This window comes from Gopherus evgoodei, chromosome 5, assembly GCF_007399415.2.
Source record: "Gopherus evgoodei ecotype Sinaloan lineage chromosome 5, rGopEvg1_v1.p, whole genome shotgun sequence".
Taxonomy (NCBI): Eukaryota; Metazoa; Chordata; order Testudines; family Testudinidae; genus Gopherus; species Gopherus evgoodei.
Window position 1 is genome coordinate 52924285 of NC_044326.1, and position 72089 is coordinate 52996373.

Genomic DNA, 72089 nt, shown 5'->3' on the forward strand with positions numbered 1-72089 from the left:
AGCCCCAGCTCAGTCGGGCATCAAAGACACCACTAAACTACCAATTCATTTCCATCTCAGCTTCTTCATCCATGCCCTGACACGGGGAGAGGGACCCCAGCCTAAGCAGCCGCCCCTCCTGCACAGAGCGTGTGTGGAGGGAAGCTCATTCGTGCCATTGGGAACACGATGGGTTTTCAGGAAACTTTTTCCCCCTGCAGTGCAAAACTCTCAAATTCGCCCCCCATTCCCCGGCCATATGGCTCCACTTGCCGCCCCTCCTCTCCGCGGCTGGAGATTGACTGGCCCCCCTGCCTGCGTAAGAGCCGCTGGAGGCTGGGCTTCAGGCGCGGACCGGACCAGAGCGGCTCTTATTCTGAAGGGGCGGGGGAGGGGGGCTCATTTCCTGACAGCTATTTACTTAAAGCAAATGATTAGTTTTGGAAGGATGGACTCTAACATCGAATCAATTACAAGACGCGGTCTCTGAGAGCACTGCAGTCTGAACTGGAGGGAGCGAGGGAGGAGGAGGAGGAGGAGGAAAAGTCAGAGGACGTGGACATATTTTTGACTCTTTCTCTAGACTTTTCATTGCGGATTAACGTGTGAACTGGAAGGTAAGGCGTGGGGGAGTTCCACTTTTTATGCTCGTTCCAGGGGACGTTGCCGATCCGGATCCAAGGTATGGAAGGTTGCTGGGGATCAACCCCTGTGTGGACTGGAGAGCCAGGGCACGGGGGCGGCTCACCTCAGGGGATCCTCGCTGGAAACCCTAACTCTGGAAGTTTGCGCCTGAGACTCAAAGGGCGCTGGAGACTCGCTCCTCGGCGGGCAACTCCCTCCTTAGGGGGCTCGCACGGGGAGTTGCTAGGGCTGGGAAGGTGTTTGTCCCGGGAAGGTGACGCCTTCCCCCTCCAGTAAGAACGCTCTGAATGGAGGTAGCGCGCTTTGTTGGAGAGGGCTGGGGAGAGGGGCGATGGGGGTTGGGTGGAGACGGGGAGCGGGCAAGGTCGGGGCACTCGCTGGACCCCGAGAAGGGAAGCAAGGGCACTGGCCGAGGAGCCAAGGATGGACACATATCACCGATCCCCTTCGGCTCCGGAGATGGATGGAGCAGGAGCTCCAGTGGCCTGGGGGCAGAGGAGAGAGCAGCGATCGCCCGGCAGTGGCGGGGCCAGGGGCCCTCGACAGTCCGGACTGGGGGGCGGCAGCCGGGACCCACCCTTCGGGGAACGCGGGGGGCCCCTGTCTGGAGGGTGCTGCCCCGCTGGCGGAAAGGCTGCGCTAATGACAAACACATTTAGGCTGGGGCGGAGGGGCCACCGCGCCACATTCCTGCCGCCTGGCTGGGAGCGATTCTGGGGACGGAGCGGGTTCCGCGCCCCCCTATTCCCAATCTAGAGTGAAGCCCTTTGTGTGAAGACCGGGATCAGTGGAGGAATCTCGTAACGGGAAGGAAAGCGGAGAGTTTGGCGAGGAGCTCGGATCAGCTCTCGGGCCAGCATACGCGGGGAGCTGAGAGGGTTTGGCGAAGGTAAGAGGAGGTTTTTTCTCGGACCCCCCGTTGGCCGCTGTGGTCCCAATCCTCCCTTGGCTTTTATCTTGCCCTCCTTCCCTCCATCAGGTCCGACCTGCCGTCCCTCTCCTCCATTGTCCCTCCCTCATCTTTTCCTGGCGGGGGACTGTCTGGATGCAGGGGCAAATCATCCGCCACCTCGATCCCTGCGCCGGAGGTTCTTACACCTCGCTCTCCGTTCTCCCTGCAAGCGGGGAAGCTGAACTCTGCGCTCTGGGCTGTTACCTGGCGGTGTCCCAGTTCACACACACCCAGCTGCGCTCCTCGTGCGATGGACATGCCAGAGCCACAGAGCTGCCAGCGTCCCCTAGCTGTCTGCCCCCTCCCTGGCAGCCGCTGCAGCACGGGCGGACTAGCCCTCTGAGTTGTGCCCAGGGAGCGTAAGGGACCATCAACCCTTGGCGGCTTGTGAGGTGTTTGGTTGGATTTTGTCTGGCGCTGAGGTTGAAACTTGCTGACCCTGCTGGGCTGGAGTCCCCTGGAAAAATCCCGAGAGGACTAGGAAATGGCTTCTTGGCTCTTTTCTCCATTGCTCAACATTTTTGGACTGGGACCCAGCAGCGAGTAGACACTCCTAGGAACAGGGCTGGACCGTGTTTTGGAGCAAGATGGATGGATCTAGGGAGGCAGCACCAGCTTTCATGACTCAGCAACACATCTGGGAACAGAGACGGGTAAATTCCAGGGGAGAACCCGCTGCCTTTAGTTCCTGTGAGGTAACTACAGCGACAAACATCGCTTTAACTGCGCTCCTGCCTGGATTACAGGGTTATTTTCTGTCCTGAGTTTTCAAGCCTACCACATGCAAATTCTCCAATTGCTTTGGCGACGTCCCACCCAGATGTGTAATAATCCCTGCGAGAAGTGTCTTGCAAAGACAGGAATCTACTGCATCCCCAGGAGGAGATTTGGGAGTGACAAGCCTGGTGTGCACACATCTCTCTCCGTGCCCATTCATCAGACGGGTGGTCCCCAGAATGCGGGTTGCGCTCGCCCCCACCGAGCGCATCCAGCTGTGACTACGTCGTGTGTGAGCCGTGGAGCTTTCCCGGGCTGAGAAGGTTTGAGGTCAGGCAAAGAGAGAAACTCTTCCCCCGTATCCCTAGTGGACGCCTTGATCTGCGCAGGGGAGTCCTCAGCCTCGGATCCCCTAGAGACCAGGCATCCTGCATAGACAGGGTGAATCCCCAGGTCCCCAGGAAAAGCTTTCGGGGACCCTGCAGACTCCTCACAGCCGCTGTGGAGATCTGCTGGCACGTGGAATAGTGTGGCCTAGGATTCCTGTCTGAAGTGGCCCCTAAGGCTTGGAGAGGGGATTGAAATAGAAGTTCTGAACAAGCGCAACAGATCATGGAAATGTGGCGCTTGGAAAACATTGAATCACCCCAGTAAAGACCGAATTTGTGGGGCTCCTCCCCACCTCTTGTTTCGTTTCTGTCTGGCTCGCCTAAGGATTGTTGCTTCAGCTTGGCAAAGGTCTTGCTATTGTTTCCTATGAAAATAGCAAAGTGGTTGAAATTTGACGTCACTGCTGAGTTATCTCATTGTTCTTGGGCTCTTTAGGTTAATCCTTTCTTGCTAGTTCTCAGCTCCCTCGGCTTTTCCAATCTGGTAAACATTATAGATAAGTGTTCCCTAAAATGTGTTGACTTTCTTCGCTTCGGGGTACCCTAGGATCATTTGGCCTTCACTCTCTCGGAGTCAATGAGTGGCAAGCGTTGGCCAGACGTTTAAAAAACAGAACAGGGGATTTAAAAGTGTGAATGTAAACATTCCTCGCCCCCCAAACTAAACAAACTGATAATATCAAGGCAGTCTTTACAATGTCCAGTTGTTCTCTGGCAGTGGAGACTGAGTGAGCTTCCCGGTTGAGCCATGTGTGTGTATGTGTGTGCGCATGCAACCCGTAATACCAAAGTCCTGTAGACTTCAACAGAAAGGGGTCAGTCACACGGTTGGTTTTTTGAATGTAATCTAGAATTATATTCCCTGCCATGGGATTTTGGTTCAAATAAAGGACATCATTTTTTATTGAAATATAGAGGGGTTTTAGAGTAGTTTTCATAGCACCCTATAAAATTCCATGGACTTTACTGGTTTCATCTCTATTAAGTTCTCCAGGAATTTTCCATATGTGTGAGTGTGTGTACTTGGGTTTTTGAACCCAGGCTGAAATTTTAACCTGATCTAGTGAGAGTGGAGTTTGGGAGAAGAATGGTTTGGTGGATCTGACACAGTTTCCTCCAGGCTGAAATCTCAAACCTTGGTTTCTCGCAGAGGAGAATTGGTTGCGCTCCATAGGGAGAGAAGGAAATTAGTGGCCTCTTCATCTGAGTCAGGTCTGGGAGGGAGGGAGGAATTACAGAGCTCCCTCCTTCAGCTGCGTATATATATTTTGTAGGAACGTTGATTCTGCAGTTTTTCCCTGCCAGCAATTAGTGCCATACGTTTCCGTGTGTGCATAAGGGAAACATCTCAGCCTCCTCCCATAAAGTTGGGAGCGGGATGTAGGTGGCGAGAACATACCTAACTGTTCACCAGTTGTTAGCATCGACAGTTAAAAAAACGCAGCCAGAGAAACTTTCCCCTGCAAACAAAGCCTGTTTGGTTTTACAGAAGTGCTGAGGTTGCTTTCGCAGCCCCAAATCAGCGCTGTGGGGAGGGAGTGGGGGACGAGGCGTTAGCTAAACGGCTAGCGCCGGAGAGCAGGGCTGGTGCCTGTGTGGTGTGACGTGGTGGATAGGCTGGATGGTGCCAGAAAATGTTTTCCCATGGGAAGAGGCAGGAGTAGATTATTCAATCTGGGACAGGCTGAGCTCTGCAAAAGACATTTGCGGTATTGTACTGCCCCCTAGCAGTCATTCTTATGGTTACGCCTGAGCCTTACAATGTTTGCGGCATATTGGCCAGTTTCTAGACCAGTGGTAGACAACCTATGGCACACGTGCTGAAGGTGGCACGCGAGCTGATTTTCAGTGGCACTCACACTGCCTGGGTCCTGGCCACCAGTCCGAGGGGCGCTGCATTTTAATTTAGTTTTAAATGAAGCTTCTTAAACATTTAAAAAACCTTATTTACTTTACATACAACTATAGTTTAGTTATATATTATAGACTTACAGAAACAGACCTAAAAACATTAAAATGTATTACTGGCACACAAAACCTTAAATCAGAGTGAATAAATGAAGACTGGGCACACCACTTCTGAAAGGTTGCTGATCCTTGTTCTAGACTGTGTCTGAGTAATACCATCCCCTTAGGTTAGTCCCACTACTTGATTTCAGTAGGGTTACACTGCTGTAAAGCAGGAGCAATACATTGAGGAATCAGGCCTATGGTTCTTTACCCCAAGAATTTCCAATCTCGGGGGCCTATCCTGGCATAGGCTCTACTAGTGCAGTTCCCTGCACCAACACAGGGCGGCCCAGAGGATTCAGGAGGCCTGAGGTCTTCGGCGGGGGGGGGGGAGTCTCCACCCAGAGGATTCAGGGGGCCTGGCATCTTTGGCAGTAATTCGGTCATGGGGGGTCCTTTCTCTCCGGGAGCCGTCGCTTAAGTGCCCTGAAGACCTGTGGCAGGAGCCCCCCCCAGCTAGATTACCACTGAAGACCCGGCACTTCAGCGGCGGGTCCCGCTTTGGTGGTAATTCGGTGGGGGGACCCTGCCTGCTGCCAAAGACCTGGAGCAGAAGAAGCTCTGGGGGCCTGGGCCCTGCAAGAGTTTTCCAGGGCCCCTGGAGCGAGTGAAGAGTGATCCAGGGGCCCCGAAAAACTCTCATGGGGGGCCGGGGCCTGGGGCAAATTGCCCCACTTGCCCCCCCCCCCGGTGGCCCTGCACTAATGCAGAATCCTCTTGAAGTCAACGTCATTCCAGCCAGACTCAGGGGCTGTGTCAGTGGATTCAGAGACAGGATCAGACAAAAACAATAGGACAGAAATCGAAAATTTTGAGGTTCACCTTCCATTTGGCTCAAGCAAAATTTGAACTATGGAGATCTGGCATTTTAAAAAAATGCCCTAGAATCAGGGAAGCATGATCTTCAAACAAGCATCTTCATTCTTAGCTTCTATTGATTTTTTTTAAAGAAATGTCCCTGGCTAAACAATGATTTGAATGAAGGAAAATATGTCCAAAAACTTGATAAAGTGTCAAGAAGCATGAAAGTATATGTAAAAAGTTCAAGGGAATTTCAGAATCCACAAGCACCAGGTTCCCCTATCCCTAGTCAGAGATCATCTTAGTTTTAAATGATGGCTCTGTTTCTGCAAAATTACATCAGTGTTTGCAGGGAGGGAACGCACAAGAGTCTGCCAGAGTGGCTCTAACAGTAGGATTGGGGCCATATTTGCTATTATTTGTCACCAGATGTGTAGGCTACAAAGAGATCTTCATAGATCAGGGTGGTTTATACAGATTTTGGTACTAAGGAAAGCAGGATGTAGTAAGGTGCATTTTCAACCTCGTTTTCTTTGTATTGTACTCTGGGTCAAAACTAGGGTTTGGATGCATATTATACTCTGATGGCCTTGAGCCAAAGAGGTTTGTTTCAGCTATTACAAAGATCAGGGTTTTCTGAAGACTGCCTCACTGTGCCCCCCCAAAAGTGCTAATAGCTTAAAATGCAAACAGACAGAACCTCTTGCTCCCACCCCCAGGCTTTCAAGTTAAACTTTCCTTTGGGTTTCCCACTTTAGACAGTCTTCTCTTTTTTAAATGTTAGATCCTGATCCTGCAATTTGATCTGCAAGGGGAAAGCTTTATTCTTGTATTCTTTCTATGGAGTCAAAGGGGCTAAGCATGGGGTTTACCCTATTGATCAGACTGCAGGATTAAGGCCTTAGATTGTAATATCTTTGGGACAGATATTGCTGCCTGTGTGTCCTGTATAGTGCTGGACTAACTGTTAGAACTTAATACAGAATTAGAATTGATATTTAATAACTGTTACTTTGCTATGGTACAGGAGAGATATTCAGGCCACCCTGAATGTAAATATTTTGAAAGGGGCAGTTGAGCAACCCTCTCTTTATGAAAAAATATTTAATTTTAAACTGCACTTTGCTAGTGTATTTTAAGTGGACAGTCACAGAAGCATTTTTGGTTTTGGTTTGTGTGGTTCTTTCTTCTTAGCACGCACGGAAATCTTCAGAACCTGCTATTGTTCACTGTACAGAGGGTCTTGCTTTTGGGGAGTCTTATAAGGAAAGGAGCCAATGACCAAGAAAATTTACAGGGGGCAGTGTCCACATATTTACATCACCCTAGTAAAGCACACCATTTTCATCCAATGTTTTCCTTTTTCTTACCTTGATCCAACCTTTCCCGGAAAAGCTCAGAGCTTCCCCAGAGAAGCCAGTTTTAGGGAGAACCTGCACTAAAAGGATCAAACTCATTTCCAAATTAAGATAATCTCATCATTATGTTTCCAAAACCTGAAGAGACAATAGTATTTCCACCTGCTTCTGCAACAGTCTCCACTAGTACTGCAGGTGTGAGTAAATGTTGCAGGATCAAGTCTTTTTACCAAGACTCTTGCTCATATGAAGTTAATATAATTTCTGTATAAAATGACAGTTTTAAGTTGATCCATGGAGACTTGGAGTCGTCCAAATCCCATGTACCACCTTTGAGACTGACGCTGCTGTCTGCCAAAGAAATTCAGTTTGGCTGTATTAGTGTGGATCAACACTGCCATCATGTGGCCAATTGGATTAAATGCAGGTGACTGGTACCCACTGGGAATTGAGGCTATTTTCTGTAATTTAACAATGGATATACAATTCTACTTTCCCGGTGAAGGTCTTTGCCTAATTTATGACAATATGAAAGATTAATATCACTCTTTCCTTCCCATAGTGCTGGTGCTTTCCCTCTAGCATGTGCAGAATGACTGACTGGGTCTCTCATTATTTTCTATATGGATTTTTCCATCAAGGTTCACAACATTCTGGATTCAAATTTTTCCAAATTTTGTTTTTAATTACATGCTATAGTCAAAGGAACTACTCATGGTGGTAAGCAATGTACTCGATAGGAACCATTTGCCAGACTGGGTCCTTATAAACAAAGATTTTGATTATATTCCTTTCATGATTTAGTATCATCTAAATAAGTAACTGAAATATTAACATTTAATCTAGATCACTTAAAATATCTAAATAAACACAATTACTGCTTTACTCTATGCACTCTGCTTTATATATATTGGCAGACTAATTTGGAAATTTGAGCCCGATCTAACATTCTTTGCATGACTCCCTATTCCTATTATAATCAGTGGGTGTCCTAGGGTGTACAAGGAATGAAGAATCACAGCATAAGTATGCATACACTGCACATGTGCTTATGGCCTTGGCCCAGATCCTCAGCTAGTGTAGCTCTATTGACTCAATTTACATCAGATAAGGATTAGGTTCGTGGGGTGTTCTGAACTGAACCTAGGGTGTTTACTGAAGCTGACTAAACAAAAATCGTTAAAATAAAGAGCATGAAGGGCTGGGATGGACTAACTCTTTCTCTTGCCTGGGATGAGACACTTCTTTTTGCTCACTTAGCAGCTGGAGCTAAATATACTTACTCCCATCAGTAGTTTGCCTAAAGTATTGGCACTGAGTTAGGCAAACAGGCAAAAGAAGCATATACAAGAACCCATTGGTGTGGCATTGTTCTTTAGATGCATCACAATGTGCAATTCCACTCAAACTGGAGTCATGATGAAGAATTATATGTGTATCCCTATTCTCTCTTTCTCAGTTGCTGTAGGTTCCTCTGGACCTTGTCCCATAGGTTAATATGTCAGATCTCAAAGAGCAAGCAGTCTGACAACGACTACATTGGATTCAGGCCCCTTAGCTCCCATTGGCTTGCATGGTAGCTAAGCTGTTTGACTATGTCACAGCACAGTGTCATCACCCATAGTTACACTGGGTATTATAGGCCTGATTCTCCATGTATTTATACTGATTTTATATCAGCATCACTTCATTGACTTCAAGTGAAGTTACTCCAGATTTGCATCAAGGTAAGACGAGAATCAGATCCAGATTATTTCTGTATAGACTGCATTGTTTTCAATGAATAGTCCAGGAAAGCAATATATTGTGGTAAGAGATTCTTCTGTCTGTAAAGGCAATGGAAACCTGGCAGACAGTATGGTTAACACCGTCTTGGGGAACGTGAGCTGTTAGCACTCAAATCAATAAGGCAGAGTATGGGAATTCTTTAAAGATGTGCAGTGGGTTACTTATCTAAAGAAATACAGGATATAAATGTGATAAAAGTGAGAAAAGAGGCTGAAACTAGAGGACTTCTTTGATGTCCCAGAGTCTGTTATCAGTGGGAGGCAGATACATAAACACATGGCCATTATTGTTAATTGCAAAATCTGGCTGAATGGCTTGTCTTTGCTGGAATGCTGTCTGTTGAATTTCTGAAGCTGTTGCATATGTTCCTTTAGCTGGTAGTTTGTTGTCACCACACTGCTCAAGTCCTATTGTGTCCTTGTGGTGGGAGTAGAGGTTGTCCAGCACCTTGAAGAACTGGGGGCTAGCATGGCTTGCTGTTAACATTTAATTCATATCTAAGGGTATGTCTACATCTACAATTTTGCAGCGCTGGTTGTTACAGCTGTATTAGTACAGCTGTATAGGGCCAGCGCTGCAGAGTGGTCACACTTACAGCAACCAGCGCTGCAAGTGGTGTTAGATGTGGCCACACTGCAGCGCTGTTGGGCGGCTTCAAGGGGGGTTAGGGAAATGCGAGAGCAAACCGCGGGGAAGCAGGTCTCCTTCCTCGCGGTTTGCTCCAGTGTTCCCCGAACACCCCCCCACCCCCAAGCAGGTCTCCTTCCCCGCGGTGTGCTGTCACGTTCCCCGAACCCCCGTGCAAGCAGGTCTCCTTCCCAGCGGTTTGCTCCGATGTTCCCCAAACACCCCTGCAAGCAGGTCTCCTTCCCAGCGGTTTGCTCCAGTGTTCCCCGAACCCCCCTGCAAGCAGGTCTCCTTCCCAGTGGTTTGCTCCGGTGTTTCCCGACCCCCCCTGAAAGCAGGTCTCCTTCCCAGTGGTTTGCTCCTCCTTCCCAGTGGTTTGCTCCGGTGTTCCCCGAACCCCCCTGCAAGCAGATCTCCTTCCCCGCGGTTTGCTGTCGCATTCCCCGAACCCCCCTGCAAACCGCGGGGAAGGAGATCTGCTTGCACGGGGGTTAGGGGAACGCGAGAGCAAACCGCGGGGAAGGAGACCTGCTTCCCCACGGTTTGCTCTCGCGTTCCCCGAACCCTCCTGCAAACCGCGGGGACGGAGACCTGCTTGATTACCAGAGAGGCTTCCTCTGGTATGCTGGGATACCTGTTTATTCCACGGAGGTCAAGAAAAACGCTGGTGAGTGTTTACACCTGATGACCAGCGCTGGATCACCAGCGCTGGATCCTCTACACCCGAGTTTCAACGGGTGTACGGCCAGCGCTGCAAACAGGGAGTTGCAGCGCTGGTGATGCCCTGCAGATGTGTACACCTCCTAAGTTGCAGCGCTATAACTCCCTCACCAGCGCTGCAACTTTGTGGTGTAGACAAGGCCTGAGAGGCCTATGTTCCACTTCAGTAGCCCATTTGTATTATCCTTGTTCAGTATATACTGATGTTACTGTCCCTATTGAAATCAACAGCAAAACTGAGTAGGGACTGCAGCATTTGTCTTGGGAAATTTGGATAGTTTGATTACCATACATTCAAATTATATTACATGGCATATAGATATACAGTTATTTGTTGCAATTACCCCTTGGACACTGCCTGCTGTCTTATGGCAATTTGCTCTGTATGGCTTAGAAGACCAGAAAACTCCAAATAATCCATTATTCTTCATGCTGCTTGGGAAAAGAGGTACTGTAGAAACACAACTACAGTCTTGTGCTCCCTCTTGTGTTTTATTAGAGAACTTCAGCACCTGTTTTAAATAGAAAGTCTCTTGATCAAGGGAATTTGTATTAAATTAAACAAATGCATTTACTGAACAAACTAAAAGGTAGATACAGTGGTAAAATAGAACTTTAGCAGATGATGGTACTTTGTAGGATAGAAAGTGGTGTTAAATATACTTTCTCTCAGGTATCAGAGGGACAGCTGTGTTAGTCTGGATCTGTAAAAGCAGCAAAGAGTCCTGTGGCACCTTGTAGACTAACAGACATATTGGAGCATGAGCTTTCGTGGGTGAATACCCACTTCTCTCAGAATTGCTACCATGACATTTTGTAAGCAGTCCAAAAGCCAGATCTTGCCATCAGTTACACTGATGTAATTCCATTGCAACCTCACTCACTTCTGTGGAGTTACTCCATGCATAGAGCAATGCAATTATGGGCCCAGTTCTGCAAGCTGTTGTAGGGATTGTGGGCAGAAGGTGCAGAATTTGGCCCAAAGTGTCCTTAACCTTTCCCAGAGAGATCTCTGTATGTAGTATGCAGTATGTACTCCTAAGCTGGCGATGGAGCCCTGCAAATAGCTCATTGCCTTTATCACTCTGTTCACTAACTTTACTTTTTCCTGCTTTTCTATTTTTCTCTTTCAGTTGTCCGCAGTGATGGGTACTTCCCCAAGGACATTCCTGCTCCTGGGATGTCTCCTGACAGGTAACATTCCTAAATACCCCATGTCACTTCATTCATTCTCCTTTGTAAGTCTGGGCTTAAATCAATGCTCTACAGTCAATATAGATTTGTTTTCAGTGTGATCAGTGATCATGAATCACAGCACAGATGATCAGTCAAGTGGTTGTAAATTCTTTTTTTCTGACATTAATTATAATAAAAGTCACCAGGAAGACAGTCCCAAGCCTGTGATTAAATCAACTGAAAATATTCATATTTTTATGGACAGTCCGTCTTTTGTTACTGATTAAGGATCCCAGCTTGGTGCCCGTGAGCAGCCCAATGAAATGGATATGATACAAGGGAATTCCCTGGTGGAGAGGAATGGAATCCACTGTGCAGCTACTATTGCAGCCTCAGGGCTATAGTAACCTGTGCAGCTGCTTCTCCCTCTCCGGAGGGAAGAGGTTTGGCCAGTGGATCTGTGTCACTGCTGACGCACCAGCCATGTCTCATCTCTCCCGCCAGAGTTTCTTCAGCAGCACATGGGAGCAGAGCTCCATGATGTGCAGCAGAGTGCATCCTGCTTGGGTGGGATCCTGGCAACCTCCTACTCTGTGGCACATAACTGCATTGGCAAGCAGGTCTTCCATATCAGCAGAAGGAAATGGGGGGGGGGGGCAGGGCAGGCTTTGGCTCAAAGTGCCAAATATAGAAAAGGCCAGCATTACTAGCTATTACAGGTAAAATACTTGCAATGGCTTGAGAAGCAGAACAGAGACCATGATGGGCCCAATCCTTGGCTCCACTAAACCCGTGTGTGGCAAGCCACGGGGGGCGCTCTGCTGGTCGCCACGAGGGCGGCAGGCAGGCTGCCTTCGGTGGCTTGCCTGCGGAGGATCCTCCGAAGCCGCGGGACCAGCAGACCCTCTGCAGGCAAGCTGCTGAAGGCAGTCTGCCTGCCGTGCTTGGGGCAGCAAAATGCCTAGAGCCCTCCTGGGTCTACAGACTTCGGCTTGCAAGACTGACAGCATGGCACTAAATATAGCCACATAGACATTCTGGCTTGAGCTGGAGCTTGGGCTTCGAGGTGGGCTTAAAAACCCGAGCTGGAATGTCTGTCTGCATGGCTCTTTTTAGCACCATAGTGCAGTCCAAATTTGTAGAGGCAAGGTCTGAGACTTGCTGCTGCAGTTTTTTTTGCAGTGGAGACATAATCAAAGTTTGGATCCAGGCTACTTCTGTAGCCCTTTGCAGAAATAGAGGTCAGCTGTAATGTTCAGATACAGGTGTTGATCTAGCACGAAATGCTCCCAGAGTCTGGGGCTGTTTGGATCTGGGGTTTTGGTTGAGAGCCAACGCTAATTTCAACTCTTTGTCTTTCATTTCTTGATGCAAGTCAGGCTGAACTGAAATGAACAGCATTTCGTCTGAGAGGTTCAAAGAGGAATTATTTTGCTCTCCGTAGGGAAATGCAGTGGCTACTTTCAAAAGGGCACATTTAAAGGGAGATTAGTGTGTTTGGTTTGTCCATAAACATGGCTGTTTTATAGATAAATCACTCATCCTTTCTCACATCTATGTGGTGAGCATGCTCTGCTTAGTAACTGGTTACTTATTCATTTCCTTTGACAGGACCATGGCTAACTTTTTGCCTGCTTCCATTGCCGACTGTTCTTCCAAACAGAGATGAAATGGTCGTGCAACTGAATGCCTCGTTTACTCTGAAATGCTCTGGAGACAGCGAAGTGACCTGGCAATACCCAATGGCTGAAGGAAGCCACAGAGTTGACATTAGAAATGAAGAGAACAACAGTGGTCTCTTTGTGACTTTGCTGGAAGTGGGGAATGCCTCAGCGGCTCATACCGGATTATACACTTGTTACTACAATCATACTCAAGAGGAAGATGGAGAGGTGGAGGGGAAGGATATCTACATCTATGTGCCTGGTGAGTGGTTTATGCTGTGTTACAGAGGAAAGGTTTGCCTGGGTTGCTGTGTAGGAATATCAAGGACCCTATTAAGCATTTAAATGGAGAGCAACCTCTTGATCTGAGCGGGGCATGCTCCTTTTCACATTGATTTTGTTTGGTATGAATTAGTTCTCATGAAAGGTAGTGAACTGACAGCCTTGGAGGCTGAAGCTTTCTCTCCACAAAGCACAGGAAAAAGGCAGTGCTCTCCCAGTGGATACCTAGACTCAGACATGGAGACCAGCTCTGTGGATGCACACTGCACATAGTTGTCTCCATGCCCATTGGCTTCTTTGATAAGGCTTCCAACCAGGGGAACACTAATGCTAACTATTTGGTGGTGGCTTGTGTAATGTGTTCTTTGGGACCTGTACTGAGACCAACTAACTTCATGAATACCACTATATAGTCAATGGATGGTAATGGCTCTTGGTCTCTATTGACCAAAATTGGATTTGACTTAGCTCAGAGGCTATGTATTGCTACTTTCAAATATCCAAAGTGTGGAAATGTGTTAGTTGATGGAAAACTTGAACTGCAGTGCAGGAGGATGCTCACATATTTACAGGGTGTAGGAATCAAAGGTGATTAGTAAGATGTAGCTGTATTGGAACACCTGTCACAAGAAAGGTGGAAACAAGAAATGGCAGTGAGGGCCAGTGTGGCAAATAATGTGGTGTTTTCATGCATCATTTGCCACAATTTTCACAGCAAGACCTGCCTTTCCTGCCCCTAAACTTCCTCTCATGCACCGTGGAAAAATCTATTGGACCCAAAGAAATGACAAGGGCAAAACCAATGAGGCAGTGTAGTCTAGTGGACAGAGCACATCATTGTGACCCAGGAGATCTGGGTTTTGTTCCCAGCTCTCCTCTGGGTGACCCTGGGCAAGCCATGTCCCTCCAGTGTCTCAGTTTCCCCCATCTGTAAAATGGGATAATGATACTGACCTCCTTCATAAAGCATTTTGAATCTACCGAGTTAGGTATTATATTATTAATAAGAACACCACCCAACAGGGATCTCAGGGAACATCACCCCATCTGGTAATCTTCCCATTCCCTTTTAGAAGTGCCCACCTTGCTCCCTCCTCCCCTACACATTCTAGAGGTGGGAGTAGGGATGTCACAGAATGGCCTTCTGTCTGCCAATTCTCTGAGGTTGGAGTCAAAAGTCTATTAAACCCATTTGTCATGGCTTTAATAGGAGTTACTGACTGAGTCATGACTGACTGTCACATGAATCCATGAGCGCCAACATCTTTAAAAAGGAAGAGACTATAACATTTGACATCTGGGGATTTTGGTGTGGGTGGGGGAGGGTGAGTGGGTGGATGGGGGAACAAATGGGTGGATGTGAAGATAAATGGCTTTACAAACTTTATTGAGAGCCTTTGTAAAGCATTATACATGACTGCCTGGGGCTCTACTAGGAAACAGGGGATTAGAGACAGCACTGCAGGGACACAAAGTACCAGACTGGTAGACTGACAGTGAGCATTCTGAGGGTTAGCCTGCAATAGCAGTACAGGAAAACAAGGGAAAAGAAAAGAGGTTGCAAGTGACCCTGTAAAAGTTTAACATGTTTGTGAAGTTAAAAAAAAAGATGCCTGGACTACAGAAAGGTTATATAAGGGGGAAGACACACTATCAGAGATTTTGTGAAGTGCCCTAAAACTTTGAAGTCTGTTTTGCAATGGCTTTTGGGTTTTCTATAGACCATAACGTGCAAGGTTAGCATGACTCTTCCATGATTTCCCTTTACATTTACTATGCACCGACACTTGTCCTTCAGACAGTTATTGAAGCTTGGGCAGAGCCTGTAGGCTTTATACCTCAGTATCAAGTCAGCTCTAAGGCCTGGTCTACACTACGCGTTTAAACCTAATTTAGGAGCGTTAAACCGACTTAACCCTGCACCCGTCCACACAACGAGGCCCTTTATATTGATATAAAGGGCTCTTTAAACTGGTTTCTGTACTCCTCCCCGATGAGAGGAGTAGCGCTGAAATCGGTATTGTCATGTCGGATTAGGGTTAGTGTGGCCGCAAATCGACAGTATTAGCCTCTGGGCGGTATCCCACAGTGCACCACTGTGACCGCTCTGGAAAGCAATCTGAACTCAGATGCACTGGCCAGGTAGACAGGAAAAGTCCCGCGAACTTTTGAATTTCATTTCCTGTTTGGCCAGCATGGAGCTCTGATCAGCATGCGTGGCGATGCAGTCCCAAATCCAAAAAGAGCTCCAGCATGAACCTTACAGGAGATACTGGATCTGATTGTTGTATGGGGAGACAAATCTGTTCTATCAGAGCTCCGTTACAGAAGACGAAATGCCAAAGCATTTGAAAAAAATCTCCAGGCAATGATACAGAGTCCACAGCACAGTGCTGTGTGACAAGCATAACGGAAAGCCAAAGAATCAAATGGACGCTCATGGAGGGAGGGAGGGGGTACTGAGGACTCCAGCTATCCCACAGTCCCCGCAGTCTCTGAAAAGCATTTGCATTATTGGCTGAGCTCCCAATGCCTGTAGGGTCAAACACATTGTCAGGGGTGGTTCAGGGTATATCTCGTCAATTTACCCCCCTTCTCCCCCTGTGAAAGAAAAGGAAAAAAAATCATTTCTTGACTTTTTTCAATGTCACCATATGTCTACTACATGTTGCTAGTAGACGCGGTGCTGCGGCACTGAACAGCAGCATCCTCTCCCCTCCCTTTCCCAGTGGCAGACAATGCAGTGCAGAAGGACTGGTAGCCATCCTCGTCATCATCCCATGAGTGCTCCTGGCTGGCCTCAGGTGAGGTCAGCTGGGGGCGCCTGGGTAAAAATAGAAATGACTCCTGGTCATTCCCGGTAGATGGTAAAGAACGGCTGGTAATCGTCTTCATCATAGCAACTGGGGGCTGAGCTCCATCAGCCTCCCCCCCCTTTCATGTGTAAAGAAAAGATTCTGTACTGCCTGGACTATCATAGCAGTGGGATGCTGGGCTCGTCTCCCCCCTGCACCGTTTAATGTCCTGCCTGGACTATCATAGCAGCTGGAGGCTGCCTCCCCCTCATTTTATCTCACTAAAAAGTCAGTGTTTCTTATTCCTGCATTCTTTATTACTTCATCACACAAATGGGGGGACACTGCAACCGTAGCCCAGGAGGGTTGGGGGAGAAGGGAAGCAACGGGTGGGATTGTTGCAGGGGCACCCCCTAGAATGGCATGCAGCTTATAATTTCTGCGGAATCTGACACGGAGCGGCTGTGCTCTCTGGTACACTGGTTCTCTAGCACACTTGCCCCATATTCTAGGCAGGACTGACTCTATTTTTAGATACAACATAAAGGAGGGAATGACCCAGGGAGTCATTCCCATTTTTTTCTTTGCACCCCCGGCCGACCTCAGCGAAGGTCAGCCAGGAGCACACATGACAGCAGCAGACGGTACAGAACGACTGATAACCATCATCTCATCGCCAATTTACAATGGCATAGCAGACAGTACAGAATGACTGATAACCGTCTCTGCTATCTTGCAAAGGCAAATGAATGCTGCTGTGTAGCGCTGCAGTACCGCCTCTGTCAGTGGCATCCAGTACACATACGGTGACAGTGACAAAAGGCAAAATGGGCTCCATGGTTGCCATGCTATGGTGTCTGCCAGGGCAATCCAGGGAAAAAGGGCGCGAAATGATTGTCTGCCGTTGCTTTCACGGAGGAAGGAATGAGGGATGACATTTACCCAGAATCGCCTGCGACACTGTTTTTGCACCATCATGCATTGGGATCTCAACCCAGAATTCCAATGGGCGGAGGAGACTGCAGGAACTATGGGATAGCTACGGGATAGCTACCCACAGTACAACGCTCCAGAATCGACACTAGCCTCGGTACATGGATGCACACCACCGAATTAATGTGCTTAGTGTGGCGTGCACTCAACTTTATACAATCTGTTTTACAAAACCAGTTTATGTAAAATTGGAATAATCCCGTAGTGTAGACATACCCTAAGTGGCCCACTGCTGAACAGTATGATAGCTCACTAGCAGCTCGAGGACAAGGAAGATGAAGACAGATATCAGAAGACTCCTTCAAGAAGGATTTTTTTTAATGTTCCTGTCATGTACCAGGGTACAATCCAAACTGATGAGTAGCTGTGTCACTCCTGCCCTCTAACCTGTGGTGACCTTTATACTGCTTTGCTCAGTGATGAGCTGCCAAAATCTTAACAACCGGTTCCCTACCAGGACTTCGGTGGCACTTTGGCAGCGAGTCCTTCATTCGCTCTGGGTTTTCAGCAGCACTTCGGCAGCGGGTCCTTCAGTGAAGACCCGGAGCGAGTGAAGGACCCGCTGTCGAAGTGCTGCTGGAGACTTGGAGCACCAGTGAGTACAAGCCCCTGCCGAACCTCAGTGTTGAATAATAGCTGATTGCTTCTCCAAATATAATACATATGTAGGCAACAAGTCAGATTTAATAGTCTTTATTGGATTCTGATATTTATTGCAAAATTGAACTAAGTGCTTTGATGGAGCAGTTTTTACAAGCACTATTATGAATTGAAGCTAGCAGTTACATTAATTTATTCTCTGTTCTGTTTAGACTCATAGACTCTAGGACTGGAAGGGACCTCGAGAGGTCATCGAGTCCAGTCCCCTGCCCTCATGGCAGGGCCAAATACTGTCTAGACCATCCCTGATAGACATTTATCTAACCTACTCTTAAATATCTCCAGAGATGAAGATTCCACAACCTCCCTAAGCAATTTATTCCAGTGTTTAACTACCCTGACAGTTAAGAACTTTTTCCTAATGTCCAACCTAAATCTCCCTTGCTGCAGTTTAAGCCCATTGCTTCTTGTTCTATCATTAGAGGCTAAGGTGAACAAGTTTTCTCCCTCCTCCTGATGACACCCTTTTAGATACCTGAAAACTGCTGTCATGTCCCTTCTCAGTCTTCTCTTTTCCAAACTAAATAAACCCAGTTCTTTCAGCCCTCCTTCATAGGTCATGTTTTCAAGGCCTTTAATCATTCTTGTTGCTCTTCTCTGGACCCTCTCCAATTTCTCCACATCTTTCTTGAAATGCGATGCCCAGAACTGGACACAATACTCCAGTTGAGGCCTAACCAGCGCAGAGTAGAGCAGAAGAATGACTTCTCGTGTCTTGTTTACAACACACCTGTTAATGCATCCCAGAATCACGTTTGCTTTTTTTGCAACAGTATCACACTGTTGACTCATATTTAGCTTGTGGTCCACTATGACCCCTAGATCTCTTTCTGCCATACTCCTTCCTAGACAGTCTCTTCCCATTCTGTATGTGTGAAACTGATTGTTCCTTCCTAAGTGGAGCACTTTGCATTTGTCTTTATTGAACTTCATCCGGTTTACCTCAGACCATTTCTCCAATTTGTCCAGATCATTTTGAATTTTGACCCTGTCCTCCAAAACACTTGCAATCCTTCCCAGTTTGGTATCGTCTGCAAATTTAATAAGTGTACTTTCTATGCCAACATCTAAGTCGTTGATGAAGATATTGAACAGAGCCGGTCCCAAAACAGACCCCTGTTGATATGATGAAAAGCTTGGCAAGAATTTAGACAGTAGCCATGGCAAATGTTACAGAACACCATTGTGGGTAAGGGATTATATAGCTACTGCCAGTGGCTGTAAACAAAAGAAATGATGTTTTAACAGTTAGCCAGTGCGAAACCATAGTATTTCCATTATTATACAAACAGGTCTTAAAATCATTGCCTTTCTTCCTGATGTGTTAAAAGCACTTACATTGGTTAATACAATTCAAAGGCAAGTTTTGCTTTTCCTATTCACAAAGTGTAACGGACAGATCCTCTTTAGAATGCTGGGTGATATAGTCTTACCATTATCTCTCCAGTTATTTTTCTAAGTAAAATAAGTTACATATTTAATCCTGTCTGAAACAGAGAGACAGATTAACCTGAATAGATAATATAGGCTTTAAAAACAGAACTATAAAGTGGAGAAAATGAGCAAAAATAGAAAGGAAATGTAGAGGGGAGGCTTTTGCTAGGGAAAAACAGCTATTATTTAGAACATACAGACAGGCCACTCACTGCCCCCCGGGATCCCATGCCTCTTCCCCGCCAAACCTTGTCACCCCCTGATTCCTCCCCTCCTCAAGCTGCAGTCTGATTCCCCTCCAGCGGTGGTGACTGCTGCTGGGAGACACCTGGGCTCTGTGCAGCTGAAGAGCCAAGTATCCTTTGCCCGAGCGCTACTTTCCCTCAGTTTGCACCAGGGGCGGCTCTAGACATTTTGCTGCCCCAAGCATGGCGGCATCTCATGGGGGGCACTCTGCTGGTCACCGGTCCCGCGGCTCTGGTGGGCCTTCCGCAGGCGTGCCTGCGGGAGGTCCACCGGAACTGCGGGACCAGCGGACCCTCCGCAGGCAAGCCACTGAATGTTGTCTGCCTGCTGCCCTCCCGGCGACCGGCAGAGTACCCCCTTGGCATGCCACCCCAAGCATGCACTTGGTGTGCTGGGGTCTGAAGCTGCCCCTGTTTGCCGCCCAGCCCCCTGATTCTTCCCCGCAAGCCTTGTCACCCCCAATTCCTCCCCTCCCAAGCCTTGTCACCCCTGGATTCCTCCCCCCCAGCCTCATCACCCCCCTGATTCCTCCCCTCTGAGTCTCATCTTACCACGTGATCTCAAATGGAATTTCAGAGACACATCAATTTAAACACACTAGGTTAGATAAAACAAGTTTATTAACTACAAAGAGATAGATTTTAAGTGAATGCAAGTCAGAAATGGTTATAAGGAAAAGATAAGATGCAACTGATGCCTAACTTAAACTATGTTAAATTCAAAGCAAAGTTTTTCTCACCACATGCTCTCAGAAGTCTTACTGACCAAACTTCTTAGGCCAGGACCCCTTCACCAGTTCAATGGTTGCTTCCTGTGTCCCTTCTGGTGCAGTTAAGCAATGAACAGAAAGAAAGAGGAGGGATTCCTTTGGGGTTTTTGTCTCTTTTTATAGTGTTAGTCCCCGTCCTGGAAAACATTTCCAGCTGAGATTCTGGAGACGAAAAATTTATGGAGAAGGATGTTCCCCGCTGCTTTCTCTTACCTGTTTGAGGTTTCTTTGTCTACCCTTCCTGCTTGATGACTTTCTTTATTGCTTAAATGCAAAGTAAGCAGAGCGCACATTCCTTTGTTTGAGACAGACGAGTTTGCCAACCTCAGTTTGGAACATGTGTTAAGATCACCATACAGTGGAATCTTATAACTTCACCTACAGTGTTGTCACACATATTTTATCAGGAGAATATTGACTAGCAAATGAGTTTTCAGTTGATACCTTGCAAGGCATACTTTATACAAAGATTATTACAACAGTGGGTAGGGTGTGGACACAGGCGTACATTCTGTCACAGTCCCCTAGACCTGAGCCTACCAGATCTGCAAGGCATAGGCATCTTGTAACTTTTTCCCCTCGCTAAAGAGCCAGCAGACACTGTTGCAAAAGTTAATCTTTTTTTCACCTAATTTTAGAATTTTCAGGAAAATTTGTTTCCACCATGGACTTTTTTTGTTTTGTTCAAAGCAATTCCCTTCCCTACAATAAATTACGAGGGCTGTGGAGGAAAGCAAATTTCTTTCTTAAAACCAGTATGCTTTATGACCGTTCCATAAGGATGTAATAGCCATACAAGCAGGAAAAAAAAACCTAGGTGAAGCCTCTTTTTGTTTTTCATTACATTTGGAAAGCAAATGTACTGAGTTGGGTGGATATAAGTTCTATAGTGCTGTGTTTGGATTGTTGTTACAAGGAGCGTGCCAGTGTGTTATAAATCCCATCGTTGGAGGGGTTTATATTCCCATTATTAAAATTGATGATGAACCTTGGCTCACAAGCTCTTAGGTTTGCAGCAGTTATTTGTGTGTTTAGAAGGGGCAGATTATGATCACTTTCTGAGCTGCTGTTTTAAGGTTGGGTATGTTTTGCATTAGATTTTAAACTAAATTTGGATTGGATGGCTATTGGAACTGGGTACATTGGGTTGGTTTTAAAAAATATTGGGGATTTGTTTGCTTTTTTATAGTTGTGCCTCATAATTCGAGAAACCACATGGAACAACCATAGTTAATGACATCTAGGTACCATGGTGATGAGCACATAGAAATACATAGAATTAGATATGTAGCTAGAAATATTTTTAAATAACAATCTAACTAATTTAGCTGAAAACCAATCCAATTAATATCTTTGGTTTCTAATACTTTTTAGTAGAAGAGATGGAGGCAGAAGATCATTAAAAAGCGTACCGTTGATTACAGGGGCTCTAAGGCCATGGCTACACTGGCACTTTACAGTGCTGCAGCTTTCGCGCTCAGGGGTGTGAACCCCCCCCCCCCGAGCACTGCAATATACAGCGCTGTAAAACCTCAGTGTAATCTGTGCCACAGCGCTGGGAGCGCAGCTCCCAGCGCTGCAAGCTACACCCGTAAGGGATGTGGTTTACGTGCAGCGCTGGGAGAGCTCTCTCCCAGCCCTGGCGCTCCGACTATACTCACACTTCAGCAAATTAAGTTATACCAACAAAAGTGGTAGTGTAGATAGGTCCTTGGGCTATTCATGCTCTATCACAGTGGTTTACACCAGTGAAAGCCAGGACATTTATTCTAAGCAGCCTAATCTCCTTTTTGTGTCTGTCAGTTAATGTAGATCCAAAATACAAATCAAGGCCCCTGAGCTGGAAAATGGGACTTTTAGGTCCAAATTCTACCCTGAAGGTTTTGCTGGAAATTGTTTTCAGTGGGGTTGCATAACAAAAGGCAAAGTTCAGTCCTTCAATTTTATTTTATCCCGCAGCAATGGGCAACTATTTTCACACCTAAACATTAGTGGTTTTCTGGCTTTTTGCCTTTTGCCTGTGAATAACATTATAGGAAAACTCCACTAGATCCACATCAAGGAGCGACGCCAGGGTTTTTGGCACCCTAGGCGGGGGTCTTTCCACGTCCCTGGTCGTTGGTGGCAATTCTGCGGCAGGAGGGTCCTTCCGTGCTCCCAGTCTTTGGGGCACTTCAGCGGCGGGTCCCGGAGCGAGTAAAGGACCCGCTGCAGAATTGCTGCCGAAGACCCAGAGCGTAGAAGGACTCCCCGCCGCAGAATTGCCGCTGAGGATGGCAAAATGCTGCCCCCCCAAATACTGGTGCCCTAGGCGATCGCCTGGGTTGCCTAAATGGAAGTGCCGGCCCTGTTCACATCTAAAGGAAATAATAACATTTCTCTTTTTCCTGGAGGTCTTAAACTTCCCAGTTTGGTACATTTCTGTTACATAGGATCCTGGCTACTAGTTGGACTACTGGGATGTCTTCTTACATGTCTCATCAGATGGCAAATGTCATTATGGTGACAGTGTGTCGACTCTGTGTGTGACTTTAACATAGTTGTGGTTTTACATATGATAAAGGAAATTGCTGGAAAAGTAAAGAAACAAAATATATTCATTTCTATCAAGGTGCATAATTATCTGCTGATGTCTCCATTCTTGTACTAGGGACACCTTAAAATGATATAATATAAAAATACTTATCTTTTTTACAGATCCAGATATGCCCTTCGTTCCTCTACTACCAGAGGATCAATTCATCCTAGTAGAAGATGGTGATTCCACCATTATCCCTTGTCGTACAAGTGACCCTAATGCTCAAGTAGCTTTAGTTAACAGTGAAGCCAAGGTCGTATATGCCTATTATGACAGCAAACAAGGCTTTCTGGGAAATTTTCCTGCAGGCTCATACACGTGCCAAACAACTGTTAAAGAAGTGGAGTTCAAGTCAGATCAGTTTTTCATCTACATTTTGAAAGGTACTCTTTTTCAGTTTTTAAAGGAGAGTAAAAATATTGAGCCTTATTCTCTTCTTGCTTATGCCATAATTGCGTAAATGAAATTGGAATCTAGTCCTTGAAGTCCACTATTCATATACTACACATGGTTTTTAAACTTGATGCACTCTCTTTCTTTTTCCCTCAGCTACTTCAGAGCTGCCAGTTGAGATTGAGGCCCTTAAAACTGTATATAAAACAGGCGAAACAATTGTTGTAACTTGTGTGGTCTTTGACAACGAGGTGGTTAATTTACAGTGGAATTATCCAGGGAAAGTGGTAAATATCTCGTTTTGTTTCAGCATAATTGTAGTTATCAGTTGGTGAGGAATATGGGGGTGTGAAGCGGTCAGCTCTTCACTGTTAGAACGAGGACAGAGGAAGAGAGAAAACAGAACCATTTCTTTTATTTTCAGGTTATCACTATAGAAAATCAGTATCAAGTGTTAGAATTCATTATTAGTAAGTATACAAAGCATTCAAGGGACATGAGGGGTGACTGGGAGCATAAGAAGTTATCAGGGAGTGGGACTGTAATGTTGAAGGAATAAAATCTCTGTGAATTTGTGCCCTAGAAAGCCTGATGGAACAAAGACGGAATGTTCTGGAAATGTGTCCAGATGTCTGCATATAACACTGGTGGTGAAGTGAATCTGACTCTAAAAATGACTCTCTTCAAGTCACAGTCTCAGAAGGGCTGATTTTTCTCAGTTAAACTGGTGTAAATGAGGAGTAACTCAGTTAAAGTCAGTGGAGTTACACTAATGAAAACCTGTTGTGAGAGGAGAATCAGTCCCAAATTCTCATAACGTGTGTTCTGAAGTGAAGGTTTCGCTTCAGTTAAATCCCATTTATAGTCAGTGTTCCACATATAGTGCAATTGTGCTGCTGTGTAAAAGGTCTGATAATTGTGGGGTATTGTAAAGTTGCGAAATAATTGTTACCTAGAAATACAGCTTTAATTTAAAAAAATTTAAGAGCCTGAAAAAAAAGTTACTTCATATAGGAAGGTTTCATTTTATTTTCAGTTTTACAAATTCAAAACCTCACTCTCTTGCCAGTTATTCTAGTTTCACACAATCCCCAACATATTTTTGGTTCCCATCCCTCAATATGCAGGTGCTGTCTTTCCTTTGGAACATTTTTATTCTCAACTGAGCACCGCCATCACCCCTTGCCCTTGCCAATGAATTATTCTCAGAATTAGCACACACTGAATATAGGAACTGGGAAATGGCATGATCTGTCAGGAAAAAGGTATTAAGAATTCACCTCACCTTGTGGGAACTGATCAAAAAATATTCTGGACCAAAATCAGCAGCATCACCACCAGAGTCAAAGGATACAGTCCCTTAGCTTGCTTTAGCACTAAAATGCTCTTTTAGGCTCTCCACCTAATTTTTAGATGGTACGTTACTCCAAATGCACAACATATGCCATTTTTAACCTACTCACCCTTTGGTAGTTGTGTCCAAAATTATGTATTCTTATGGGCACACCTGCTGCATCCATGTCTGAAAATTTGTCCCTAACTAATTGAGCCATTCCTTTTGAATAAGGAATTTGGACCATATGCAGTAACTCTTTCATTGCTCTCCTTCAAATGGAATCTTAATTCTTTTATACAGTATTTATTTCTTGCAGCTGAGTTGTTTAAATAAGATTTTTTTTCTCTCTCCAAAACACAGAAAGAAAAAGGTGTGATAAAAGTTGATGACATTAAAGTTCCATCCCAGAAGCTGGTTTACACTTTGACCATTCCTGAGGCTTCAGTGAAAGATTCCGGGGATTATGAGTGTACGGCCCGACATGCAACCAAGGAGGTTAAAGAAAATAAGAGAGTAGTCATCACAGTTCATGGTACAGTCCAATTCTAGTGTCCAAAAATTGTTAGCATGCTGGCAAATACCATGTTTGAAATAAAGTGAGTAGCATTATTTATGTGAATCTGTATCATTTACAGATAAAGGATTCATTCATCTGGACCCCCAATTTAGCCCTTTGGAAGCTGTCAATTTACATGAGGACAAAAATTTTGTAGTGGATGTGCAGGCGTACCCAGCTCCAAAAATGTTCTGGCTGAAGGACAATGTGTCTCTGACTGAAAACCTTACAGAGATTGTTACCAGTTCAAACAAGATCAATGAGACAAGGTAAAGAAAGGTTTTGCCAAGGTGACAATCTGAATTTCCCTTCCAGAAACCTTGTGATTTCATTTTATCAAATCTATGCCTAGAATTTGGTGAGAAAAAACAAGACATTATATACAACCTTATCTTCCTTGCCTTGCTATAGCCTTTCATCATCCCCTCCTCTTTGACATCTTGTCCTCCATGGACTTCCATGTCACTATCCCCTCTTGATTCTCTTCTTGCCTTACCTAATGTTCTTTAAATGTCTCCTTTGGGGGCATTGCATTTCCGCTCCTCCTCTTTACTGGAGTCTGTCAAGGCTCTTTCTTCTCACCCATCCTCTTCTCCTTTATATCCTATACTTCGGTAGCCTCACTCTCTTACATAATTTAAACTATCATCTCTCTGGTGGCAATTCTCAGATATAATTCTCCTATTATGGTTCATTCTCATATCTCTCACTGTGTCTCTGATAGCTCAGCTTGGATGGCTTACAGTCAACTCAAGCTTATCAAACCAAACCAAGCTCATAATTTTTCCTTCACACATTGCGCCCTTATTTCATTTTCCATTGCAGTTGACAATGTTATAATTTTTCTGTCATCTAGAAACATAACCTGGGCAGCATCTTTGATTCATTCTTCCTCTTTCCCTCTGCATTTTACGGCTGCTTCCTACATAACATTCATAGATTCAAAAGCCAGAAAGGACCATTGTGTTCATCTCATCTGATCTCCTGTATAGCACAAGACATAGAACTTCCCCAAAATAATTCCTAGAGCAGATCTTTTAGAAAAACATCCAATCTTAATTTAAAAATTGTCAGTAATGGCGAATCTACCATGACCCTTTGTAAATTGTCCCAGTGGCTAATTACTCTCATTGTTGAACATTTACACCTTATATCCTGTCAGGGCTGCACCGTGGCCAATCTTCAGGTGGTGTTTTTTTTTGTTTGTTTGTTTGTTTCGGCAGGGCGGCGCTGAGGGGGGTTGTTTTGGCAGGGTGGAGCTCAGGTTGGGTTTTACGGTGGGGCGGTGCTGGAGGGGTTGTTACGGTGGAGCGGCACTTTTTTTTTGCTTGGGGCGGCAAAAAAGTTAGAGCCGGCCCTGTTTCGTGTCTGAATTTGTCTAGCTTTAACTTCCAACCATTGGATCATGTTATATATTTCTCTGCTAGATTAAAGAGCCCACTATTAAATATTTGTTCCACATGTAGATATTTATAGACTATCATAAAGTCACCCCTTAACTTTCTCTTCGTTGAGCTCAATAGATTGAACTCTTTGAGTCTATCACTATAAGGTGTGTTTTCTAATCTTTTAATAATTCTTGAAGCTTTTCTCTGAACCCTCTGCAATTGATCAATGTCCCTCTTGAATTGTTTATATCAGAACTAGACACTTTATTCCAGCAGCAGTCACATTTATAAAAAAAAATCTCCCTCATTTTCCATCCTATCAGCTAATTCACTTGTCAAACTTGTGATCATCTGCCACCTTGACTACTGAAACCTTCTCCAATTTTCCTACAGTCCTGTCTTCTGGATACGATCCTAGCCCCTCTCCAGTCTTTCCAAAATGCTGCTCCCAAAATAATCTCTTGGTCATCATTTTGATCACATCAATGCCCTTTCCAAATCCTTGCCAGGTAAAATAATGCTTGCTTGCTTCTCATATGAGAGAATTAATTAACATTTCAACAGCACTCTGACAGGAAGAGTACTATAGAAGTGCAAAGTATCAGTACATTATACCCACCATATACCTACATTAAATATATAAATTTTCCACTAATAATTGCTTTGTTTTTTTACTGATTTGGATTAATTTATTTTATGTTTTGTAAAATAACGTGTACAAAATCTCTTGTTTCTATAGGGTCCAAAGTATATTAAAACTGATTCGGGCCAAGGAAGAAGATAGTGGAGATTATACTTTGGTTGCTGAAAATGGAGAAGAGACTAAAAGCTATACTTTCTCATTGCTAATACAAGGTAAGCATATCAAGAACCCTATTGGACTGGGCAGAGGTAGCTGTAGACAGCAAAGACTTAAGTCCATTTAAACACCAGGTGTCCTGCTAACCTACAGATATACTAGAATGAAAGGCCTGGAAGCCAGGAATGGTTGTGTTCTAATCCTGACTTTGATGAATCCTGACTTTGACTTCTTCAGTGGCCTTCTCTGCCTAGCCCGAGTTACTCCATCTGCAAAATGGGGAGGACATTTATTAAGCTACTTCACAAGGGATTGCTTTGAAGATGAAGAGTGCTAAGTGTTATGATTTCAGCAGCAATTTAATTTGGCTGCTTCCCTGCCATGTCGCTTACTAGCACAATACTAGCTGCTTGGCTGGAGCTGGATTGGTGTTTTCCAAGAGTAGTTCCTACCGGGTATGTCAATTGTACTGACTGGTCACACAGGTAAGATCCTTAGGAACAACAGGTCACCTTTTGCCACTCCACACTTACGCAGTTTATCATCCTCTGCAGAAGAAGCACATTGTGGAAACAATATTTCCAGTATTGCCAGTCCCAAAAGTTCAAAATAATGAGTCAGATCTGCTAAAATCTTGAGTTTACTTGTGGCTTTTTTTGTCTATCTTTTGATTTTTGAACTCGCCCTTCCATGCCAGTGTTTGTGTGACAGTTACAGTGTGGCCAACTCTCCCAAATTAATAAAGTGAAGTGACTTTGGTCCCCTCCGCAGGAGTCCTCACTGGCTGCCTGATGGTGTGGAGCTTCCAGCTTCTCTCCAGATCCCAACATTCTAACTAATTACATCAGTCCCACATCTGCCCATCTGTCAGCCTAGCAATTAATTTCCTCCCAGCCGCCACCACATCAGTTCTGCCCCTTATTCAGTTCCCACATCAATTCTGTCTCCCCCAACCCAACACTTGCTGTTCCCCAAGCCTCACCTCTTCTCCTTTTACAGCTCCAGGGGTTTTTTACCCCACCCTCCACCCTCTGCCTCTGTCCAGGCTGGCTGTTGCATGGATGTCAAGGGGAAGGGGGAAGGAGCAGAGAGTAACCTGACCCAATTTTCACAAGGAGGGAAGGGAAAAAGGAGCAGAGCCACCCTGAGGTGCGAGGTGCTTTCTGCTCCCTCCTCCTGTGAAAATGGTATCAGCTTCTCCCTCTCTTCCTTCCCCTACATGAAATGTCCTCTTGGCTCCTGAGGGGCCAAGCTCTGGCTGCTTCCTGCAGGTGTTCCCATGTTACAAATAAGTAATAGTAATAGGGATATTGCTAAATGGCTGAGTTCTGGGAGGTGAGTGGGAGGGGGAGTCCTCTGGTTTTCTCTGTATTTTTCATCTTTACTCTCCCTGTGCTCGCAAATGAGTCTTGAGTAGGGAAGGATAAGGTTCCCACTGCATCCAGTCAGGGACATCCAAATTGCCACCCAGCTGGTGTCTCTCAGGAGCAGTGTGAGGCTCTCATGCTGTCTGTATGCCCCAGGACCAAGCACACCCCTTCCACAGCACCCGCTTCTGTGACTGTGCTGTAGCCTGGGCCCTGTTCTCTCCCACAGGATATAAGTAACTTTCATCAAAGTCAGTCTGAGTTATTCATATCTTTCAGGGGAAAATCAGGCTCTGGAGAGCAAGCAAAAAGCTTAGGACCCAGACTTGGATTCCCTGAGGCTGCTGGCTAGGCAAATGACAGCAATTTTAAACGTCTGTCTTGTTCCATTTGTAATTCTATCCCGACTAAAGGGGGGAAAATTCTAACATACTCTTTTTAATTCACTTCTAGTTTCAGCTTCAATTCTAGACCTGGTGGATGATCACCAGGGCTCTGGAGGGGAACAGACGGTCCAATGCTTGGCAAAAGGGACGCCTTTCCCTGACGTGGAATGGCTGATTTGCAAGGACATTAAAAAGTAAGAAAAACAGATGTGCTTTTATCTCTAAATGTGAACGTTTTTCCTTGACTAACATAATTTAAGCTCGTGACACACATTCCTTATCAGCCCTCTGGAAACTATGATTCTGGTTTGTCTTGCCAAAGTGACAAGTTGTTTATGCTTCATCAGCATATGGATGGGGTGGGGATTAATATCATTCCTACTGATTTTGTCCTGTAGAACACATCACTGTATCTATTTAACAGGTTTCTCTAAGATGTGGTACCTAATTAGTGATGAGTGAGCCTCAGGGAAGTTCAGATGAGCAAGTCAGATGCTTATTCACATATCTTTTGAGACTTTCCTGCCATCTCCTGGACAGACTCATCTATCCCATTACCCTTTCACACTCCCACATCCACCCTTCTTCCTGCAACTGAGTCCACCGTAGATAATAATATTTTTTTACATTCAAAGTGCTTTAGAAATGTTAACTAATTAATCCCCTCACATTTGTTGATCTAGTTCCGGGGTCACCCCTTCTCCCACTCCTCTGGAGACAATCGAACAAGGAGACAACAAACCTGATGGGGCCCAGCAGCCCTGGTAACCTCAGATACTTTATGTTGTCCTTATACACACATTTCACACTACTGTATGGGATTTCTCCCTCTCTTCTATCCCAAAGAGATTTGTGGAGCACTGGGGCTTCAGAGGCCAGCCATGAATTCTGGGGTGTAATGAGAAAGCCCCGGAGCAATGCGAAGTTTGGACTAAGCAACAGTGGGCTGCCAGGCCTGCTGGGCTCCATTGCTGGCGCTTCAAAGGTGGTAGTGCTGGTAGGGATCAGAAATTCATTGGCTCTAGGAGTAGGGGAGCCAGAGGATTGTTAGGAAGTGGGTACATACTTAAACATCTTTGGTCCTTAAAATGATTCTTGCCAGAGAAAGGGAGTAGGGAAAGGGTGCTTAGGGTGATCCTCGTTTTGTTTACACTTGCTCATCCATACATAAATCTGATGTCTATATTCATGAATATTCTATTTCTGCAGATGCAGTAATGATACCTCATGGATGCTTCTGACTAACAACATCTCAGATGTACACATGGAGGCTCATCGGGTTGATAAGGACCAGGTGGAAAGCCAGGTGACCTTCCAAAAGGTAGAAGAAACCCTGGTAGTACGGTGCATGGCGAGGAACACTCTTGGTGCCGTTACTCGGGAACTGAAGCTTGTGGCTCCTAGTGAGTTAACTTTGTCACTCCTGAGAGATTTAAGTAGCCATTTCAAACTCCCCCTCAAATAAACCCAATCAAATCTGGAAATAATTATGCAGTGTGAATGTCTAATAGGTAAAACACCAGCTCTTTGAAAGTAAATAATGATGAAAACAGATTTGGCAGCTCTTCCCCAGACATTTGAGCAAGAGCCATTCTCCAGGTCTTAACTCTGAATCTATCTTTCCCATATTATGTAGTTCCATGATCCATCTTTTCATTTTAGTTACTAATGGCCATGGAAGTATCTTCCAGGCAACCACTGTTATTTCTGAAATAGGAAGGCAAGGTTATTATAGGCAGTGAATGACTTAATGCCCCCTGCCTCTGGAGACTGCACTTTTCACATCTACAGTGCACAAGAACTTTGATGGCAAAGAAGGTGGGAGTCTTACTGTCACCTACAAACTTGGGCCTCTGTCACATCCCTCTGCATTCAGAAGGCAAATCTAAACTGAGGCCTTTTCTTTTACTACAGCATTGCGATCAGAATTAACTGTGGCTGCAGCAGTCCTAGTGTTAATAGTGATTGTGATTATTTCACTGATTGTCCTGGTCATCATATGGAAACAGGTAACTTAAAATATGTGATTTCTATACTGAATTGAATTAGTGATCTGACCCATTCTTAAATCAGGCATGAGCCTGACAATTTATGTTTCATTTATTGTGCACGGCAGAAACCAAGGTATGAGATAAGATGGAGAGTCATTGAGTCTATCAGCCCTGATGGCCATGAGTACATTTATGTGGATCCAATGCAACTGCCCTATGACTCAAGATGGGAGTTTCCTAGAGATGGATTAGTACTTGGTAAGAACTTTGAGATCCTTTTCTTTTGTAGAGATAAGATGTTGATTTAATGCATGTGGGGAATCAGAGCTCTTGACCTGCACTCATTGGGTGAGCTCTGTGAAGAGCCAAACTGTGGTAGATAAAGTCTATTTATAGAGAGAGAACTCTCTATGTTGCTAAATGGAATGATCAGACCACGGCAATTCTATGCTATCCAGTATTAATAGAATTCTTAACCTGGTATAAAAACAAAACCAGAAAGGTCTTGCAAAACATCTAGAAATCAGAATGCCCTGCCAACTATAAAAGTACCACTGCCCTGTACTGGACAGAAGCTCAGACATGCCCAAGTGTGCTTGATTATGTCACCCTATAGTGTCTGGACCATAGACCATATAAACCCTAATACTATTAAAGTTCATGGAAAATTCTCCTTTAGTGGCATTGATAGGAGCTTTGGATTTGGGAACAGAAAGTCCAAGGACAACTGTGAATCTCTGTGGCCATGGTTGGCAATACAGCTGATAACCATTATGTTCTGTGCTGCTGCAGAATTGTTACAAAATTATTAACAATCAAACAAACAGATTTTTCTTGGAAAATTATTCTGAATACAACAAAAATACATCTATCTACCTACCTATCTTAGCTCCTTGACTTTCCTCTGAAATCCTCTTCCCTCTGTCACATCACCATCCTCCCTGACACCCAGACTTGAAATCTGGGGCCATGTTTGACTTCTACCGTTCCTTCATCTCTCACATCCAACTTATTCCATAATATTTCTGAGATCCAAATTTTTCTCTTTCCAGACAGCAAAGCTCTCTCCTGTCTTGATTACTGTAACCTCTTTGTCTCTGGCCTTTCTTCTCTTCACATGGCTCCCCTCAAGACCCTACAAAACTGTCACTATCTCTTTCAGTCTTTCCTTTGGCTATCCCTGCTTCAGTGCCTCAAGTTCAAGCTCCTTGTCCTTGCCTTCAAGGACTGTGGAACTGTCCCTCCCTACTTACCTGCCTGTCTCTCTCCTCATCCTTCCCATTGACCACTCTTCTCTACCAGAGATAACTGCCTTGAGCCCCATACTTTAATGTCTCCTGTATACCTCTTCCACCCTGTTTCCACACGGTTTCACACATAGTACCTTCCCCAAAAGGTTTGTCAGGCCATTAGCCTCTCCTTCCCTCCCTAAATTCCTGCCTTACCATTCACTTCTGCTGAGATGCCCACAAGAAATGAGTCAGCAGGGGCCTTTTAATTTTATTAGACAGTTATAGTTATATGTGTAGAGACCCAATGTAATCTGGAAGTAGTTATGCAGTTTTATTAAAATATTTTAAAATTATAAATCCATGATGTCAAATGCCATTGTTACATAAACTTATTTCTATGAACTCTGCTTTTTTTCTTTCCACCTCTGCTTTACTGTTTTGTTGTCTCTTCGTGATGTCTCATGTGGAATTCAATTATAAGCTTTTCAGGGTAAGGCTCTCATACCATTATAGATGACCTGTAAATACCCAGCACAATTCTGGGTAGCATAATATAATAAATAATTGTCTGTCTGTCTGCCTACCTGCCTCTTTCTCTCTCTCTCTCTCTCCTATCTATAGCATCTTAAGCATTTCTAACATCCCCATTATGGAGATATCTATGCACCAAATATTACACAAACACAAGTGAAGAAAACTATGAGAGATATTTTTATACACTTTATAAAACATGTTCTATTTCTATTTCCTGTTGTGTGAGTCAATATAATCAAAAGCAGTTCTTGCCAGAGAGAGGATTTCTGTTGATTCTCAAGTGAATGTATGACAAGGAATTTCTGATTCAGAAATAAATTCACTTAATTAAATTTGCTCTGCTAACTGCAGATCAAACCATGGAGGATACTTATGGGAATTATTTGACTACATCGCTGGCTTTAATTATGTGTATAAAACAATTATTGGAATTGGGTTGTTAACAGTCCACCACAGTAATTTTTGTCTCTTTGACTCATCAGCATCAGTTTACTTCAATGCATTCTTGTCTATGAGTAAATTCAGGAAGGTTAACTTTAGAAAATGGCACTGCATGTTCTTACAGCAATCTGGGTAGCACAAGTATTTTTCTTGACATAGTGAACATACATTCATCAGATATATCTTTCTTATGAGACAGTTATATCATATGGGCCATATTCTGCCCTCATTTATGCCAGTGAACCCCATTGACTTTACTGGTATGATGGGATTTTTTCCCCCCAAATGGAATTTCTGCTATTCTATCAGTTAGATAGCAATGCAGTAACTTACTGAAGATCTTAAAGGTTATCCAAAGCCTTTAGGAAAATCTGGGGATGTGGCTTAACTGGTGTTGCTCCTTTAATGTGTGTACTTCCTCTTCTAGCTGTGCGAGCCAGCCAGCATCCTTCTACCTGCTTTACAGGCTTGTGGTATCTGGAGTGCAATACCATGCCAGGTGACCATAGTCAGCTTTGGGTTACTGGAGTTTCAGTTGACTGGAATTCAATAAACTGAGGTCACACTGACAATTTTGCTTTGTTCTTGTTCCCGCAATGTATTACAGTGACAGAGTATGAGTAGCCCAAGCTGACTCACCACTTGGTGCTCTTTGGAAGCATCCCCACCTGGGGTAAATTGAGGAAGTAATAATTTAAGTTCTCAGTGATTAACTAATTAGCTGGTTGATTCAGCTCAGTCAGCTGGAATTTACCCTTAAAAGAGAGAGGCAGGAAGACCCCAGGGTAGAAGGCTGTGCCTTCCAGCCAAAGAAGCTCAAGATTTCAGAGAGGTGAGAGGTCGCCCTTGCCCTGTGCCTTGGTAGGAGATGAAGACTTTGGGAGAAGTTATGTTATGGGGAACAAACATTTATAGAGCACATTGTAAATAAAGCACTAGGTGTGGAATTTGCCACTGGTGTGTGTGAGGACTATTTTGCAGTAAAAATCCAAGGGGAGGGAACCCTGTCCTGTGAAAATAACATATAGTGATGGTGCTTAGATACTATAAACGTAATGAGTTGGGACTATCTGAGAGAGAGAAATTATATTGCAATGATATGATTAATGTGTTTGAACATCAATTCCCTCTGCTGGATATAACCAGAACTGCCCTGCTATGTGTCATAGGCCTTCCACTGCTAATAGCTAAATGACTTTCTTCTTTCCCTGAAGTGGTAGGGAATAGAGTTTTTGAGTACCAGGATTTGAGTTCTATCCCTGCTGTTGCTGTGGATTTCTGAATGGCCATAGTGTGTGACACTCATGATCTCCATAGTGACACTCATGGTCTCCTAGATGGCCACTGATTTGCCACAATAGGCACTTCAGATTCTTAAACTCTGGGTCAAGTGCTGTAGCTCTCTTTAGAAATCTCACACTGGTACCTTCTTTGTATTTTGTCAAATCTGCAGTGAAAGTATTCTTGAAACAAACAACATGTACTGGGTCATCATCTGAGACTGCTAAAACATGAAATATATGGCAGAATGTGGGTAAAACAGAGCAGGAGACATATGATTCTTCCCCAAGGAGTTCAGTCACAAATGTCATTAATGCATGATTTATGTATTTTTTTAAATGAGTGTCATCAGCATGGAAGCATGTCCTCTGGAATGGTGGTTGAAGCATGAATATGGCTTACAGAATCTATCCCTTATTAGGCACTATCACAGACTAGCATCTCATGCCAATGACCATGTTACCATTTGGAGGCTGGATTTGAAATGAGTTAATTGTCACAATCCAGATTGAAGTGAATAGTCTCCATTTCACAGGTCTACTTCTGGAGCAGCTCTGCTGAGTTCAGTAACTTCCCAGATTTATGCTTGTGCTCCATGAGAGCAGAAATTGGCCTAGAATTGCCAAAAAATGGCACCTCTCTTCAGCAATCTCACCAGAGAAGTGGAGAAGCGAATGGGGATGGAGGCTGAACTGAGGCATTTTCTCACCCCTGGATATGGCCCTCTCTTTCAGTATGAAGAAGCTTGTTATCCTTGCTGTCTGTCCATGTAAAGAAATAGAAGAATTCACTCTCCAGGGCTGTTCCTCTGGCACCTTTTATAGTAAAAATAAAAGAAAATGTATAGTCTGGTGGGGGGCTGCCAGTCAAGGTCTCTGTACCAATAGCATAAGGAGCTTTTCTCTGTGGCAGATGCAACATCCAGCTCTAAGCAGTTAATTCCCACCTGATATCAAAATGCAAGTGTAAACGATATAGTGAACAGGACTTTAAAAAATATGTGAAGAGGGGGTGAAAAGGAGAAATAATGAATCCCTGACATTCAGGAAGTACTCCCACCGTTCTCCACAAGTCCCCAGATTTAGCTGAGATGCCAATGATACGATTGTGGGTGGAATTGGAGAGTGCAGATGACAAGATGAAACCGCATCAGCAACATGTTTTAAGGGGCTGCATCCTGCCATGTGGTTCACAGATCTGCAATCTGAAAATGTTCCATGGCTAATTTACACACACAGGATGGCAGAAATTTTGTAGGAAGATTCTCACATCCTGACTGGTAAGGGAACCTACTGATGCACAAGAAGCTGAGAGAAAAAATTCTCATATTGTTTTGTAACCAAGTTATGAGAGACCTGAGGAAGGATTACAGTAAGGCCAGCACTGACCGGTTTTGAAAATCCCATCTTTCCTGTCTATCTTGGTGATACATGCATTTTTTTGGCTGGAATTTTCATATAGGAGTTGGTCTATTAATTCCAGATAGGCCATGCACTGTGTATTATGGTTAAGATAAACAGTAGCTTCTAGAGAAGCATCATCTCCAGAAGCGCAAGAGAGGGCAAGTGCAATATATGGCAGATATGTATAGATCTCATGAACATAAAAAGTTGCAATGTTGTATTTCCCGATAAGAATGGAAACCGGATGATCTTTTATTTGTACTGGTAGGAAAAAAAAAGTGCATCAGGAATGTGATCACATACTGACATCTGGAATTTATGAAATCCACGGAATTTACTAATTTGGGTGTATTTTTGCATGTTGCATATTTCATTAAAAGTCTGCCTCAAGCCTTCATATCAGTTCCATACACAAATCAACATATCCTTAGAACCCTGGCCAGGGTTATTCTATCTACTACCCAAGATCCACAAAGCTGGAAATCCTGGACGCCCCATCATCTCGGGCATTGGCACTCCCACTGAAGGGCTGTCTGGATATGTGGACTCTCTACTCAGACCCTATGCCATCAGCACTCCCAGCTATCTCTGTGACACCACTGATTTCCTGAGGACACTACAATGCATTGGTGACCTTCCAGAAAACACCATCCTAGCCACCATGGATGTAGAGGCTCTCTACACAAACATCCCACACACAGATGGAATACAAGCTGTCAGGAACTGTATCCCTGATGATGCCACAGCACAACTGGTTGCTGAGCTCTGTGCCTTTATCCTCACACACAACTATTTCAAATTTGATGACAATATATATCTCCAGATCAGTGGCACCGCTATGGGCACCCACATGGCTCCACAATATGCCAATATTTTTATGGCCGACCTGGAACAACGCTTCCTCAGCTCTCGTCCACTCACACCCCTTCTCTACCTATGCTACATTGATGACATCTTCATCATCTGGACTCATGGGAAAGAGACTCTGGAAAAATTCCACCACAATTTCAACAGCTTCCACCCCACCATCAACCTCAGCCTGGACCAATCTACACGGGAAGTCCACTTCCTAGACACCACGGTGCAAATAAGTGATGGTCACATTAACACCACCCTATACCGAAAACTTACCAACCGCTATGCCTACCTTCATGCCTCCAGCTTCCATCCCAGGCACACCACACGGTCCATTGTCTACAGCCAAGCACTGAGGTACAACCACATCTGCTCCAACCCCTCAGACAGAGACCAACACCGACAAGATCTTCACCAAGTATTCTCAAAACTACAATACCCACACGAGGAAATTAGGAAACAGCTCAACAGAGCCAGACGTGTACCCAGGAGCCTCCTACTGCAAGACAAACCCAAGAAAGAAACCAACAGGACTCCACTGGCCATCACATACAGTTGCTAGCTAAAACCCCTCCAACGCATCATCAGGGATCTACAACCCATCCTGGACAATGATCCCACACTTTCACAGGCCTTGGGTGGCAGGCCAGTCCTCGCCCACAGACAACCTGCCAACCTGAAGCATATTCTCACCAGTAACTGCACACCGCACCATAGTAACTCTAGCTCAGGAACCAATCCATGCAACAAACCTCGATGCCAATTCTGCCCACATATCTACACCAGCGACACCATCACAGGACCTAACCAGATCAGCCACACCATCACCGGTTCATTCACCTGCACGTCCATCAATGTAATATACGCCATCATATGCCGGCAATGCCCCTCTGCTATGTACATCGGCCAAACTGGACAGTCCCTACGGAAAGGGATAAACGGACACAAATCAGATATTAGGAATGGCAATATACAAAAACCTGTAGGAGAACACTTCAAGCTCCCTGGCCACACAATAGCAGATCTTAAGGTGGCCATCCTGCAGCAAAAAAACTTCAGGACCAGACTTCAAAGAGAAACTGCTGAGCTTCAGTTCATCTGCAAATTTGACACTATCAGCTCAGGATTAAACAAAGACTGTGAATGGCTTGCCAACTACAAAACCAGTTTCTCCTCCCTTGGTTTTCATACCTCAGCTGCTAGAACAGGGCCTCATCCTCCCTGATTGAACTAACCTCTTTATCTCTAGCTTGCTTCTTGCTTGCATATATATACCTGCCCCTGGAAATTTCCACTACATGAATCCGACGAAGTGAGTATTCACCCACGAAAGCTCATGCTCCAAAACATCTGTTAGTCTGTAAGGTGCCACAGGATTCTTTGCTGCTTTTACAGATCCAGACTAACACGGCTACCCCTCTGATAGTTCCACACACAGTTCTTCTTCCCCATACTGAATCCACAACAGAAGACTGAATGCGCTAATCAACTATTTTTGTCTGAACTGATCTGTGGGCAGAATAAAGTGCGTTAAACATAGAGTGTGTAAGTAGAGCACTTGGAAACTGCAATAACATCTATTCCTGCATATGAAACACATTTGTATATTAAACTTCAGAGGATTTTTCCCTCAAGTGTAATCAACATGTATTTTAACTTCTCTCAGATTGTTGATAGTCCCTGCTTTTGTATTCTTAAACTGAGCTGGTACCACCATTAGATCTATCGTGTTGTTAGAGTGTGGACATAAGGGTCTAAGGCACTCCGCTGGATTATCGTTTAGATTGATAGTTCTGTATGACTGTGACAGTGCTGCCTGTGGGAGCCAGCTAAGGTCACTCAATCAGGGTGAACTGCAAACAAAACGGAGCAGACAAAGCCCAAACGCTGGTGGTTATTCCAATACTAGGGTGTACCAAGCCAGCACAAAACAGCTTCTATAGTACCTCACTAGTTACTTAGAAGTCCAAACAACGCAGTTCCCTTAAAGAGCCCAGCCTCAGGCCTCCGTCCAGACACACCTGTCAGATATGATGATGATTCCTGAAAATCTTACTTCATCATATAAAAGAAAAGGTTCTTCCAATCCCAAAGGATCAGCCACATACCCAGGTCCAGTTATAACTTAGATCTTACCCAAAATACATGCTATAGCCAATTCTTATTAACTAAGCTAAAATTTATTAGAAAAGAAAAGAGAGAGAGGGTTGGTTAAAAGATCAATATACATACAGACTTGAATTCAACTCTTGAGGTTCAGATACATAGTAGAGGTGAGCTTGTAGTTGCCAAAAGTCCTTTTAGAAATAGTCCATAGGTTATAATCCAATGTCCATATTCAGGGTGACTCCAGTCAGTGACTGGGGATCTCAATCCTTGTGGCTTAAGGTTTCCCCCTCTTGAAACCCAAAGCAGTTCTGAGATGAAGAAGGATCGTGTCCCAGGCTTCTTATACATTTCCAGCAGCCTTTCAGCCTGAGAAAACAATAGGCTTAACTCCTTCTCCCAAACATCCTGGCAATTAGCACAGAGTAATTTATCCATTAAACAGTTTAAATACAGGTTACCACAACCTTCAAAGAGACACATAGACAATAATACTATTTCACTCAAGTATCATCTTAAATGCTAATATTCCTTTTTTGATCTTTGAATTAAAACTATAGCAATAGACAAGACTTGTTTGCTTACACCACAAGACCTGAGCAAACACCTCCCCTTCTACCTCTAACAATACAGACTTGCATTTCAAAGCTCTATTCATTTACAGATCTTGCTAACCAGTTCTTAAGGTTCACCCATGGGTCAGGCCAGTTGGTGAGGTGAGTTAATTAACTCTTTCTGGCCCTGTCACCTTTCAGTGAGATATTATATTATACTCATAACATCACAATGACATGGTATCTAATGACAGTAATGGCATCAAACTGATGGTGGGGTAAGCAGGTACCACTCAACTGAAGCCAGTTACACCACAGCAGAATTTGGAACAGCGAATTTAGATTAGACATTAGGAAATCAGTGTGCTATAGTTAAAAATGTTCAGCCAAAGGATTAGGGTAGTGGACAACCGTGAACGAAACAGTGAATTTCAGTGCTGTCACCTCCTGCCATACTAGCTGATTAATAATGTGCTCTTGTCCTCTTGTTTACTTGGCTTTCTTTAGGAATATTATTTAATTCAAGCAATTCTTTTTCATGTTTTGTCCTTTTCTGCTTAACTGTTTTTTTATTGGTGATAGGAGTAGACAGTAACAATAATAATAGTTTTGGATGAGCAAGGATGCTCATTCTGCATAAATAGCAACACATACCAGCAGCATTACATAAAGAGCAGTGGCAGCAGAAACTGAGATAAGCTATCAGCAACTGTTCATTGAATAACAAACTCTATCGTCTGCAGGTCGAATCCTAGGTTCAGGTGCATTTGGGAAAGTAGTTGAAGGAACTGCATATGGATTAAGTCGCTCTCAACCAGTGATGAAGGTAGCTGTGAAAATGCTGAAACGTAAGTGATCCTCACAGTGTCAGTATCCAAGCCAGGTGGTAAAAGATGATGAAGGATTATTAGCATTGTCTTAATTTATGATACCATGTTGCAGCTAAGTAGAATCAGTCAGGTTCTCAGCTAGTGTAGATCACCTGAGTTTCACTGAAACTAAATAAGCTTATGCTAGCTGAGGAGATGGCCCAATGATTTTAAAAGAAATTTAAAATTAACATCTACAGCATAAATGTGATAATGGTCATCTTTCACACAGGCAAGAGCTACATTAGTGGTAAAAAGCACGATAAACTTTTGAAATCTAGTATCTCTGTTTTTGTAAGTATTTCTCATAGTGGTGCTCTAACATGGGCATAGTGGTCTGGTGGCTAGCACTTGCATATATAAATCTTACAAGCCAGATTGGTTGGTGCAAGATTGGAGGGATTGGACAAAGGATTGTGGGCCTCTGATCTTAGGGCTGTCTGGCTGCCAGTCTGAACCTGCATAAAATAGACTTGCCGCAGGGTTGCCCTACTTTATTCCAGCAGCCCAGTGCCCCCAAGGGCTAGTCCAGCCAGTGGGTGCTGTCAGGGAGTAGAGATGCTCAGTAGGCAGTGGCGGCTCCAGACACCAGCGCAGCAAGCACGTGCCTGGGGCGGCAAGGGGGGGACCCTGCCAGTCCCTGTGAGGGCGGCAGTCAGGCAGCCTTCAGTGGCTTGCCTGAGGGAGATCCGTTGGTCCCACAGCTTCGGCAGCAATTTGGTGATGGGTACACTGAAGCCGCCGGACCGGCAGACCTCCCGTAGGCAAGCTACCAAAGGCAGCCTTACTGCCGTGTTTGGGGCAGCAAAAAAGCTGGAGCCGCCCCTGTCAGTAGGGAGCTTCCAAAGAGGTCTGCCAGTGCTTAATTTGTGCTAGGGCTTGCCAGGGCTGAGCCCCAGCTCCTCTAGGCTTGGCAGTTCATAGCCCTGGCACCTCTGGGCTTGCAATGTCAGTTATGAAAGTAAAAAAAAGAAAAAGATTGAGCCTCAGCTCCTAATTGCTTGAGCCTGGAACCTCTTTCATTACAAATTAAGCACTGGTCTCTGTGCCACTTAGAAGTTTGCCCACCCATGGATGAATCCCTGAAGGGTTAGCTAACCTGGGATTATGATTGCTTTGTACCACAAAGAAGGGCAAATAGATTGGGCTCACTAGTGAACTGAGTCAAGTGAGTCTTTATTAGTGACTAGTAATTCTCATTAGACCTTCAGAAATGCCATCACCAGATAAAGTGCAAAGCCCTCCTTAAGAGGCCTCTGTGTAAATGTTTAAACAACCAAGCAATATATCATATTCAATATTTGTATTAACTGAACGGTATTAACATTTTCAAGAACAAGGATCATTGACCGTTAACTGAACTATTTTATTTTTCTGACAGCCACAGCTAGATCCAGTGAAAAACAGGCACTAATGTCTGAACTGAAGATAATGACACATCTTGGGCCTCATTTGAACATTGTGAATCTCTTAGGAGCTTGTACTAAATCAGGTAGGTTTGTCTAACACAAAATCAATGTTTGCCAAGCAACTAAAATTTAGCATTTAACATAGTCTATATGTTGAGCAAGTGCTTTTTAATATAAATGTGAGTAAATGGATGCCTGATAAAACTGCCTATATATGCTAATAGTTATATTCCCCGTTCAACAAATGGGCATGCATAATACTTAACACTTTGTCCCAGTATGCTTGGTTTTCCATTATCTTTTCAGTGATATATATTTTTTATCATCAAGGTATTATTTTGCCTTCTTTCATTAGGTCCAATTTACATCATTACTGAATACTGCTTTTATGGGGATTTGGTAAACTACCTGCATAAAAACAGGGATAATTTCCTGAGCCGACATCCAGAAAAGCCAAAGAAGGACTTGGACATTTTTGGGATGAACCCAGCTGATGAAAGCACAAGAAGGTGGGAAAGGACAAAAAAGATTATTGTTTGCCAATTAAGGGCATGATGTTACAATGCAAATCTTCATTTAGGCAAATAGCCCTACTGACTTCGCTATATGGGTTTTCTTGGCAGAACTGGACCCTGTGAAAATTGTCTGAATGGTATACTTTGATCAACTGTAATATTTAAAATAAATGACACAGGCAGCAATATTAGCTGAGTTCCTGCAACTCCCATTGAGTTCAGTGGGATGTGTGAGTGCTCAGCATTTGTGTAAATCAGGTAACTTATATTTAGACTCCTTTATCCATATTCAGACACCTAATTTCCCCACTCAGCTTTGAAAATGTTGGGCGTGGTTTTTATTTATTACTATGAGAAGTAATTTTTTATACTTCTATACATGAACTACATGCATATGACATGAGTGACATGAACTATGCCACAATGAACTATGACCCAGAAGCAGAACCATAAAGATGCCATGTGAAATATGAACCAAATCACTGGGCAATATTGTCTTTGTTTATTATTTCAGTTATGTCATTTTATCCTTTGAAAACAATGGAGAATACATGGACATGAAACAAGCTGATACAACTCAGTATGTGCCAATGCTGGAACGGAAGGAGGGTTCTAAGTATTCAGATATCCAGAGGTCAATGTATGATCGGCCTGCTTCATATAAGAAAAAATCTGTGTCAGGTAACTGCATTCATTGTTTTAAAAACCATTCTTTCAGAAACGTATGTGTTACCTCTGCCCTCCAGTGGAAGAAATTAGAACTACTCCAATATCTGGGGCAAGCCTCCTACAGTTTACCAGGGAGAAAGATTCTCCTTTAGCTCAAGTGATAGGTGCCTATGCTTGTGGGACAAGGAGAAGGGAGTTTTATTTTTGCTGCTTCTGCTGTGAAGTTCTCAGCAGCCATGGTGTGTAGCATGGTGACACTCAGGGCAGGTCTACACTACAGCCAGGGTCGATGCTCTGAGATCGATCCACCGGCAGTCAATTGAGCGGTTCTAGTGAATACCCGCCAAATTGACAGCAGATCACTCTCCAGTCAACCCCTGTATTCTACCCCAATAAGAAGAGTAAGGTAAGTCGACGGGAAAGTTTCTCCTGTCGACCCCCCGCAGTGTAGACCCCATGGTAACTCGACCTATGGTACGGTGATTCCAGTTATGTTATTCATAAAATCATAAAATATTAGGGTTGGAAGAGACCTGAGGAGGTCATCTAGTCCAACCCCCTGCTCCAGGCAGGACCAATCCCCAACTAAATTATCCTAGCCAGGGCTTTGTAAAGCCAGGCCTCACTGATGTAACTGGAGTTGCATAGCGTAGGTCGACTTATCACAATAGTGTAGATGTAGCCTCAGTCTTAAGTAGCAAAGGTATTATTACTTTTGTATGTTTTGCAAGATTCTGAGCAATGTGACAGTGATAATTAATAATAATAATAATAATAATTAATTTTTCTTTCTGTTTCCACTTTCATTGACAGACACTTATGAAAAGGAAAAAAATTCCAGATGCTTTTCTGGATTATGTAATGAGGGTGATGAAGGGCAAAGCATCCCATTCCTTTCTCCTTTTCTCAGAAACTCAAAACATTGCTTCCAAAAGAGGCTTGCTCACTTCTGGCTCTAGGCCTGAGGTCCTGAATTGCAGGACCCAGAGTTTAGTTGGCAGACCAGTGCACGGCTGCTTTGCTCAGGGCCACCAGGGGTAAATGAACAGCCTAGTCTGCTCTTTACTGTCATTTTTTTTAATTAAAAAAAAGAATGATTGCCATAGAATTCCTGATCTTCCAGTGATGGTACTGGACATGTCCTAATGCATACTTGCTGAGAAACATAACAGTGCTCAGCAAAACTGAAATGGTCAAAAATGTACAAAAGTTTTAATGGCATTACCATCTCTAAATTAATGGCTTGTTTCTAACCCCATGCTGAATAGTAAGAACAACCCAGGTAATGTAGGTGGCCTTTTCTAACTTAGCTGTTTTCCACAATCCCGTTTTTTAAAAAAAATCTATATACAGAAGACAAACAAAAACTATATTTAGCATTGGATATTTTTTCTTTTTTTAAGGAGTGCAGTCTGTGTTAGTGACTGATGCAAACAAGCAAAGGGATTATTTATTCTGAAAAGATGGTTTTGGGCCATGATACTAAAAGCATAGAAGGTAGAAAGAACTGGGCACTGGTTTCATGGCCTGAATACACTTTTATGACACAAGCATATTTTCCCTCCACCTTTTTCAACAGAACCAGAAGTAAAAAACCTGCTTTCTGACGACAATTCTGACAGCCTCAGTTTGCTGGATTTACTAAGCTTCATGTACCAAGTTGCACGGGGGATGGAGTTCTTGGCTTCTAAAAATGTGAGTGCCATGAGGAACCAAGCAGAAATGGCCTAGTCTTTTTTGGATTTAAAAACATGAAAAAATGTCCTTTTAGGGTTCTAAGCATCCTCTCCATTAACTAGAAGCACAAGACAAAAGTGATTACAAAACCAAATCCGCAGCATTTTTCTTCCCCTACACACGTCTGCCACCAGTCAGAATATTGACTGCAAAGCAGAGCTTTCTCACACCACACTGTCCTAGCTGACAAGACCCACCCCCTCTCCCAACTGCCCTTCTTGAATGCTGGCTCAATAGGTGGTCTAATTTAAAGTGTGCCTGCAAGGTCAACACATTTTGTTTTGTTTTTTCAGGGAGGGGACAGTGCATTCCAAAGGAAATGGGCCTTCATGGGAATTGGTATCTCTTTAAATGACTTATGATCTCTCCATGTAGTGTGTGCACCGTGACTTGGCAGCTCGTAATGTCCTGCTGGCTCAAGGAAAAATTGTGAAGATCTGTGACTTTGGTCTGGCTAGGGACATCATGCATGATTCCAACTATGTCTCCAAAGGCAGCGTATGTACTTATTTAATCTTTTTATTTCAGTATTTAATTGAGATGATAAGTGTCAGTATAATACTCTTTGTCAGTGTTTGGTTACACTAATGGACAGTTGGATGAAAACAAGAGGAACAATTTTTTTTCAATTAATTCACATGACTTCACAAAGTCTGTTTAAAAGATGAAAAGTCCTTGGCCAGAACTAGTATTTTGCAGGGTGAGATTTTAACTGGCAAGTTTTGTGACTGGATGAATTACTAAGGGAATGTCATTGTGATGTAGCATAACATAGCAGTCAGTGACACATTTGCATAAGCAAATCACCAGTGGACCTCCCATATCATGTCCACAAATCAACTGTCACTTGCTAATAATTTAGCAATTCAGGTACTCCTGGATTCATTATTTTGAGGAATAAGTAGAAGTTTTGCTCATAATTCTGTAACCTCTTCATATTTCCTTGAATAAAAAATATTACTAACTGCTTTAGCAAATGTGCATTTATTAAGGCAAACCTTCTTCCTACTGTCAAATGATATATCTGCTGTACTGAGCAGGATTTCTGTAATGAAATGTTTATTTTCTTGCAGACTTTTCTCCCAGTGAAATGGATGGCACCTGAAAGCATTTTTGACAATCTGTACACAACATTAAGTGATGTCTGGTCTTATGGCATTCTGCTGTGGGAGATATTTTCTCTTGGTATGTACCATGAGCACTTTACATGCAGTAATTAAGCTGGTTGAGTTCATGCTACATTAAAATAAGAACTGTAAATACTATTGTGACAACAAATTACTGGGGTGAATTGTCGTTATTATTTCTATTGGGTATTATTGGGATCAGAGTTCCATTGTGTAAGGTGCTATGCAGGCATGAAATAAAAAAGTCCCGGAGCAAAGAACTGACAATACTGGTTTATGACAAGGTGGGCAGGTTGAAGGCTGGTGCTGTTGATTGCTGCTGATTTTAAGTTGGGTGCTAGTGAACTGAAAGCCATCCTCAGCTCATTTACTTCCATCTACTGGACCAAAGGAGAGGGGCAGATTGCATGCTGGACTGTTGGAAACTTTTCTAGGCTGAGGGAAGCTCAAAGCAAACATGTTCTGGGCAGCAAGGCTACTGGAGCCGTCTGTTTGCACTGGCAGTTCTAAGCAGCAGCAGCCATTGGGTGGGGCAGTTTAGCACAAAGCATAGCTGCCCCAGGCATTCCAGTGACTCGCTTCTGGTCTGGTAGGAAGAGACTGGATTAGGTGAGTCTGCCGGAGATTACAATGATGAGAGCAGACTACAACTGTGTAATCCCTATTAAACAGCCCCAGGCTCACCACATGACAATATCCCTTAAAAACGAGCAGAGACTGTTAAGCTCTAGAATGGCTTATCACATAAATACTTCTTAAAACAGCAAAAGATGCACGTCTATCAACTGTGTTTATATGGTCCCCAGCACCTTAGCACCAGAGCTTCTCACAATCTTTTAAAATTTCCCAGCACTGCTGTGAGGTAGGGATGTATTATAACTCCCATTTTGCAGATGGGCAACTGAGGTCCTGATCCTCAAATGTATTTAGGTGCCTAAATTCTTTTTAAATCAATGGGAGTTAGGCCCCTAAATACCTTTCATCTTGGCCAGGGAGACTAATATTATGTCTACACTGCCCTGCAATGTACCAAAGTGCTGCACTGTAACCCCCCTACATGAATGCTGCGAGTGCAAACTAAAAGTTTCCTAGATTGCATTAATGTAGTCCTGCAGCAGAGGGCCTATGACACATAGTGGAGCAGTTCTTAGGATGGTGGTGTTCAAACTCAATCAGATCTTTGCAGTATAATTTCTCTCTCGCAAGTAGTCCTAACTCATCCCTGTCTACAGTATCCGAGCACCATCACTATGTGTGCTTACATTAATCATTAATATGAAATAGGAACTTTTTAGTTTGTGCCTGCAGCATCCACACATGGGAGTTACAGGACAGCACTTTGGTGTGCAATGCTATTCACAGCCCCATAGTCTGAACTGTGGGGCAGTGTAGAGAAGCCCAAAGAGACTTGCCGAAAGTCACCCAGAAAGTCTGTGGCAGAACAGGGAAGTGAACCTGGGCCACCCAACCCCAGGCTAGTACCTGGACCACTGCACTGTCTTTCTTTTCTCTCTCCTAGCATAATACACTTCACAAACATTGCAGATTGATTCTTCTGTAAGTAGGGCCTGTTACAATTGTTCCTAAAAGATATTTTACATAAAACTGTTGACCATATTAAGCTCTTTTTCTCCAGGACAGTAATGTGAGCTCTGGCATGTGTATTCATTTATTTGTATTACAGAAGCCCCTAGGAACCTCAGTCATGTGCTAGGTGCTGTACAAACACAGCATATTAAAATCATGCTACGGTTCTATGGAAGAACAGGTTCCAAAGATGTACACTAGAACCTCAACAGCTCACGCCATTGTGAATAACTGAATTTTGTAAAGGGCCAGATTCTGCCAGACTAACACATTTGGAGTGGTTTCTATTGAGTGCTGAGCTGTTGACTGGCCCATTGATTCCTGTGGGACTCCACCTGGAGTAATGAGCTGTTCAATGACAGTAAAAGTGGCAGAATATTACCCAAAGTGAACAAATGCAATAAAAATAATCAAGGATAATGCATCATGAAACGTACTTTGTTCATTCATTTTGTCAACTATAGTTTGGCTTTAATTCTAATAACACTTCATAATATAGTGTTACCCCTTTTGGGCCTGAGTGGTTAGCCAATATTCAGGGCCAACACCCACTTGATATTGATAACTTCTAGCTTAACAACACCAATCCAATTTTTTTCACAGACAGAGCTTTTGCCCAGCATATACATTTTAGAATAAAAAACATATAAAACATTTGCTGACAAGTAAAAGCCAATAAAAAGAATAGATATTGTACTAGTAAGTATACTGTAGCATATAATGTATAAATAACCAAACCTTTCCAGTATGTTAACATATGTTTTTACAGCACCTGGCAAAATGGAACTCTAATCTCAGTTGGGGCCTTGAGGCATTACAAGCAATCAATAATCACAGTAATAATAAAACCTCACTACAGTGTCCTGCTATTACATCTCTGTTGAGAGATGGAGAGACAGCAGAGATGATGGATTATTTTTTATTTAATTTTCAGATTTAGAGCATCAATCCCTAACTCCTGATATATCACAAGATTTAAAAAGAACAATATTCAGTACAGAAATCCAGTACATTGATTAAAGAGCCTTAGAAAAGCCAGCTCAACTCCCACCCCCCAAATCTAGCTCACACTCTTAGCACTTTCCAAAATTTCAGATAGCATCTAATGCAGAAAATATTAACTAGACACGTGAATTGAGCATCATCTTAACCCCCTACTCCAATCTCCATTTCCAGCTCATCAAATACCCAGCAGAAGAGATCTGTGGTTTAATGAGGGTCTGCTGGGTGTTTGGTTTTTCATATAGTTAGTTGTGGCTTATTATAACATTGGAAGTATTCAAACAATGTAAAAGAGCCACTTTTGTTGCCTTTCACCATTAAGGTGGCACACCGTACCCTGGCATGATGGTTGATTCTTCTTTCTACAACAAGATAAAAAGTGGCTACCGAATGGCAAAACCTGACCATGCTACCAGTGAAGTGTATGTATGCTCTTCTTTGTTTCTTCTATGCCAAAATCTACCTCCAGTTGATTTTGGTTTTGTCTCTCTGGCTGTAGATTTTCAACTTCCAACTGATGAAACTGGGTCTCTGTCTTATTTGCAGGTATGAGATTATGGTGAAATGTTGGAACAGCGAACCAGAGAAAAGACCTTCTTTTTATCATTTGAGTGAAATTGTGGAGAATCTGTTGCCTGGCGAATACAAGAAGGTTTGTTCTCTGGAATGTCTATTGCATTTTGTATCTGTTCCCAGATGAGTTGTAACTCAGCTGCTCAGCTCATTTGTGCAGTAAACAAGTCGTTAAGCCATGTGAACGAAATGCTTCAGATATGCTGTTGCAGTGTATAAGAGACTATAAGGCTATAAAATTAAGGTTGCTGGTGGGAGCCATTTTACAGTATTACATAAGGGACAGCACTTTCCATTTCCTGTAGGCCCATTATCATCTTAATCCTTCTGTTAATCACAGAGCTGGTCCTACATATTTGCATAGGCTTTTTTCAGAAAAGTAAAAATCCTAAAAAAAGGCACCAATTCCCCTGCGTGTATAATCTCCCCCAGCCTCTTCTCCATCAACCCCTTCTCCCCAGCTTGAACTCTGATGTCCAGGCACTAATGATCCCTCTTCACACACACACTCCTATCACTCACTCCTGCTTCCCATGCACCCATCATTTATTAGTGGGTTCCCCCACACGTACATACTCTTGCTTCCTCCCCCCACCCTTAACTCACTCTTGCCCCTCCATTCGCTTCTGCTGTTCACCCTCACTCCTGTGCCTCCATAAATCTGCTCCTCACTTCTTCTACCCATTCATTTTTCATTGCTGGGCCTCTTACTCCACAACATTCATCCCTTATTGCTGGTCCTCTACCACCCCATACATCATCCATGCTTCTCTGTATACCTCCCAGCCCCTCATTCCTGGGCCCCTGCAAACTCATGGATGGCTGAGTCCCTCTTCTTCCTCGTTGCAGAGCTCTTAATTATTTCTGCCCCTCCTCGACACACACACACACACACACACACCTCACTTGCCACCACCTTTGGCCCTATTTGCATATAACCACACTTCCTGGGCTCCATCCAATGGAGTGAGAGAGGAGAGGAATTCATCTCGCCTTCAGGAATATCCTCTCATTCCTTCCTTGGAGAAGGTGCCAGATCTGGTCAGTAGACTCAGGGGAAGGGTAGCTGCCAGGAGCCAGAGGAATTTACTCCTGCTCCCTGCCCAGAGGAGGGAAGGGAACGAATGGGGATCTTCATTGTCACTCCTCATTAGCTTAGTGGAAGGAGAGCAAGTGGAAGAGCTCTGCACACAGAAACTAGAAGGGAGAGAGATCATGCAGTGTCAGTACACTCTGATCCCCACTACTAATATTGAGTAACAGTCACATGGTAACCAGTCTCAGGGCATACATGCACCACTGAATAATTAAACTAACAACTCCCTGTTTGGATCTAGAGTTGCATCTGAAAGATGCCATCACTTGCCTGCAGAGATGTTAGTGCACCAAGGTGTGCACATAGAGGTGTACAAGCACTATTTTAAACTGAAACCCACCCAACCATCTTTTAACTATTTGTACCTGTGTGTATTATCAGGCCAGAGGCACTTGTCCAAAGAAGCCTTGTAAAATACCTCGAATAAGCCTGCACAGCTCAGCTCAGGGCAATAGAGCCACACCTGCTCACATCAAGGCAGAGTGCCTACTGTTTTGGTTTAGTTATGCAGCACAGCTAGTTGCAGCAGGTTGCTGAGGAGCAGATGCCTTCTTGTACAGCATCAAAGACCATTTTAAAATTAATCTTTTCAGAGCTATGAAAGGATTCATCTGGACTTCCTGAAAAGCGATCACCCAGCGGTCACACGCATGAGAGTGGACTGTGACAACACCTACATCGGTGTCACTTACAAGAATGAAGACAAGCTAAAGGACAGGGAGAGTGGATTTGATGAGCAAAGGTTGAGCGCTGACAGTGGCTACATCATCCCCCTGCCTGACATTGATCCCGTTTCCGAAGATGAACTTGGCAAAAGGAACAGGCATAGGTAGTTGCTGGTTACAAGTACATTATGGGCCAGATTCTGCCATCCTCACTTACCCTTCTATAGCACCTTAGTCTGGTCCAGATTCTGATACTCTTACTCTTCTTGAGTAGCACCTTACTAGAAAGCTAGCTCACTGACTTCAGTGGGGCTACTTGTAGAGTTAGGTATTATTCCTTATGAGTCAGGGTATAGAGTGCAGATCTCTGTGACTAGCCCCAATGATTTCAATGGGGCAGTCCATGAAGCCCGGTACTCATTAAGGCCTGGGACCTGCCTACTTAAGAGACCTCCTCTTTTCTTGTACTGTACTGCCATAGAGAAGGGGTCTGGCAGGTTGTTACCCATGAGGACCCTCACCTTTGGAATTAACTTTCCAACTTGGTCCAACATAACAAAATTGACTGGCCTTTGGGGCACATAGTAAGCCCCATTTGTTTTTCCAAGAATGAGCGAGTTGGAACAGGGTTTGAGGTATGTGAGGGATTGATTTATTTTATTTCAGAACTGCTGGTTCTTGTAATGGGGTTAGCTATTTTGGAGGGGTTTTTTGTGATTTTTTTAATTGGTAACAGAGCCTTTGGATGGAATTCTTATCAATGGATTCTTATCAATAGAATTAGATACATAAATAAAATACCTAATGTAAATGAGGGTAGCTGAATCTAGCACAATGTGGCTAACAGTATTTTCAGCTACATTCATTTTATACTCTGTTTATTATAAATTTAAGATCCTAGGAACCAAGTTTTGTATCTTTGGACTATTATCAAGAGAAACTGGAATGAGGTCATTTTTTACCACAGAGCAGGAGTTTCCAGGCTTGATCTAAGCACCTGTGGTCTCTGTTATACTATCTTTTCCTTAAGCATCTCACTCTCTCTCTTTCTCAGATTTTTCTGATTAGCCATTTGCCTCAGCAGTATCTGATATTGGTTGGTGGGGACTTCCTTCAAGTCTAATGTTTCACTCACGAATACTGTATGGATGAATTGGCAGGAGGCATTATCAGAAAAGTGTGGTCAACTTGCTCTCTTGAATTCCAGAATTATTCATTAGCCTCTGGTGACTTCCTCCTACCAGATGTCAATCACTCTAAGAGAAAGGTAGTTAGAGATCACCTAAGATAACCCAAGGTGCCAGAAGGTCGGTGCATAGATCCACTTCCATGTCAATGGGTCAACTGTAGAAATTTAAGTATCTTGTTTATTTCACTATGTATTATAGCTCCTAGTTTCTCTTGCCTCTTACAGTTCCCAGACATCTGAAGAAAGTGCCATTGAGACTGGTTCAAGCAGCTCTACCTTTATCAAGCGAGAGGATGAGACCATTGAGGACATTGACATGATGGATGACATTGGAATAGATTCCTCAGACCTGGTTGAAGACAGCTTCCTGTAATTCACATGGAATTAATGGACAACTTTCAGCTATGTCACAAGAGAAGCTCACCATGTGATCTAAGGACTTTTTACTCTGTAGAGAAAACCACTTTATTTCAATGCAAAGGATGTAAGGAAAGTAGAGATTTGTTTCCAGTGCACAGAGGTCATCCTGGATATGAAAGAGTGAGACATGCTGAAGTCAGCTTTTCAGTGTTGCTTTTTGTAGTACTTCAGTAGCATTTCAGTGGTATTTGCAGTTTGAATAGGTAGAAGGACAAAGGCCATAAATAGACCAGTTTTGTGTTTCAAGGGCATTCGTGACTCTGATGGATAAAATTTCCACTGCAGCAAAACGTCATCATTGTAATTATTTAAATAACTGTGAGCTCAAGGATCTTTTAAGGTGTGCATTGAATATATTCTGTGGACTTAGAAGAGATCACTCAAGATTTCTGTGTACTTTGCCACTTAATTTCAATATCAGCTGCTGCTGAACTATCATGTGAATGAAGTACATGCAAAAACCACTTTTGAAACTTAAAGGTACTGGAACTACATAACATTTTACTTTTTACAGTAATGCAAATAAAAGGGAATAATAATAATTAATTAAAAAGCCTTCTATAATAGGTGTAGAAGCCTAGTGAGTCTTTATAGAAGATAGCTGTTTTCATACTACTAGTAGTACTGTCAGTAACACTAACTGTATAGTTTATAACTCATTGTCCTTCAGCAAAAGCACAGTTGTTAAACTTTAAGTAGGTAAAGAGATTTAAGATTCAAAATGTTTATATAAAACAATTGTTGTATTTGACTGTATACAATATGATAATGGCGCTGGTGAGCTAAAACTAGTTTCACATGTAGAAAAGAACTTTGTATCTTCTAAAACGTGACGAGTTAGTTTTCCAGCATCGGATGAGTGGCTTTCCTAATACGATGATCTAAAAGCAATTAATCACCCCTTGATTTACTGAGGTTTTTTAAATTTAAAGCTATTTTTAAACCTTTCATTAATTTACACCATGTTTCCCTAGTTACTGTAAAAGGGACGTATGACTAATCAATAGCTACTTCATTGTTAGTGTTTAAATAATATTTTGCCCATCTGTTCAAAAGAGAGCTTATTTTGGGGTCAAATGTGAATAACTGATTTGCTATTTGAACTGTTCTGGAAGCAAACAAGGAAGTCTTGTTTCTTAGCCTGAGGCTCCAGATTAAATGTGCAGTCATCATTTTGTAACACATGTTCTTATCTTAGTTTTCAGGTTTCCATAGATGGAGAGGAAGCTGGCTCTGTTATCTTTACCAACCCTAACTAAGACAAGTAATTGCTTTCAAGTGTGTTGGTTATTTTGGTCTGACTCCTTCACTTAGAAAAGAGGGAGTACAAAATTTTATCCACTCTCGATTCTGCAATACTTGTTTGTTGACATCATATGTCTGTAGAATGTGCTATGATTACTGCTGTGTCTATATGATGTGTTATTGATACACGATGCTTTGGAACTCTTACAGATGAAAATAAGATACATGCCAATTATGGGCCAAATCCTGTTTGGCACTCAGCTTTTAAACTCAGTAGGAGTTGAGTGCACTGAGCACCTCACAGAAAGTGCTCAGTACCAAAAATGACACAATCAATACAAATGAGATCCGAATTCAAGCTTGTGTGGGAATTTTTTTCCTATTACATGTGGAAATGGGACCACCAGTGAGTGACTAAACAGAACAAAGTGACTGGATTCTGATCCACAAATTACAACTAAACTTGAAGGACCAGTTAAGCCCTCAGAAATGCTGTGCGCCTCCTCTTGACTTTACTTATTGCGGAGCGTTGTGGGTGAGCAAAGGAGAGCAAAATTTGGTCCCAAATGTAGTACTGCCATTATTACGGATAAATCAGTGTAAGTTTGAATTTCAGAATGTCACATGGCTAAGGCTATATGCAAAAGTATGCATGCATGCTGTTATGGCTGCAAATGAGGCATTTGCAAACAAAAGCCAGACAAGTTCAAATTGGAAGTAAGGCACAAATTTTTACCAAGCAGAGTGACTAACCACTGGAAAAAACTATGAAGGGAAGTGATAGATTCTCAGGCTCTTGATGGCTTCAGATCAAGACTGGATGTCTTTCTGGAAGATATGCTTGAGGTAAACTTGAACTACGCTTTAGTCAAACACAAGTGAGTGGGCTACACATAGGGGTAACTGGATGAAATTTAAGAGGGACATACCGGAAGTCAAACTAGATGACCTAATTTTCCCATCTAGCCTTAAACTCTATGAAGCTATGAAACACAAATGGTCTATTAGATAGCTGAAGGGTCATTTGCACTTATTTTGTGCGCTTGCTATGTCAGTTATGAAAGTTAAAAAAAAATGCTTGAGCCCTTGTACCTAATTGCTGGAGTCCTAGCACCTCTTTCATTACAAATTAAGGACTGGTCAACTGAGATGACAAATTTGTGTGTACAGTCACATAACTTTGTGTTCAAATTAGCAAGCATTTTTATATATGATCCATGTTCCATCGTGTTTGAAAATCAGGTCATGTAGGTTCATTGATATCAAAACATAGGTCATGTAACATTCTTCTATTGTCTCCCTTCCTCTTGTTGGTTTCATGCTGAATCTACAACACATCTTGGGCCTGGATCTATGCTTTAGATCGGCACCAAAACATTTACTGGCTATCCAGTCCCATTGCAATCTTAAGCCCCTCAGTCCTGCGATGAGTTGCATGCAGATGGAAGCCTGTTGTGCAGAACCCCATTGAAGAAAGCGGAGCTCAGTGCCGGTGAAGGGGTCTGTCCAACCACAGCTCATTGCAGGATTGGGGCCAGAGATACGCACCTGGAAAAAATTATTTAGATTGTAGTATAATGGGGAGTTGTTTTGTTTTGTGTTTCCAGCATTGCAGATTTTTTTCTTTTATGGCTTAATTTTGAGAAGCCACCAGAAGAGAAATTCCCAATTCCTTCCGTATAATGACAATCAAAACATTCCTATGAAATGCAACTTCTTATTTTAAATGGTCAATCAACTTCTTAAAATTTGGGCTGCAACTTGTAAAAAATTGTCCTATTATATGATGAAGGACGTAAGATATGGTGATGTTATACATCAATATGTATATATGTATTTTTATATAGACTTCTAGGATACTGCCAAAACATTTATGACAAGCTGTATCACTGCCATTCTTTATATTTTTTTAACTGTGATATAATTCACAGGCACGTTAACTGTTGCACTTTTGAATGTCCAAAAATTATATTTTAGAATAATAAAAAAAAAGTAAGTGTTTCCAAAGTGGTAGTGGTGTGAAGTGTTTGAAGAAGGGCTAACTGATATGCGTGACCTAAGGTACAACATGTATTACATATGCCCCTGTTCATATTTTGTCTTAAACCCTGTAAATTAAGATCTCTATATTTCAATAAATTATATATAATTTAAGGCTATGTAGGGTTCTATACTCACTTATTTAAAGATGATCAGTTGATAATGAATCAGACTTGCTCAGTTTGTCCATGACATTTCCTTAATTGAGTTTTCTGCATGCCATGAACCAGCAGGGAGAAAAAGTATTTTGAGCCCCATGGGTGAGTGTAGGGCAAGGGACTTGAGTGTCACATGACATTTGAAGTACACTGTGCTCCCCCTTTAAAATGTACCAGGTGCTCTATTCCAGCACCTGGCTGCCAACTACAGAATACAGACAAAAAGGTGGAGGCCAAGCTGTTCTTCCAAGATGGCAGAACATCTCCACCAAGTGGTGCTTTGGAGCACTGGCCAGTATGGTAGCTGCTCATCCAATTTAGGTCCCAAGTGAATGCTAGATTGGGATCCTGGCCTGCTCATCTGGGAGTGTGCTGCTGAAGAAGGGAGGATGCTTCCAGTACTCTCCTCTTCTCTCCACAAGGGCAGCTGCACAACGCAGGAAAAGATTTTACCTCAAGTTTAAAAACCAACATATAAAACCAAATATAGTCCTGAAAATTGCAAGGTTGAGGTTTCCCACCATCATTCTTGATGAATACAGGGGTTTAGATGATGCTACATTTAGAAGGCTGTAGTGGCACTTTCTCTGATGACTGCTAACTTTTTGAGCTTGTCCCAAGCTCAGTTTCATTTAAAACCAAACAAATGCCTCACATGGGCCTATAGTCCCACACAATGTAACTTAGTACAACTGATATAATTGTGTGCTTTTCTTGAGAGGAATCCCCAGACTCCAGCATTACAGCTGTCAGATTCGCTCCTTCTCTCAGTGAAGTCTGTTGCAGTTTACCATAGATTTCAATGGAAGCTAGCTAGGGCCCAGCTGTGCAAAAATAACAATTACAGGAATTCAGACTAGCAACCTCCTGTTTGGTGCTTCTGCCCATATTAGATGGACTCTGAGTACCATATCAACTATCTATTGAATTAGATTCTCATAGAGCAAGAGAACACTTTATTTAGCTACAAACAGCGCATAGACATCCCCGAAAATGTTTCAGGCATCCCCAGGGCCTAAATTCATGATATGAGCAGCAGCAATGGGCCTCACTTACTTTGCTCTTGCCACAATGGGGCTTGTCTTAAACAGACTGCTGCTTGGGCCCAACTGTGAGGAAGACGGGTTCACTAGGTATTCATCCCGCAATTTATGCCTTTGCTGCTACCCCTCCCAGTTCTATTTTCACCTTTCTGGAAATTCAGCAAATACACATTAAAAACTAGAATTTTCTTCCCTCGTGATCTTCAGTAAAAGTTGGCTAGAACTGCACAGTAAGTTGGTTGGCAGAAAGGGATCTGCACCATAGTCTGAATACTTCCTTATGTGAGTTTCATGACTCACTTGAGTAAAGTTTTGCACAGTCAGGCCTTCGGTTTGTAGCAGGGTTTTATGCTTTAAAGAGTATAAACTGATGCTTAATCAGAGTAAAATCATCTCAACTGACAAAAAGAAATAAGTATAAGAAACTATTTGCTCTAGATTTAATAAGCGCAGTACACACATCTATTGCCACTAGTCAGTAAAATTAAAGCTTAAAATCAGACCATACTTTGCAGCATAAATCAACTTCAGACACTCATAAGCATTATGATTTGATTGTTGATCATATATGTACCATAGACTTTTCCTTCAGTAATTATTAGGGCAGTCAAGCGATTAAAAACTTTAATCACAATTAATCGTGCTGTTAAACAATAATAGAATATCATTTATTTAAATATTTTGGATGTTTTCTACATTTTCAAATATATTGATTTTAATTACAACAGAACACAATGTACAATGCTCAATTTGTTTTATTACAAATATTTCCACTGTAAAAAAAAAAGAAATAGTATTTTTAAATTCCCCCATTACAAGTACTGCAGTTCAATCTCTTTTTCATGAAAGTTGAAATTACAAATGTAGAATTATGTTCAAAAACCCCGGCATTCAGAAATAAAACAATGTAGAACTTTAGCATCAATCGTACACTCAGTCCTACTTCTTGTTCAGCCAATTGCTCAGACAAACAAGTTTGTTTACATTTACAGAAGATAATGGCACCTACTTCTTGTTTACAGTGTCACCTGAAAGTGAGAACAGTCTTTCTCATGGTACTGTCGTAGCCGGCATCACACGATATTTACGTGCCAGATTCATATGCCCCATCATGCTTCAACCATCATTCCAGAGGACATGCATCCATGTTCCATAGCAACTCAAAACAGTGTGGACTGATGCATGTTCATTTTCATTATCTGAGTCAGAAGCCACCAGCAGAAGGCTGATTTTCTTTTTTCCTGGTTTGGGTTCTGCAGTTTCCACAGTGGAATGTTGCTCTTTTAAGACTTCTGAAAGCATGAGCCACACCTCGTCCCTCTCAGATTTTGGAAGACACTTCAGATTCTTAAACTTTGGTTCGAGTGCTGTAGCTATCCTTAGAAATCTCACATTGGTACCTTCTTTGCGTTTTGTCAAATCTGCAGTGAAAGTGTTCTTAAAATGAACAACATGTGCTAGCTCATCATATGAGACTGCTATAACATGAACTATATGGCAGAATGCAGGTAAAACAGGGCATGAGGCATACAATTCTCCCCCAAGAAGTTCAGTCACAAATTTAATTAATGCATTTTTTTAAACGAGTGTTATCAGCATGGAAGCATGTCCTCTGGAATGGTGGATAAAGAATGAAGGGGCAGACAAATGTTTAGCATATCTGGCATGTAAATACCTTACAGTGCCGGCTACAAAATGCAATGTGAATGCCTGTTCTCACTTTCAATTGACATTGTAAATAAGAAGCAGGCAGCATTATTTCCCATAAATGTAAACAAACTTGTTTCTCTTAGTGATTGACTGCACAAGAAGTAGGACTGAGTGGACTTGTAGACTCTGAAGTTTTACATTGTTTTGAGTGCAGTTATGTAACGAAAAAAATCCACATTTGTAAGTTTCACTTTCCCAATAAAGAGATTGCACTACTGTATTTGTATGAGGTGAATTGAAAACTACTATTTCTTTTATCATTTTTACAATCCAAATATTTGTAATAAAAATAATAAAAATAAGCACTGTACACTTTGTATTCTGTGTTGTAATTGAAGTCAATATATTTGAAAATGTAAAAAAAATGCAAAAAATTTAATACATTTCAATTGGGATCCTATTGTTTAACAGTGTGATTAAACTGTGATTAATCATGATTTTTTTTGTTAATTGCAATTAAAAAAATTAATCACATGAGTTAACTGCGATTATTTGTGGTACTCTCTTCAGTTGGTGTTTAAATGCATAATGATAACTGTATCAGAGATATGATATAATATTCCATGATGTGGGATACAAGCTTGTTCCCTGCTCTGGTTAGTATGTGGTCATTGATATTTATTTACTAAAGCTCTAACCTGTTATGAGAAGTGCTACTTTACGATACCATTGACTTAATAATTCCCCTCAGCAGCATGTGGGGGTGGGCTACAGCTAACTATAACCCAGATCCACCAAAATGTGGAGCCCCAAATACATCGTCTCTCAGTCATTCCCCATCAACAGACATTCCTTCTTGCTTTAGCTCAGCACCACTTTCTCCTTTTCGAGACTCTTGCTCCTAGCACACATAGATTCCTTGATTTTTCTTTCACCACAGTCTCTATGACTTTCTTTTCACTTAGACAAACTTGAACTATCCAGCCCTGGCCACCTAAAGACTCTCCCCACTTGGGCTAGCCAGAACTCACATCATTGCTCTCCTCTCTGGCCAGTAAGTGCCCAAAGAAATACCTTTTTATTGGGGAGAAAATGCCCACAAATTTGAACCCCAAAAATATTGCCAAAAACTGAAACAAACACTTTTGTTTTTTTGACAAAAAATTTAAACATTTAAAGGCAAGTGAAAAATTTCATTTAGTTAAAAATATAATTTTCTACTCCCCACCCCCTAAAAAAAAAGTTTTAAAGGAAAATTATTGTGATGGTATATGTACTCCACACAGTCTCTAAAGGGGTTAATGTGGCTCCGCAAGGCCAATTATGCTACCTGAATGCACCTGGAGAGTAAGCTGGCCAGCTGGGCTTAATTAAAGATGAGTCCCAGGTGGGAGAGGAACTGGGTGGTTAGTTTAAACACAAAGTGTGGGCCAGAAGGGAGCTGAAAAGAATGAACTGAGCAGTCCCTGTCTTAGTACTTGAGGGTGGAGCAGTCTGCAGGATAAAGGAGGAAGGCTAGTGGGAGAGTTGGCCCCGAAATCCTCTCAGGGGTGAGCAAGTCTGTCAGGAGTGATATAGAGCAGTCACAGGTGGTGAGCCCTGAGGGCAGTGTGAGGCATTCCAGGAAGAGAGCCAAAGGGATACTGACAGGTCTTGTTTGAGGAAGATTGAATTTGGGTTACGTTGTATTTTTGGGGTTTGAGATTTACTGGGGGATTTGGGAGAACCTTGGGAGCTCTAAGAGAAGGGCGAACCTAGAGAGGTAGTGTGGAGGCAGTCTAGTAAAAGGCTATGGTGGAAAGAAGACCAGAGAGGCAGCACAAGGCTTGGTTTGACTAGACAGAACTTGCCTGCTTGCTACGAGATCCCTGGACTGGAACCTAGAGTAAAGAGTAGTAATGGGTTCCCCCATCCACCACTGGAAAAAGGTAGTGTGCAAAGCCCCTTCCTGGCCTCCCCCCAGATATAAAGGGATAAGGATACTTGCAGCCCTGAGCCAAAAGGGCATGAGGACCTTGAGTCTCAGAGTCAAGCCTGTTGTAAGGACATTGGAGTGTATATTTGTCTGACTCAATTCCACCCCTATTAGGGTAAGTAACAAAAGTGTGACCTGGCTGGAAAGCTGAGTCACTGGAAGAGAGACCATCACAGGACTAAAGTGACTGGTGGTTGGAGGTACTGGATTCAGGAAAAAGAGCTGCTACACCATACCCAACCTCAATGGGGCACTCTACTGGTGAGTCCACTCTTCTACACTGCTCTACTTACAAACTCTCAACGTTCTAATGCTTTATTAAATTTATTAGTAATTTTAGTCAGTAGCAAAAGTATATCATATTTGGTTCAGTAGTGTAACTTTACAAAAATCCCTCATCTTTAAAGCATTTCTTAATCCATGCTAAAAGAGAAGCTTCTCTCATCTGGCCACAAGATGGAAGCATCACACAAAAATGAAAACTATAACAGTATATTTTCCGCTGTTTTGTTTTATTCACAGCACCACCTCAGACAGTGAATTCTTCTGAAGGAGCTGAGAGCCTTCACAAATTTTGGAGGTAAGTGACAAGAGATTGTTCTTCATGTCCAAATGCTTTGTTGTGAAGTATTTTGAATCTGTACATGGTATCTATGATTTTTCCATATAACTCAAACTACAATGGGTACTCTTCTGAAAGAGGTAAAACAAATGACCAAATTCTACTCTTAACCAAGAGGAAACTGAAGTAACTCCACCAAGGACAATGGAGTCACTCAATATTTACACCAGAATCTGGTGCAACATTATTAATTTTTAGTTATTGCAGTTCATGTTGAAATATCAAGCTCTGATACTACACAGACTTTAGGTTAAGCACCAGAGTAGTTCTTCTGAAGTTAATGGAATTTAGAATTAAGCACATAGTTTCTTTGGAGCTTGGGGCCTAGAATCTCAAATTTAGCTAAGATTAGTTTCCATTGTATCTAAGAAAACTTGTAATATTTACCAACATTATTCTCCCATCGTGTCAGTATTTTTCTAATATTAAAGGGCTGGAGTCAAATACTCTTGATGCCTGGTGGTTCAGAATTTCATTTGCAAAACTTACTGCTGACACCTAAACTTATAATGTGCTGAACAAAAATCCTGGATCTGAACAACCCCAAGAACTGCCTTCATATGCTTTGAACAAGTTGGGATAATATTCTCAAACCTGTGAGTAGGGCTGTGACAGATTCAGTCACAAAGAATCCCTTGAGACTGTCACCTAATGTTCTGAAACTATCTCTGAGCTCATTTTCTTTGATGGCTTGGGACTCCAGAACCCAGTCTTGTTGAGCCAGACACTCTAGCCTGCTGCAACACAGACCCAGGGTCTGAACCATGCCCCTGAAGCTGCAGACTTAACTGAAAACAGTTCAGCAAGTACTCCTGTCTCCAGCACCCAGACACCCAGCTCCCAATGGGATCAAAACCCCAATCAAATCAGTTTTACTCTGTATAAAGCTTATACAGGGTAAACTCATAAATTGCTCACCCTCTATAACACTGATAGAGAGATATGCACAGCTGTTTGTGCCCCCAGGTATTAATCACTTACTCTAGGTTAATTAATAAACAAAAGTGATTTTATTAAGTATAAAAAGTAGGATTTAATTGGTTTCAAGTAATAACAGACCAAAGTAAGTCACCAAGCAAAATAGAGCAAAAACACACAAGTCTAAGCCTAATACATTAAGAAACTGATACAGGTAATAGCTCAGCCTCAGAGATGTTCCAATAAGCTTCTTTCAAAGACTGGGCTCCTTCCTAGTTTGGGCCTAATCCTTTCCCCTGGTACAATCCTTGTTAGTTCCAATTCAGGTGGCAATTAGGGGATTCTGATGACTGGCAGCCATCTGTTCCACCCCTTTTTATAGTTGTGGCACAAGGTGGTAATCTCTTGTCTCTCTGGATCCTCACCCCTCCTTCTAAATGGAAAAATCCCAGGTTTAAGACTGATTCCAGTTCAGGTGACATGTCACTGTAAGATCTCATTCATTACATCATAGCTGGAAAACAGGTACATAGAAAGGCTTGCAGGTAAACAAACCCATTCACAGTTCATTGATTCTGAAGTACCCTTAATGGCTTCCACTTAACATGTTTACATCAGTAATACAAGTTTATATCATCTCCTAACTCTAGACATAGAAATAACACTTGCAAACAAATAGGATGAACACACTCAGTAGATCATAAGTTTGTAATGATACCTTACAAGAGACCTTTTGCATGAAGCATTCCAGTTACCTCATATTCACACTTATACTGCCATAAACCATACGGAGTGCAACATCACAAGGGTCTCATCTCTAACTAATGCACTGCATGCCCCAATATCCCCTTTGCATTAGTGCTTTTGCCTGTAGAAATATCTACTCTGCCTGTAGATATTTCATATAATATGGACCACTACCCCTTCCTACTTCTCCACATGGGCACCAATGATACTGCCAAGAATGACCTTGAGTGGGTCACTGCAGACTATGTGGCTCTGGGAAGATGGATAAAGGAGTTTGAGGTGCAAGTCGTGTTCTTGTCCATCCTCCTTATTGAAGGAAAAGGCCCAGATAGGGACCGTTGAATTGTGGAGGTAAATGCGTGGTTACGCAGGTGGTGTTGGAGAGATGACTTTGGATTCTTCGACCATGGGATATTGTTCCAGGAGGAAGGATTGCTAGGAAGAGATGGAATCCACCTCATGAAGAGAGGGGAAAGCATCTTCGCAGGCAAGTTTGCTAAGCTAGTGAGGAGGGCTTTAAACTAGGTTCACCGGGGGATGGTGATCCAAGCCCGGAAGTAAATAAGGAAGTGGAATACTGGGAGGAAACACAAGGAGGAAGGTGCAATGGGGAGGCCTCCTGATTCATACTGAGACAGTAGGGCAATTGGCTAGTTATCTTTGGTACCTGTATAACCCACACACCTTCTGGGTGTAGTGCTCTGTCCTGTCCAGTGGCACTGAGACCTCTTAGAGATAAAATGAGTCTGCTCTACAGCCTTAGCTAACAGCCAGTTGGCCTTTAGGTCATTCACTAAGCTCCAGAGGTCCTCAGTTCGATCCTACCTGCCAATGACTGGGGTCTGTTGGCGTTACACCTCTGCATGAACGCAATAAGACTGGGAAACAAGCAGGAAGAATTAGAAGTCCTGGCACAGTCAAGGAGCGATGATGTGGAATAACTTGGAATACCAGACTTGGTAACTCACATGACTGGAGCACTGTCATGGATGGGTATAAACTGTTCAGGAAGGACAGCAGGGGAGAACAGGTGGAGGAGTTGCACTGTGTGTAAGAGAATAGTATGATTGCTCAGAGCTCCAATATGAAACTGGAGAAAAGCCTGAGAGTCTTTGGGTTAAGTTTAGAGGTGAGAACAACAAGGGTGATGTCGTGGTGGGCATCTGCTATAGACCACCAGACCAGGAGGATGAGGTAGACAAGGCTTTCTTTGGACAACTAACAGAAGTTTGCAGATCACAGGCCCTGGTTCTCATGGGGGACTTCAATCACCCTGCTATCTGCTGGGACAGCAATACAGCAGTGCACATACAATCTAGGAAGTTTTTGCAGAGTGTTGGGGACAACTTCCTGGTGCAAGTGCTGGAGGAACCAACTAGGGACATGCTCCTCTTGACCTGCTGCTCACAAACAAGGAAGAATTGGTAGGGGAAGTAGAAGTGGGTGGCAACCTGGGCAGCAGTGACCATAGCCTGGTTGAGTTCAGGATCCTGACAAAAGGAAGAAAGGAGAGCAGCAGAATACAGACCCTGGACTTCAGAAAAGCAGACTCTGAATCCCGCAGGGAACTGATGGGCAGGATCCCCTGGGAGGCTAATATTGGGGTGGGGAGGTGAAGAGTCCAGGAGAGCTGGCTGTATTTTAAAGAAGCCTTATTGAGGGCACAGGAACAAACCATTGCAATGTGCAGAAAGCATAGCAAATATGACAGGTGACCAGGTTAGCTTAACAGAGAAATTTTTGGTGAGCTTAAACACAAAAAGGAAGTTTACAAGAAGCGGAAACTTGGACAGATTACTAGAGAGTAATATAAAAATATTGCTTGAGCATGCAGCAGTGTAATCAGGAAGGTCAAAGCACAATTGGAGTTGCAGCTAGCAAGGGATGTGAAGGGTAGCAAGAAGGATTTCTATAGGTATGTTAGCAACAAGAAGGTGGTCAGGGAAAGTGTGGGACCCTTACTGAATGGGGGAGGCAACCTAGTGACAGATGATGTGGAAAAAGCTGAAGTACTCAATGAACCTCCCCTTTTTTTTTGGCCTTGGTCTTCACAGACAAAGTCAGCTCCCAGACTGCTGCACTAGGCTGCACAGTGTGGGGAGGAGACGAGCAGTCCTCATGGTGAAAGAACTACTTAGAAAAGCTGGACATGCACAAGTCCATGGATCCAGATCTAATGCATCTGAGGGTGCTGAGGGAGTTGGCTGATGTGATTGCAGAACCATTGGTCATTATCTTTGAAAACTTGTGGCAATTGGAGGAAGTCCTGGATGGTCAGGGAAAAAAGCAAATTTTGTGCCCATCTTTTAAAAAGGGAAGAAGGAGAATCCAGGGAACTACTGACCAGTCAACCTCACCTCAGTCCCTGGAAAAATCATGAAGCAGATGCTCAAGGTTAGATTGTTGGGCTCAATGGCTAGTGATGAATAGCTGTCTAGTTGGCAGCTGGTATCAAGCAGAGTGCCCTAGGGGGTTGTTCTGGGGCTGGTTTTGTTCAACATCTTTATTAATTATCTGGATGATAGGATAGATTGCACCCTCAGCAAGTTAATGGATGACACTAAACTGGGGGGAGAGGTAGATATGCTGGAGGGTAGGGATAGGGTCCACAGTGACCTAGAAAAATTGGCTATTGGACTAAAATAAATCTGATTAGGTTCAACAAGGACAAGTGCAGAGTCCTGCACTTAGGACAGAAGAATACTATGCACTACAACAGGCTGGGGACCAACTGTCTAAGTGGCAGTTCTTGCAGAAAAGGACCTAGGGATTACAGTGGACGAGAAGCTGGATATGAGTCAACAGTTTGCCCTTGTTGCCAAGAAGGCTAATGGCATATCGGGCTGCATTAGTAGGAGCATTGCCAGCAAATTGAGGGAAGTGATTATTCCCCTCTATTAGGCACTGGTGAGGCCACATCTGGAGTATTGCATCCAGTTTTGGGCCCCCCACTACAGAAAGAATGTAGACAAATTGTAGAGTCCAGCGAAGGGCAACAAAAACGATTAAGGGACTGGGGCACACGACTTATGAGGAGAGGCTGAGGGAACTGGACTTATTTAGTCTGCAGAAGAGTAAGAAGGAATTTGATAGCAGCCTTCAACTACCTGATTTGAGGGGAGGCTTCCAAAGAGGATGGAGCTAGGCTGGTGGTGGAGGTGGCAGTTGACCAAACAAGGAGCAATGGTCTCAAGTTGCAGTGGGGGAGGTCTAGGTTGGGTGTTAGGAAAATCTTTTTCACAAGGAGAATGGTGAAGCACTGGAATGGGTTACTTAGGGAAGTAGTGGAACCTCCATCCTTAGAGGTTTTTAAGGCCCAGCTTGACAAAGCCCTGGCTGGGATGATTTAGTTGGGGTTGGTCCTGCTTTGAGCAGGGAGTTGGACTAGATGACCTCTTGAGGTCCCTTCCAACCCCTATCTTCTATGATTCTGCGTGGTCGCACCATGGCTTGACTGTGCATAACTGCTGGGCTGTTAGCAACAGCATGCTGTACCCTGCTCAGATGCTTGAGCACTGTAAAGGTACATTGATACTGCAATTAAACTCCCAGGGCTAGCCCATGGCAGCTGACTTAGGCTGTGGGGCTATTCAATTGTGGAAGGGGTGTGTGTGTGTGTGTGTGTGTGTGTGTATAAACTCCCCTTCTCCCCCCACCCTCATGGGGTCCCAGAGCCCAGACTCAGGCTGAGTCACAATGTCGACGCTGCAATTTTTACAGCCTTGCAAGCCTGAGTCAGCTGACACGGACCAGCCCTAGGAGTTTAATTGTAGTGTGGACATACCCTAAGTGACCCTCAAGTACTATTCCTAGATTTAGTTTATTTTCCACAAGATGAATTAAATCCCCAAGTATATATCTTTCAGTATAGGTATATTAGTAACAGCCCTGCAGAAAAATTTACCACTAGCACATATATAGATGTGTGTGGTATATATTCATAACTACTGTCTTGTTACTTTGCAAAAAAGCATGTCTATTTTTTATTCTCTTTTATTCTCCATTTATTTTACACACACACACAATGATTTCAGTTTTAGGGTAAAGTCCATTTTCACTGTAAAAATGGTGACACTTCAGATTCCAAGACCAGAAGGGACTATTGTGATCGTCTAGTTTGACTTCCTGTATAACACAGGCCGGAGGACATTCCTGAATTAATTCCTATTAAAAGATGTGCTCTTCAAAACAAAACAAAACCCACCCCACCCACATTCTTGGCTCAGATTTGTAAATCGTGTAAATATCAGCTTTTGCAACTACTTAATGTTGAACAAATATTGTTAATTCTACGCACTAATCATTCCCATTTCTCTCAATGTATGCTTAGAAGGACTTGGAGAGCCATCAGCCATTATTTCTAGGCTAATCAGCTGGGTGAGTAGGACAGCAGTTGGATTTCATCACCATATTTCAACTAATTTCAGTTAAACCAAAACAGATATGAGAAATGTGCACAGCAGAGCATCAGAATATTTTAGGCTGGTAAATTCTCATTTCTCACTCAGCGCTACTATGTGTGATGCAATGACAGACGCTTTAAGCGATCATCAGTGCAAGTACTAGGGTTACAGTCTGGAAGAAAAGAAGTGACTTCAATTTAAATATTCGCTCTTCTCTCCATCTCCTGAGAGAATTCCTTAAGTGCTTTTGAGCCATAGCTCTGCTTCTCCAATTGTCTTTCTATTCCCCATCTCAGATGATGTTTACTCTCCAAGAACCTATTTGTGCCTGAAAGCACAGCCTTGTGTGGGGGCTAGTGTATCGCACCAACACCCCAGTCTGAGCACCAGAGGACTTCTTTTATTTTTTTTTTAAGGCCCCAAGGAACCATCATCATCTTTTAGTCTGGCATCTTGCATAACAAAGGCCATAGACTTTCACCCAGTGGTTCCTATTGCAAGTCCATAACTTTTGCTTGAGCTAGAGCATATAGGCACAGAACATTCTGTATAGGGTAACTAGAACACCTTTTACATGACAGGAAGCTCTAGAAGGCACATACCCAATCCTACATCCTTTTATGGGGTGTAGACTACTTTTGCTGTATGATTCCTCCATCACTGCTTCATGTGCCAGTGCATAGGGAGGGTGGAGCTATATCCTCTCTGCCTCTATCCCTTGCGGGAAAGTGTTCCTTTCCCCCCTCTTTCCCCTCTGTGGAGTATGGAAAGAGCAGCTGTTTCTGTGCTTTCCTGACTACAGAGAATGCAATTGTACCTGGCTGTTGTTTGGGCCCAACTAAGGGAGGAGAAGACCGTTCCCAACCACCGTTCAGCCATATCTGGGCCAGGCACAACTGGGTCCCAAAGTGGCCTTACAGCCATTGCCTCTGACTGCAATCAGCAGTGAGGTGCACAATAGAAAAATCACTGTTTTGATTGTATTTCCACAACTTTCCACACCACAGCAAGGTTACTGTGCTAAGTAATGAATAATGCAACATCTGTAGTGCTTGTCTATTGGGACAGACTAGGGCCTGCTGGCTCTGGGTTTTGGTTTGTTTTTCTACTTCTCACATTGTCCAGTAATGCTCCCCCTTCATGATACTGTGCTGGCTCTTCATGGCTGAGAGGGGGGCCTTTATTCTTGACCTTTCCTTGTCTTCTGTGCTTCAGGCTCAGAAGACAATGCTCCGTGCAAAACATCCTTGACTCAATGAGCATTTTAATGTGTTCACCAGTCATTCAAAGAAGTTCTTACGCTTAATGTATTTTCACAGCAAGCGTGTTGTATTCTTAAGGCCAAATTTTTCATCTTTATAGAAAGCCCAAATAAGTAGGCTTTGTGTAGAATTTCTCTGTGGGGCTAAGAACTGGGAGGGGAATCTACTCTATTAAGATATAGTAGAACTGAAATAATGCATCACACTTCCTCCTGTTCACAAGGAGTTATGGTTGCTGGTTGCAATGGTGAGGGAACTCTCTCCCACACCTGAAGCCACTCTTTTTATGCTACCATGGATTGAGCCTCTGGAGTACACATCTGCAGTTCGCAGATTCAGAGTCCCCTGCATAGACTCAGATGCCTGCTCCCTTTCACCTTCATGGGAGACTCCTGCTGACTCACTACTTTTTGGACCACAGCATGGGGTGGGTAAACACAACGTAGAGTACAGAGTGTGTTTTTGGGGTTTCTTTTGTTCTCCCTTTTTCATGTAAGTGAATAAATGAGGAGTTGCACTTGCAATGCCATTGGAGTGAGTTTTTTGGTGTTGTGTGTGGGTGTTTTTTTTTTAATTGACTAACCTTCCTCTAACTTTCTGAGGCTCAGTAATACATTAATAGCCAACTCTTATGGAGAGAAGGGATAGTAGCAACAGTTGCAGGGTCCATAGCAACACAACAAGAGTTTGGCTTCTTAAACTTTAATTCTGAGACAAGTATGGTGAGTGTCTTGTGTCGAGAGAGAAGACAAGATGAAATATTATGACCTTCTCATAAACAGACTAGGGAAATACAAGCTAGATGGAGTTATTATAAGGTGGGTACATAACTGTTTGAAAAATTGTTCCCATAGAGTAGTTATCAGTTCATCACAGTCATGCTGGAAGGGCATAATGAGTGGGGTCCCACAGGGATCAGTTCTGGGTCTGTTCAATACTCTTCATCGATGATTTAGGTAATGACATTGAGAGTACACTTATAAAGTTTGTGGACGATACCAAGCTGGAAGGGGTTGCGAGTGCTTTGGAGGATAGGATTAAAATTCAAAATGATCTGGACAAACTGGAGAAATGGTCTAAAGTAAATACAATGAAATTCAATAAGGACAAATGCAAAGTACTCCACTTAGGAAGGAACAATCATTGCAAACATACCCCCCCCCCCCGAAAAAAAAAGGGAAATGACTGCCTAGGGAGTAGTACTGTGGAAAGGGATCTGGAGGTCATAGTGGATCACAAGCTAAATATGAATCAACAGTGTAACACTGTTGCAAAAAAACCCAAACATCATTCTGGGATATATTAGCAGGAGTGTTGTAAGCAAGACACGAGAAGTAATTCTTCTGCTCTACTCTTCACTTATTAGACCTCAACTGGCGTATTGTGTCCAGTTCGGGGTGCTACATTTCAGGAAAGATGTGGACAAATTGGAGAAAGTCCACAGAAGAGCAACAAAAATGGTTAGAAGTATGGAAAACATAAGCTATGAGGGAAGATTGAAAAAACTGGGTTTTTTTTTTAGTCTAGAGAAGAGAAGCCTGAGAGGGGACATAACAAATTTCAAGACATAAAAACAACAAGGAGCCTAGTGGCACTTTAAAAACTAACAGATTTATTTGGACATAAGCTTTTGTGGGTAAAAAACATGCATTTGCTTCTCCATGCATCCGAAGAAGTGGGTTTTTTACCCACAAAACTTATGCTAAAATAAATCTGTTAGTCTTTAAAGTGCCACCAGACTCCTCGTTGTTTTGGTGGATACAGACTAACATAGCTACCCCTCTGATACAAAGTACATAAAAGGTTGTTACAAGGAGGAGGGAGAAAAATTGTTCTTCATAACCTCTGAGGATTGGACAAGAAACAATGGGCTTAAATTGCAGCAATGGTTTAGGCTGGACATTAGGTAAAAATTCCTAACTGTCAGAGTGGTTAAGCACTGGAATAAATTGCCTACAGAGGTTGTGGAATCTCCATCATTGGGGATTTTTAAGAGCAGGTTAGAAAAACACCGGTCAGGGATGGTCTAGATAATACTTAGTCCTGCCTTGAGTGCAGGGGACTGAACTAGATGACCTTTCGGGGTCCCTTCCAGTTCTATGATTTAAGCCAGAGAGAAGCTTTCCAAATTGAATAATGCAAATAGGACTGGCAGAAATTTTTTTGCCAACTCTGTCTGAAGGGAAAACTGGTCTTTCAACAAAAGATTATTTTTAAGTTTTTATTTTTTGTGGAAAACTGCAATCTTTGGGGTTTTTATTGTCCACCTCTCCCCCTTCTCCCCCCCAATAAAAACCTAAATAGTTTTAGACCAAAAAACTTTTGTATTCAAACTTCTGCTGAAAAATGTCTAAGTTCTCCATGGAAAACTTCGACAAACACTTTTCAATTTCAAAAATCTTCATAAGAAGCTCGGAGTGAATCCTCTTTTGATACTCAAACATTCCATTGCTATGTTTCCTACTCACTCTAGCCAAGGGCTGGAGAATGTCTGAGGAGAAAACTTCATAACATGAACTATGTTCAGAATAAAAAAATATAGTACATAGTACACATTTGTATTGTGAGAAAGCTAGTTCAGGTTGTCTCTCTAACAGCAGTGGGGTATTTATTAATGTTGTCACGATTTGTGTTGGACATAGTGGCAGGTTCCAAGAAATTGCGACTAAGTCTGAAGATGCCTTTATTCCTGTTTTACAGCTACTAAGACGACCTGCACAAAAACAAACAGGAGAGAGGGGGAAATGTTCAGCAGGTGGGATCATGAAAGATTCCACATTATTCCTCCTATACCCTTGAGCATTAGATTGCAGGGAGATTGCATGAGTGACAGCTGCAGGCGGACATCTGTGACACAATAAATCACAAACGTTTAATATAGCATCATCTCTGCACAGAGACGCTACTATATGCTCATGAGGCTCTTTGAGTAAGACCCCAGGAATAACAAAAGAATAATTTGCTGCCTGGCTACTAAGATGTAGGTCCTAAAGGCTGATAATATTTTTACAGGGAAAAAAACCAAAAGAGGAGCCTAATTGGGAAGATGGGAAGTCAGAGCACAGGTGTATTCATAATTTTATGGAGTTATAAGGGCTCAAAGTTTTCCTCAAATATATTTGAGTGAATGCAGGGCTTGTGAAAGGTTTTGAAATAGCAGCCCTGAAGAATATTCTAGAAGTATTTGTGGGACTGGTACAACATGGTTCATCACACTGCCTTCCACTCCCCAGGTGTCCCAACCCTGACTTGCAGAGACTTACTCTAGGAGTGAGAGGGAAGTTCAGTCACCATACTAAACTTATTTCTTCTCTGGCGCCAGCAATGATTGTTGGGTGCTATTAGTGAGTTCCATGACATGGACACCTGTCCATGAGAAATTGGGGCTGGGATACAGATACTACTGTTTAGAAACTATAGTGGGTGCTCTAAAAATATCTGAGTAGTCACTGACTCACTTCACACACAGCCAAACAGCTGTCAGATGGTAAAGACTTTCCATTGCTATTGTTTTTCATTAGCAATGTGGGCTGGATTTGAGCAGCTGACAAGCTATATGTCCTCTTATCAACCCCTGCAGCCATCCAGTTCTCCATTTAGTTACTCTTTTATTTCAACATGCCACACAATTGCTAAAATATTGACAAATTATGAATTCATGATATTTTCATACATTTTTCAAACTGATGTAGTGAGATGAAAGTCACCTAAAACATGGATTAGGATGATTTGTCTTTCTTCAGAACAATTGGACTCTGAGAAGCAGAGAATATGTTTAAGTAGGCTTAACAATAACAATATAGGATTTTAGAGACTGCCGTCCAATTAAATGCTTGGTTGGCCCAAGTCTGCATCTTCTGTTCTCTTTGAATTTCCATCTACCTTAAGTAGAGCTAGATGAAAGATGCTATATACTTTTTGTGGAAAACTTTTGAATGACATGAAGAAAAATAGCGTTAACTT

At 43.0% G+C, this 72089-nt stretch overlaps 1 protein-coding gene across 3 annotated transcripts; it reads left to right on the forward strand.

The window, feature by feature from the left end:
- The first annotated feature begins 446 nt into the window (after positions 1 to 446).
- On the forward strand, positions 447 to 54176 carry PDGFRA (platelet derived growth factor receptor alpha). Of its 3 annotated transcripts, none has more exons than XM_030563984.1 (23): positions 447 to 596; positions 11120 to 11180; positions 12774 to 13088; positions 22703 to 22966; positions 23133 to 23263; positions 24673 to 24844; positions 24948 to 25137; positions 26996 to 27111; positions 28876 to 29002; positions 30018 to 30211; positions 30723 to 30817; positions 30925 to 31057; positions 39949 to 40053; positions 41456 to 41566; positions 41839 to 41992; positions 42513 to 42679; positions 44247 to 44362; positions 44780 to 44902; positions 45478 to 45589; positions 48443 to 48542; positions 48667 to 48772; positions 50383 to 50618; positions 51869 to 54176. In XM_030563984.1, the coding sequence occupies exons 2-23, from the start codon at positions 11132 to 11134 to the stop codon at positions 52014 to 52016; spliced, it is 3264 nt and encodes a 1087-aa protein (XP_030419844.1). In that variant the 5' UTR covers positions 447 to 596; positions 11120 to 11131; the 3' UTR covers positions 52017 to 54176. The 3 variants fall into 3 exon arrangements, with proteins under 3 accessions (XP_030419844.1, XP_030419843.1, XP_030419845.1); XM_030563983.1 differs by lacking the exon at positions 447 to 596 and adding an exon at positions 2172 to 2271; XM_030563985.1 differs by lacking the exon at positions 447 to 596 and adding an exon at positions 2289 to 2623.
- The last annotated feature ends 17913 nt before the right edge of the window (positions 54177 to 72089 follow it).

Coding starts and splice junctions, on each gene's coding strand:
- PDGFRA (XM_030563983.1), top strand. CDS start 2,197: ATGACTCAGCAACACATCTGGGAACAGAGACGGGTAAATTCCAGGGGA. Junction 11,181..12,773: donor CCTGGGATGTCTCCTGACAG/GTAACATTCCTA, acceptor TTCCTTTGACAG/GACCATGGCTAACTTTTTGC. Junction 40,054..41,455: donor AGCTGTGAAAATGCTGAAAC/GTAAGTGATCCT, acceptor TTTTTCTGACAG/CCACAGCTAGATCCAGTGAA.